General features: G+C 40.0%; 1 protein-coding gene and 1 long non-coding RNA gene across 8 annotated transcripts; one reads left to right on the top strand and one right to left on the bottom strand.

Annotated features, from left to right (window-relative positions):
- Nucleotides 1-22,583: 22,583 nt before the first annotated feature.
- On the top strand, nt 22,584-35,963 carry LOC125881002 (uncharacterized). 6 transcript variants are annotated; one of them, XM_049563907.1, is made up of 12 exons: nt 22,584-22,772; nt 27,470-27,682; nt 28,589-28,824; nt 31,452-31,567; nt 31,768-31,901; nt 32,032-32,253; nt 32,640-32,726; nt 33,146-33,399; nt 33,566-33,694; nt 33,939-34,079; nt 34,349-34,463; nt 34,740-35,963. In XM_049563907.1, exons 4-12 carry the CDS (start codon nt 31,494-31,496, stop codon nt 34,967-34,969), a joined length of 1,386 nt encoding a protein of 461 aa, XP_049419864.1. In that variant the 5' UTR covers nt 22,584-22,772; nt 27,470-27,682; nt 28,589-28,824; nt 31,452-31,493; the 3' UTR covers nt 34,970-35,963. The 6 variants fall into 6 exon arrangements, with proteins under 6 accessions (XP_049419864.1, XP_049419865.1, XP_049419861.1 ...); XM_049563908.1 differs by having other exon boundaries at nt 31,768-31,916; nt 33,566-33,607; XM_049563904.1 differs by having other exon boundaries at nt 31,768-31,916.
- Nucleotides 35,964-36,288: 325 nt separating this feature from the next.
- LOC125881031 (uncharacterized) lies at nt 36,289-41,620 on the bottom strand. Of its 2 annotated transcripts, none has more exons than XR_007448183.1 (4): nt 41,276-41,620; nt 38,917-39,050; nt 37,404-37,665; nt 36,289-37,101 (listed from the first exon to the last, which is right to left on the bottom strand). It is a non-coding gene; the product is annotated as an uncharacterized LOC125881031 (long non-coding RNA). The 2 variants fall into 2 exon arrangements; XR_007448184.1 differs by lacking the exon at nt 41,276-41,620 and adding an exon at nt 40,424-40,669.
- Between the last annotated feature and the right edge of the window lie 30,469 nt (nt 41,621-72,089).

Here is a 72,089-nt window from a genome sequence, read left to right as displayed (position 1 = left end):
CAGTCTCTGCAGCAGAATTTGATGGTCAATTGTGTCAAACGCCGCACTAAGATCTAATAAAACAAGTACAGAGACGCAGTCCTTTGTCTGAAGCAATCAGAAGGTCATTTGTAATTTTAACTAGAGCTGTCTCAGTGCTATGATGCACTCTAAATCCTGACTGAAATTCCTCAAATAAATTATTATCCTGGAGAAAATCACACAGCTGGTCTGCGACTACTTTCTCAAGGATCTTTGACATAAAGGGAAGATTAGATATTGGTCTATAGTTGGCTAACACCTCTGGATCCAGGGTGGGCTTTTTAGTAGAGGTTTAATTACAGCTACCTTAAAAGACTGTGGTACATAGCCTGTTAATAAGGATATATTGATCATATCTAATATATGAGTGTTAACTATAGGTAAGACCTCCTTAAGTAGCCTAGTTGGGATGGGGTCTAAGAGACATGTTGATGATTTGGATGAAGAAATCACTGCAGTCAATTCTTGAAGAGAAATTGGGGAGAAGCAATCTAAATATATATTAGATTTTACAGCTGTGTTTGAGGTTAGATAGGTACTATCTGAGGGCAGGAGGTCATGAATTTTGCCTCTAATAGTTAGAATTTTGTCATTAAAAAAGCTCATAAAATCATTACTGCTAAGGGCTAAGGGAATACAAGGCTCAATAGAGCTCTGACTCTCAGTCAGCCTGGCTACAGTGCTGAAAAGAAACCTGGGGTTGTTCTTATTGTCTTCTATTAGAGCTGAGTAATAGTTTGCTCTGGCATTGCGGAGGCCCCTCTTATAAGTTTTGAGACTGTCTGTCCAGATTAAACGAGATTCTTCCAGTTTGGTTAATCGCCAATTCCTTTCAAATTTTCGCGATATTTGTTTTAACTTACGGGTTTGAGAGTTATACCAAGGAGCGAACTTTCTTTGCTTTTTTAACTTCTTTTTAAGAGGAGCTACAGAGTCGAGCGTTGTTCGTAGCGAGCCTACGGTGCTATCAACAAAATGATCAATTCGGGAGAGGTTAAAGTCGGCACGGGAAACCTCTGTTACTGAAGGGTGTTATCTTTGTAATGTGATTATCTTATATAATGTTATTACTATCCTAAAACATTCTCCAGGTCCTCTGAAACTCTGCAGGACTTATTTCCACCCTGCCCAGCAGCGGTACCATGGCAAACAGTCCCTAACTGCTGAGAGAACGGAGCAGGCTCCCTGCTTTTCCCGGTCCCTCTTCTCTGCCACACTTTGACTTATTCCCACCCAGCCGACAGCCTGGCCGTGGAGAAAGGTCTCTAACTGCATCAATAAGTGATTAACATAGGGGGGATCAAAATAAAATAAATAAATAAAATAAAAATCAACCAGCCACCCTCCTCCCCTGACAGTCTCTTAATAAGTAAAGAACAGTCCCTAAAGTGCGGTGAGGTTTGTGGACCATTACCTGCCACAAGAGAGAAATGTGAACGGCTCGTTTCTCCTCTGACACGTCACATACCTGTGTGCCGCCACGGCTCGGTTGTCCAGGTACTACTGGGCAGTCATGACACCAACGAAAGAGGAAATTACTGGACCTGGAGTCGGACTTCTCTGTCACCGGTAAGTCGTTATCTTGCGCACTATGATCCTCCGCCGTATTCCTGTCTGTGACCCCCGTTCAACCCACAACCACCGTGATAATAGGGGCGCCCCAGCGCCCATTCCACTAACTTGACGTGGAAATGAGCGGTAGTCTAGAAAACTGGTGAGTTTTTTTTTTGTTTGTATGTTTGTTCGTTTTTTTTTTTGGAGGGCGCTCGTGGGAGGTCGCTCACGTTGCCCATAGCAAAAACCGTCCCTGCCTCCGCCACACTTTGACTTATTTCCACGCTGCCGACAGTGGGCGACAGTGGCTTGGAAAACCGCCCATAACCATGTCACACGGGGAAGAGGGAAGGCAGCTCGAGTTCCTTTGCGGTTAGATTATCATATTTTTCATTGACAAAAATATAGGCTGCTTTGGCTGATTTTTTATGCGCACATGTGCACCTAAATATTTTTTACAGTTCGCACACACCTATTTTTAGTCGCAAATGCAAGTGAAACGCTCGCACTGTCGAGCCCTGTCTATATAGAACCCAAAGCACCTCAGTTCATGCCTAAAATTAATGGAAATTGGCACCAGCCAAATGCTGGTGGAAAATGGAAGAGACCGGTTGCTTTCAGACACAAACTATCAAACATTTACTATTGTTGAAGGTGAAACATTTATCTGTCAGTGACTTGTGATATATCCTCTTTTTTTAACAATACCCTACCCAACATTTAGCTTCAAACAATGTTTAAAAAAGTGTTGTGAATTTTTTAACGTCACCTTTTACCACATTTACAGCAATATTTGTTAACTTAGAAATATATTAAATAGTCAGATCTAAATATTGAATGTGGCACCTAAATGTTAAATGTTAAATCTAAATATTAAATGGATGGTCAGTTACACTAACAACTCAAAGTACACGTCAAATAAAATTTCTCCAAACATGTTTCTTGTTATTTTAGGTACGCTAATGTATGTTCAAGTGTTCATTTCCCCTGATAAGTTGGTTTTAATTCGTTATTTGATTCTATAAACACAGTCTGACCATCTCGAGCTTTTATTTTGGTACTTCCGGTGAGCGGCAGTGTGAATTTGCATATTAGCTAAATATTTAGTTTCACCCAGAACATTTAGATTTAACATTTAACATTTAGATTTATATTTAGCATTTAGATTTAACATTTAGATTTAAATTTAATATTTAGATTTAACATTTATATTTAGATTTAGCATTTAGATTTAACATTTAGATTTAGATTTGGATTTAACATTTAGATTTAGATTTAGATTTAATATTTAGATTTAGATTTAACATTTAGGTGCCACATTTAATATTTAGATTTAACTATTTAATATATTTCTAAGTTAACAAATATTGCTGTAAATGTGGTAAAAGGTGACGTTAAAAAATTCACAATACTTTTTTAAACATTGTTTGAAGCTAACTGTGGCAAAATGTTGATGTTATTTTCAGCGTGAGACACTTTACAAACGGCACCCCATAAGTCAATGTGATGTACATGACATTCTCTTGAATTAGGTAAATCACAGACCCTCTCCACATTAGTGTTGAGACATAATGAAGGCTGATTTCTTAACATTCTCTTACTTTGTGCAAGCCTCTGTGCCAAAGGAGATGCCCTGGACCCAGTATTTCAAAACTTGTAATCTGGATCAGAATAATCCGGTTAATGAAATCCTCCTTTTCTCAGTCAGGGATCAAGGTGATCCTGCTGACTTTATCTGAGTATTTCAAAACATTGGCAGGGTGGATCACTTTGATCCCAATCTGACTAGATACGGATCTTCAAATCTCACGACTCCGACCCCAGATCTGAAACGTTTCCCCTTTGGGGGCGTGGCTTGCAGATCATGACGCGTTGCGCTCTGTCTCTATGGCGGACTACTTCACGAAAGGAGCAGTTGGTAGCTCAGCTTTCACATCAAAATGTAAATTTAACGTTACCTAATGTGTAGCGTTTTTAAGACCATACGAAGGCCACCCACCATCTGATGTGAGCCAGCTATTTGAATTGTCACCTACTTAAAACGTGGGCGTACCGATCTCTAATTGAGCTAATTAACGGTAGCTAACACGGCTCCATTGACTTGCATGTTAAGTGGCTAGCAGGCTAGCGAGGTAGCTGGCTTTGTTGGTGTATTTTGCGGTCTATGGCTTAATTTAAAAGGGAATTAATCTGAAGTATGTCATGAACTCTTTAAACACCAATCTGTTTAACGTTTAACGTTATGTTATTGCCAACACAACGGACTTAAAAAAAAAAAAAATTACATGTGTGCAGAGCAGACTGCTGCAGTATTAGAAAAATATACAGTAACTAGTATGAATTATGAAGTTCATTCAGAAGTGTCAGAGGACTGAGTTGTTTTCCATGTGCTTATTATGTTAATCCCTGTGATGTTCCTTGCACTCTATGTAAAGAAAATAATGTGTTATACAAATAAATTTGCTTTGCATTGCATTTCCTTGCCTTTGTCTGACCACAAACATATGTTGGATGTTTTGGTACAAACAAGTTACAATGTTAGGCGAAACTAGATGTTGAGAAATAGGTCTGTATTTGTTACTCTTATTTACTGCAGTTTCAGGAAGTGCAGCCTTTATCTGGATTAAAGGGAGGATTGGATTACCAGATCTGAATCCTGATCCTCAGGATCAGGATCCTCTTGATCTGTGTTGAAATACCCAGTTCTCAGATCAGATCAGGATTTAATCCAATCCGGCCAGGATAATCCTATCAGATCACTTTGAAATACTGGGCCCCGAAGATTCTGGCATCATGGGCACCTCCAGGCCATTTTGCTTCAATGCTGGTGATGAGGTACTTTGCATCACAGGTCATCTGTCAGCATGTGGGGTGACAATCAGTGACACTTGACACTACCTGTGTTGGGACATCTGGCTCCACTAGTAGGCTACATACCTGCACATTCAGGCTGTGGAGATTCCTCTGGTCCACATAGTCCCTCTCCACAGGTCCGGGTGGGGCCTGGATGCGGACATGGGTGCAATCAATGCACCCAAGGACATTGGGGAAGCCTATGTGAGAGGATGAAGGTATGACATGCTGTATCAACCTGTGGGCCACTTTCTATTTTCCATCACATGCATTTGAATGTCACATACCTGCAATTGCACAGAATGCTTCCTTGATCCTCCGGGTATCATGATGTCCAGGGAAGGTGACAAAGATGTTGAGAAACTGTTTCAAGACGAGATAGACTGCTCTTACCTGTAATGTGTTTGCTTTGTGTCATGGTTAATTCATAAATATAAAAGATAACCGTAATGTCATCATCTGAAGCCCTATGCATGCCGTATGGTGATGCTAGAAATAATCAAAATGAATAGAAAATACACCTTTTTTACCTCTCTGCAAACAGTTGCCTTACTTAGCCTCTCAGCATCACCAACACTATACAGGAATGTACCGCTAGCAAAGAACCTCAGTGCAATACACACTGACTGCACAGTGGTCAGAGACTGGCTGCGGCGTGTGACCTTTATAATGTGTGGTTCCAGCAAACTGCATAGATACACTATGCTTTGCCTGCTGAACCAGTAGATCTCCCACAGATAGGAGTCTGTCTGTATCAGTGGGTTGGTCCTGTCCTGGAAGGTCAGGAAGGTGGTGGTTGGAAGGCCCTCTGAACAATCCCTCTGAACCTCCTCATCAACAGGATCCTTGATGAAGGGGCATGCCATTATTTCCTAATTTACTCTCTTTTGCTCTGTCTCTGTGTCTCTCTGGGTGTGTCCATCTCCTTCTCTGGCCGTTGTTAGTTGACCTTAATTGGCTGTGAATTTGCTAGCCAATTGGAAACAGTGGGGTGGGGATGGGAGGGTAATCACATATTCATGTACAATCTTTTTTTTTTTTTTTTTAATGCCTCAGTTTCATTTTATTACAGTTTTGTTTTTATTAAATTGATTTTGGCTTTACTGTTGTAAGTGGGATTTTTTTAATTATCTTATTTTTTATTACATTTTAATTTGTTTTTTAATAGTTTTTTTTTATTAATTATGTTATATATTTTATGATCTACATATTATTTTATCATTACATGACAGTTGTGAGTGTGTAAAAGCACTGGCAGAACTGTCTTTTAGGTGTCTGTTCTTGTCTATTGAACATTTTTTGATCATAGATGGAGCTAATCCTCACCTTAATCCTGCTGCAGACCAGGGCCCGTATTCACAAATATTCTCAGAGTCCTCTCAGAGAGCTCCTAACTTAGCCTAAAAATTCCTAGCAAGGAATCTTAGCTTAAGAGTGATTCGGGAAGTTTCTGAGAGCAACTCTGAGCAAGGAGGGGACAGAAACTTTTATCTTAGTGAGGAGGTGTGGTTGACCCCGTTGCTAGGTGTGATGGAGTCTTCTAAAAGCTGTGATTGGTTGTTACAAAAAAAAATAAAAATGCGTTCCTAGTAATGAATGGACAGTGAAATCAATGGATCATAGAACTTAGACTGTATTAAGAAATGTGTAATTGTGAAAATAATTTTATGTCATGATGATTGAACTCAGCAAAATTAAATTAATTGTTACACAGCTTCAAAATGTTTGAATGTACCTCATTCACATGCCGATTATTATATTGATTTTCTTATTGTTATGTTTACTCGTCATGCTGGTAATTTTACTAAATCTATTTGATATTAATGGTGGACGCAGACTCAGCTGTCAGCAATTACTGTGATTGCTGGCCTCCTTGTAAAAAGCGGTTTGATTTGGCAGAATGACCAAAACAACGAACGAAATGGAGAAAAAAAGAACGAGAAAACCAAACTGGACAGAAGAGCAGTGCCTGCTGTTGGCGCAGCTCGTGGAGGAGAACAAAGGAGTTTTAAGAGGTCCCGGGATCACAGCACAAGGGAAGAGGCAGACTTGGGAGCGCATTGCCCGACAAATTAATGTGTCGTTCCCTCTCTTTTACGCACAAGCGATGAGTGTGAGAAGCGCTGGTACGTGCTGCAGTCCAAAGCAGGCGTTATTGCGTTACTACGCTGGGTGGGAAAAGTAAGCTCATCCCTGATGAGGTCAACCACAAACATTATCCCTGCACGATCAAGCTGGTAGAGTCTTATTAAATCACTGTCGTTCAATATACGGAGAATATCTCTCCTTCCTCTCTGTCTTTCCACCATCTTCTCTGTTTAAGACACTCTTAGGCTTCTTAAAAGTCCTCCTCCCTCCTCTTAACAGTTTTTCACCTTCGGCGCTCTCTTAAGGCCTAAGATGCTTTGCGAATAATAAATTTGAGGAATTCTAAGATTTTTCTGAGAATGACGTCACTGAGAGCTACTTTTAGTCTTAGGATTCTTTGTGAATACGGGCCCAGGATTGCCCCGCCGCATAAGTTACCATGGTTACTGGGTTGGGATTCAGGTTAACCACCTTGATGGAACGGAGTTGTGGCTCAGTTTGATGGAACGGAAACCGGAGTTTAGCTCGATGTATCAGGCTTAGCCAGAACCATGGTTTCCATGGTTACCGATTTGAGGCTAATATTAGCCACTTTGATGGAACAGAACTCTGGCTCACATTAGCCAGACTTCGCCATTTAAGCCTGGATTGGCCTTTAGCCTGCTTGATGGAATACCCCCATGGTGGCTACAGGTTATAGCGCAGTTTTGAAACCCCTGTTTTTCCGAGATTAAGGACTAATTGTTGAGCCGCTGTTAAAGGGATAGTTCAACATTTTGGCAAATTTGCCTATTGCCATAATCCCTATAGTCATATGAGTAGGTACATTACCTTTAATTGTCAGTGCGTGCTGTTCTGAGATTGGTGGGGCAGAGCTACCCGCTGAAATAGAGGTGAACGGTACAGGTCCCTCTCTCCCTCAAAACTAATCAAATACACCATCAAATGACTCCAAAACGCTCTAGTGGAAAACACATGGCTTGCGCATTCCCCAGGCTATGAAATAATAATGTATAATTAATTAAGTAACATTACGACACATGAAACAAATACTCTATTTCTTGAGTAAACCACTGGGCGGAGTGACACAGTGCGCAGCTGAGACAGTGCTGTAGTTATTGCTTGTAGCCATTTGCGGTATCATCAGCTGTACACACCAGAAGGTTTGAGGAAAGTTTACAAGTGTTGTATTGTAAAAGGTTGCGGTAAAAAGCCGAAGACATGGAGCAAAGTGAAGTTTCACGTAGTTCCAACCAGTAATACGGAGAGGATGAATCAATGGCTATTTGTACTGGATATCGACCCCAACACGCCTGTGCAAATGGTCCGGAAAATGTTTGTGTGCTCCTGCCATTTTTTACCAGAGGACTACACTGAAAAGATGAAGCACAGAAGCTCAGGAATGGTTCAAACTCCTTTCTTGAAAGCTACTGTCATGCCATCTGTCGGCATCACAAAACGAGCAGACGTGGTAAGTGATCGTTGTGTATTTTGCTCAGCAATCTCTCTGCTGTAACGTTACCTCCATGTTGAGTAACATTAGCCTACAACCCAAGCATGGTAAATAAGGCTAAAATGCAGGGCCACCCCTCCCTAAACGCAGAACACGTGCTGTGCGTAGGGCCTTATCTTCCATGGGGGGCCACATTTTGCGCAAGGGGAAGATGTAGAATCAGCTCGAGGAAGGAGAGAAGAGACCTGACCGCCCATGCATCGCTGCAAAGATTGACAGCACTGGACATCTGAACAATAAGAGGGGTGTGCTGGCAGGCACTTGCAGAGCTGCAGCAGGTGAAGAGTTGTCGACATGTCGTCCAAAAGAGCCTCAGGAGTATGTGCGGGGACGGGAGGGTGGGCGGGCGCCACGGAGGGGGAGATCCGAGCCTCGGGGGTATGTGCGGGGCCGGGAGGTTGGATGCTCCCAGAGAGGGGAGAGGGAGAAATATAGCCAAATAAGATGAAAATAGAAAAGAATGTCTCTGTATTTTATTTCTGTTTTCAGTGTTTAATTAAGGTGGGAGAGGCGGAGGGCTGAGGGAGATCGGATGCCTCCAGAGAGGGGAGAGGGAGAAATATAACAAAATAAGATTAAATAGGAAAAACCTGTCTCCCTCTTTTATTTTATTTTCAGTGTTTAATCAAGGGTGGGGGATTGAGGTGGTGGAAGTTACTTTCTTTTGATGAGTAATTGATGGCTATTTGTGACTCAGATTTGTTTATTTATTTATTTCAGTTTGAAGTTATTTTTATTTAATATTTATTTATTTATTTCAGGTTGAATTTTTTATTTATTTGACTCATACAGCCAAACTACTGTATCTACAGTACATTTGTTATTGCCAGTAAAGGTTGTCAAGTTAAATGGCAAGTTGTTGTATGGTCATTTTGTACCTATGATACATTTGGGATAGGGGGCTCCAAATAAAATTTCGCCTAGGGCCCTAATTTGGTCAGGGGCAGCCCTGCTAAAATGCAAATGTTGTTGTGGTTATGTTATGGATAAGCGCTTGACCAGGGCATATAGTGAAGTGACTGGCATTACTTCACATTGTTGGGAATAAACAGACTGCTAGGGAACATTTTATGTTGTTGTTCCCTCAGGAGTTGTGGTGATTTATGAGTGTGGAGTTAGCATGTTCTCCCCGTGTTCCGGTGATTATTTTGAGACGTACTCTATATTTATATTGCACAGGTGTACCTAATAAAGTGGCCAGTAAGCCCCACATTTACACCACCGGCTCTGGGTCTCCCCTCAGCCCCTGGTTGCTCAGCAGCCTCAGCCTCTCTTGTTGCTCTCTCGTCTTCCAAAAGCTGTAACTCTTCGTCTGTATATTCTGGCTTCTTCTCAACAAACTTGTTGTTTTGATGACGGGAGTAACTGCACTAAACATAAGATGTTTGAAATCACTCCGCCCAGCAAGTACTGTATGTCTGGAATGTAGTTCCGGCTCTGTTTGGCTTCAAAACAACTCTGTCTCGTAATATTACATTATTATTTCATAGCGTGGTGAATGTGTAAGCTACAAGTTGTCCACAAGAGCGGTGTGGAGTCATTTGATGGTGTATTTAATTAGTTTTGAGGGAGAGAGGGACCTGTACCTTTCACCTCCATTTCAGCAGGCAGCTCTGCCCCACCGATCTCAGAACAGCACGCACTGACAATTAAAGATAATGCATAGGGATTACGGCAATAGGCGAATTTGCCAAAATGTCGAACTATCCCTTTAACAGTTAACGGATCCCGTTATTTAACCGTTTCAACACTAAAGGAAGGTTTGTTTCTTTAAACACACTGATTCAGTCAGCAGGATTGTGTGACGCTAACACACAAGGGTGAAGAGATAAAGAAGCATTTCCAAAAAGACAACATTGTTTAAGAAATGATTTAATTAATACAATTTATTTTGTACCCTACTTGATGCAGTTTTTAGAGACAACATGCTCATATGCAGAATGTCATCAATATTATTGAATGTAAGATATGTATACAGTGTGGGATTGTGTAGACACATTATACTTCCTGTATACACCACAAGATGGAGACAAAGTCTATGTTTTGTTCAGGGCCCGCTTATATTGAACATTTAACATTTGATTTGTGTCACTTCTTTACATGCATATTAATGTTTGCTGCACAGGTTGATTAGTAGTAGAACATCTTAGCAATTTCTGATAGATTTTTCTTTTGATACCTAAAAACCCTGTTCTGTTTGTCTAACATACTGTATGTCCAGAGAGTCTAAGAAATTCATCACTGCTGTGGCTCCTGATGTTGTTGCTTCATCAGGCACCAATTTAGTAAAATAATCTCAAAGACAATATTCAGATTGAATCTCAGACAGGATATAAAATATCTAACAGAAGTGGCAGCTGTGGCTCAGGAGGTAGAGCAGGTTGATCCCAGACTCCTCCAGTCTGCATGTGGAAGTATCCTTGAGCAAGATACTGAACCTGAAATTACTCCTGATGTCATCAGTGTGTTAAAAAAAAAGAAAAAAAACTGAGTAGGAGCTGGCACCTTGTATGGTAGCCTCGTCCACCAGTGAATAAATGTGTGTGTGAATGGGTGAATGCGACTCGTAGTGTAAAAAGTGCTTTCAGTGGTCAGATGACTAGAAAGGCGCTATACAAGTGCAAGTCCATTTACCAAGTACATGCAGTATCTGTATTAGTCCATTTTTGTCTTTGTTCTCACCAAACACTTTACACACAAACATTTCACTGTTAGAATACAAATAGGGATGTCACGATTACTTTATTTCACTATTAACCGCGATTTTAAACGCCATGGTTAATTATTCGTAAAGATTCCTCAACACCATCACTCTCCAAAGATTATGCCGCGACACGGAACCATATAGGCCTACAGTAGGTCAGCGCAACTCGCACGGAACGAAAACAAAGTTACACAAGCGGCGTCTCCGAGTGATGAAGTATGGATGAAGAAGAGTTATCCCCCCCCCCCCCAAAAAAAGGATAAAGTCAGCCGTGTGGGATCATTTTGGCTATCGCAAATGACCAAGGGGTCATTGTTTGTAAAACATGCCGCAAAAAAGTCGCAGCCAAAGGATCAAACAAGAACAACATAATACAACACCTGCGGGACAACCACCCGGGGCCTGTATCACGAAGCAGGATTAATGTCTTAGCGAGGTAACTTCAGGGTTAACCCTGGGTTTTCGGTCTCACGAAGCCGGTTCGGTTCTTATCGGGGTAGATCACCATGGTAACTTACTCTGAACGGCTATCCTGCTCCGGAGAAGGGTAAGTTCAGAGTTGAATCTGATCCTATAAAAAGCACCACCCACTGGCCAATCAGCTGTTCGGAAAAAAATGACTCCGCTGACAGAAATGCAGCCCAGTCATGACGGGAAGTTTAATTCATTTGATTGATTTTGATTTGAAAGTTTATTTTGAACATTTAAAAAGAAAAGAAAGCAACAACAACAGACAATGAAAAGATTGTTCACAAAGGAGTGGAAAGAAGTCGAAATTTCATCCCACCCCTTCATAAGAAAGAAACTGATCATTTGCGGACACTTAATAGCACCATTAATTAGTGCCAACATTTTGTTTTGTTGAAGGAAATGATCCCTGTTAAAGATAATTGACAGCTTTGCTGCTGGAAATGTGGAAAGAAGCCTATCATGTCTACACTTCATGGTGTTTGAGGGATTTTCCTTGTTTTTTTTTAAAGAGGGACACTAGGTATATTTTTGTGCAGCTGTTAATTTCTAACACAGCTCAATATCAGGATGATTGTATTCAGACTATCAGTTTGGTGTTGATATGATTTAATTGTGGCGTCAGCTTTAAGCTTTATTGTAGCATATATAACGTTATGACAAAGAAGACCAATTTATCAGACACAATGATGTTAGACGATAATTGTAATACACGCAATTCATCTGCGCAGCATTGATTTCATGGGATTCAAGGGTGTGATCAGTGTCAGATGTACAGGTACAGGTACTGTAGCTACTTGAACCAGTGATGAGTAATTTAACCTACACATCATTTTATTTTTTACCTTGTTTTGTCTTGATTTTTCCCTCTTTCCTCCTCTCTTTCTTCTTTCCTGACCCGTTTTTTTTTCTTCTCTATTAGGCTATGTGATTTCATTGATGTTTTGACAGGAGAATTTCAGATAAGCTTTTAGTGGCTTCTAACCTCTCCGGCACTTTTCTTTTTTTAATCTTGTAAATGTTATACTGTCTGTTTTTAACATTATGTGCAAATAAACTAAACTAAAACTAAACATTATTCATCCCGTTATGCGTTGCCACGCATGTTTCCTCCTCCTGCAGCTGCCACGGTGTTGGCCTTTTCTCTAATGTTGCTTTTCTCCTCCTCATATTTTAGTAGAATTCATCTCTGATCCTCACGAGAAATACTTTTTTCCCTCACATACGGCGCTCTGTGAGGACGCTCAGTGACGCTCAGTGACGCTGCACTTCTCTCATGATTGTGATTGCTCCGCTGCGTGCGCGTTCACGGCTCTTGATAAAGCAACCCTGGGTTGAGTTACCGAGTTGATACCCAGCGTCGTGATACCGATTATCCTGATTGCCATTGTTAGGGTTAGTCAACCCAGGATAGGTCTGGGTAACCCAGGAAAGGTTGATCTCGCTTCGTGATACAGGCCCCCGGTGTTAATTTAATTTAAATTAACACCAATTAATTTAATTTAAAATAAAGTATTTCCACGTGAGTATATGAATATTGGCTTTATCGACCTGTAGCACAACAATAAACGTTAGGTTTATGAATTAAGTGGATTTAAAACCGCTGGTTTTTGTATTGGAAAGCAGTGAGAATGTAAAATGTTCCTCAGTGCATGGACAGTGTGGTCACAAGTTGATCTAGCTACTTCCTAATGTGAAGACATAGCTGGCTGTATGTTGTCGGATTTTTAATGGATCTGTCAATAAAGTGGTGTTGTCATAGTGGCGTACCCCGTTAATGGTGTGCTCTTATTTTCCCATGACGAAGCGGGTTCGAATCCCGTGAAAATATTCTTTTTTTACGTTTCACAGGGCTGAACGGTTCTTTAATATGGCACATGTTTATTTAGGCAGGCACCAGAGACGAAACTGTGTAGGCCTATTTAGAAAATTTATTCGAGATAGGAGTTAGATTTACAGGAAAAGCAACTTGGCCTCTTCCTGTTTTCAACATTCCGTCATAACAAGTGTGATTCAAACCGCAACTGAGTGTCGGTCCGTGACTGGGTTCCTCCAACAAGAGTCCAAAGACGGATCAGGTCGGCTATGTTTTGATATTCTTCTGAAAAACTGAATAAAGAGGCCTTCGCGAGGACAGCTACGTGTTCTCTTCCTGGTTGAAAACAGCTGTTGTCACTACGACAACCACAGAGGCATTCGGCTGAAGGTCGCCAGTTAACAGGGTCGCGAGTAAATCCGAAACACCGGCTTTACATGCACAAGTAAAGGTAAATGCACAATGACTGGGTTAATATACGTCAATCTCAATTTATCAAATGTAACACGTACTTAAAACCATCACTGCTGTGTTGAGAGATAAAAGAAAAAGCAGGAGCACATGGAAATAAATGAAACTTAAAGATCTATAAGGAGTGTTCATGTGATTTTACACATTTATAGTGTGAAATTAATTAATGCATAATAATCGTGATAATCGTAAAACCGTGATTATTTCTCTGACAGTAATCGTACCAAGAAAATCTATAATCGTGACATCCCTAAATACAAATAAGTGACATGATGGTGACCGACACTAGCAACAGTGTGGTCACATCAGTGGTGTTGAACTACATTCAAAACATCTTGTAGGAGTCACTCTTTAAGTGAGCAGCTCCCTTGTGTCTCCACACAAACTCAATCCAGAATGTGGCTCGGTCCAGAGGCATCATAGGCTGGTCTCTTTGCAGCCTGGAGAAATGGGGACAGTAAGGAACGGCTCCATTGGTACCATACATAACTTTTCACAGTGGAAGCAGAAAAAATGCGTACTGAACTGAACTATCAGACTGCATGGTGGAAACTGGGCTTTTGAGGTGAAGCTGGAATCATAAAAACAAGGAGGAGATACAATGATAACAGGGTGATTTGAAATTTATTGTCCCAGTAGTTACAGAGGTGCAAACAAAATCACCATGTTGAATCCAAAATAGGTAATTTGTGAGATTTGTATAGATCCAGTGACTTTTTGGGAGGGGAGACTGCTAAGACAAAGGTAAGAATTTCTGACGGAGGCATTATGATAACCTTACTTGGCCAACAGATTGGAGGAGGCTGACGTATTGCGGTAAGCATGTTGTGTCATTTCCAATGTTTTCTGTGACAGCGTCTCTGTGCTGCTCTAGTGAATTCTACTAGCCTGCTTTCTGCTTTTCTCACTTCAGTTGCTTAACATCTAATTCAAGTCTTAACCCACACTAGTTCTGTTTAAGCACTTATAGCTCTCCTCCTTTTTACAACTTTCTTGCTAATCTTAGCTGTTGTTTGCACGTTATTAGCCTTGTTAGCTACATTAGCTTAGCGATGGCTTCTCCTCCTGCTCTTTCTTGCTCGGTGTGCTAAATGTTTAGTTATGCCTCTGCCTCCTTTAGCGACAGTGGTAATTGTCATAAGTGTAGCTTATTTGCTGCATTGGAGGCGAGGCTCCGTGAATTAGAAGCGCGGCTCCGCACTATGGAAAATCACTCGGTAGCTACAGTAGTTAGCCAGTCCCCTGTAGCCAGTGCAGAGCCACATAGCATAGCCTCTGCTAGCGGTCCCCCGGTAACCCCCGTGCAGCCGGGAGGTTGGGTAACTGTCCGTGAGAAGCATAGCACCAGGCCGAAGCCCACGGTTCACCACCAGCCTATTCACGTTTCTAACCGCTTTTCCCCACTCAGCGACACACCCACTGAGGAGAAAACTCTGGTTATTGGCAGCTCTATTTTGGGGAACATGAAGTTAGCAACACCAGCTGCCATAGTCAAATGTATCCCTGGGACCAGAGCGGGCGACATTGAATCAAATTTCAAACTGCTGGCTAAAGCTAAACGTAGATTTAGTAAGATCGTTATTCACATTGGCGGCAATGACACCCGGTTACGCCAATCAGATGTCATTAAAATTAATATTGCCTCGGTGTGTGAATACGCTAAAACTATGTCGGACTCCGTAGTTTTCTCTGGTCCCCTCCCAAATCTGACCACTGATGACATGTTTAGCCGCATGTCATCATTTGATCACTGGCTGTCCAAGTGGAGTCCAGCAAACAATGCGGGTTTCGTTAATCATTGGGAAACTTTCTGGGGAAAACCTGGTCTTATTAGGAGAGATGGCATTCATTCCACTTTGGATGGAGCTGCTCTCATATCTAGAAAACTGGCAAAGTTTATGTGTAATTCAAAACCCTGACAACCCAGAGTTCAGATCAGGACTCAGAGTCACAGTCCTATACGCATCACGTGAGCTGACAGGTGAAGATGGCACGCTAGACGCCAGATTGGCTTCCCTTAATTCATGATTTATCTTGGTTTTACCAAGTGATAACAAATATAACCGCCGGTTCTTGGTAATGTACTGAAAAAACGTTTGGTTATGACTAGAACCAAACGAAATACTAGAAGCAACAAAGAGAAAAAAATTTTCTCAGTTTGACTGGTGCGATGGCAGCTGGCACTCACCAGCTTGCCTCTGAGCAGCAACAGGTGTGCAGCGAAGATGAGCTGACGGATACACCTAAATGGGCCAGAAGTATTGCCTGTCAGCTCAAACAAATCAGAGAGGGTTTCGACACCAAAATGGACAGCATGGCTGAGTCCATTGCCAACCTTAACAAAGACACCAGAGCCATGCTCAACAGATTAAGCAATGCGGAACGCCGTATCGGAGAGCTGGAGGACAAAGTGGAAAGTTCCACCACTGATTTATCCCGAGCCACCGAGGAGATCCAGACTCTACATCGTAAAGTGGATGATATGGAGAATAGAAACCGCCGTAACAACTTGAGGCTGGTGGGGCTCAAAGAAGGGATTGAGGCAGATAACATCTACGCGGTGCTTGACAATATTCTGCGCTACATATTGAACCGACCGAGCGGCCAGCCGGCCCCGGAGATAGACCGTGCGCACCACGCGTTAAGGCCGATGCCAAATCCTGACCAGCCACCGCGTCCCATCATTCTACGCCTGCTGCGCTGGAGAGACAAGCAAGACATCATCAGAGCCGCCACCGGGAAACAGCTTTTCTGGAGCGGTCAGCGTTTCTCAGTCTATCAGGACTTTTCTGCAGAGGAGTCGAGACGACGCGCCCAATATAATGACGTGAAAAAGCGGCTTCACAAGGCTGGGGTGCGCTTTGGCCTCGTCTACCCGGGGTCCCTCATTGTCACCATGAATGGGCAAAAGTTCCCATACAACTCATCCAAGGATGCAGAAAAGGAGCTAAAAAAGCATCTTCCAGAGTTCTTCTGACCCGGGGAGGCTGTGCCTACGACGATGGAGCTTCTAATGTACAGATACAGGTTGGACCTTGAAAATAACTGTTGCTTATGACATACCGGCGGGTTTAATTTCCCCCCTCTCTCCCTGTTCTTTTATGTAATCCCCATGATCACTAAAATAGATTATGCCAGTCACTATGACCCAGTTTAATTCAGGGAGTTAATTATTATTATTTTCATTATTATTTATAGAAATATATACATTTCATAGTCTAGGAGGATTGAATTTGAGTTGTATTGTATGCATATGAAAAGGGGAAGCCGGGTTCTAGTTGTGTTTTTGCCGCATCATCACGGATATGGGAGTTTGTGTCCCACCAGCTGGCTTGATAGCCAGACTTGGCCAATTGGCCGTTTTGTCTTTGTCACTTAATTGTTTTTTTCCCTTTGTTAAATTGTGTTTATATATCCCTTTCCCTCATTGATGCAAGAGTGTCACCTTCATTAAGTCTATGTTCATATGCCATCTCCTGCAGCGGGCTCTGGTTGCACATGAGAAAGTTGTCTCACCTGGTGCGCACTTGTGGTCACTTTAGGTGTGAGCCATCAGTATTTTGATTGATATGATGCATTTGTTATATTATGGATAGTCAATTGAACAAAATTACTTTGGTCAGTTTGAATGTAAATGGAATCAACAACCCAATTAAACGATGCAAAATTCTGATGTATTTTAACTCTATCAACTGTGACATTGCCATGCTGCAGGAGACCCATCTGAATGCTATAGAATCAAAAAAGCTGAGACAGAAATGGATCGGGCAGGTGTTCTCCTCTCCTGGTTTCAAAGGAAGCAGAGGTGTTAGTATTTTAATTTCTAAAAAAGTGCCCTTTAAATTTTCCAGTATGCATCACGATAATGATGGGAGATATGTTATCATCTCAGCCTGTTTACAAAATGAAAAACTGACCCTTGTGAACTTGTATGCTCCAAATACACAACAACCTTTGTTTTTTGCTTCTCTGTGCCCAGTGATATCTCAGTTCATGGAAGGCCCTCTTATTATAGGTTGTGATTTTAACTCTGTCCATGACCCTACATTAGACAGATCTAGTTCCCCCCCTTCCCTCAGATAAAAAGATATCAGCAGCCTTTAAGGAGTTTTCAACTCAGCTTGCTGTAATAGATGTGTGGCGCTTGATTAATCCAACGGCTCGAGGGTATTCCTTCTATTCTGGTGCGCACAATTCCTACTCCAGAATAGATTATATTATGATGTCTTTAAATTTAGTACAAAACGTTCTTGATATTAAGATGGATACTATTGCTGTAAGTGACCATGCCCCAGTCTCTGTCACATTCTTTCCTATGGCCAACCCTTGTAAATCAAGGCACTGGCGACTTAATACATCATTTCTTAAAAATGAAAACTTTACCTCCCTTATAAAAAAACGAATTCCTGAATTTTTTGAAGTAAACCTAAATTCTGTATTATGTGTAGCAACTGTCTGGGAGGCATTTAAGGCGACCTGCAGGGGCAGGCTAATCAGCTTCGCATCCGGGGTGAAAAAGGAACGTGAAGGGGCTAAATCCCAATTAAACAGTAAACTTAAGAGTTTAGAGGAACAGCATATGCTGGACCCATCTAATTTAGATTTGAGAAATACATTACTCGCCACCAGGGCTGACTTGCAAAGGTTAATTCATGAGGAGACAGCATTCGCTCTTTTTCGATTGCGTAGATGTTATTTTGAATCTGGAGACAAAGCAGGGAAAATGTTAGCCCATAGATTAAAGTATATAGAAAATAGACAGACTATCCCAGCAATTAGAGATGAGAATGGAATATTACAATGTCATGCTGCCTCAATCAATGAATCTTTTAAAAATTATTACTCTAAACTCTATAGTGCGGAGAGTTGTGTTAACGAAGCTGAAATGGACAGTTTCTTTAAAGGTCTTAACCTGCCAAGGGTCAGTCCAGCTGATAGCGACGCACTTGACGCCCCTCTCACTCAAATAGAAATTAAGATGGCAATTATGAAAATGGCCTCAGGTAAAGCTCCAGGGAATGACTGCTTGGGAATTGAATTTTATAAATGTTTTAAAGAACATCTTTCTCCATACTTGTTGCTATTATTTAACAAAATACTGGACTCCAAATTTATGCCCCCCACTATGTGTAATGCTATTATTTCTCTGTTACCCAAACCAGGCAAAGACCCAGTTCAGATGAGTAACTATCGTCCCCTAAGTTTGCTTAATTGCGATTATAAGATTCTTGCTAAAATTTTAGCACTCCGTCTGGAGAAGGTAGTTCCGTCCATAATTCACCCAGACCAAGTAGGTTTTATTCCAGGCCGTCTCTCCTCAAACAACATGCGTAGGGTCCTTCAGATTATTTTACATGCTGGTTTTAGTAGCTCTCCAGTCATTGCAGCATCATTAGATGCTGAAAAAGTCTTCGATAAGATACTTTGGCCATATTTATTTTATACATTTAAAAAATTTGGTTTCGGTCTAAAATTTATAAACTGGGTTAAAGTTCTTTATAGCTCTCCACTCTCCTCTGTTAAAATCAATGGTTTAATTTCCGAGCCCTTTGATAAGACAGGGCTGCCCTGTCATTCCCCTGCTCTTCATTATTGCTCTTGAACCATTAGCCTGTGTGATACATTCCAGTGCTGATATATGTGGTGTGGACTTCTCTGGATATAGTTTTAAATTAAATATGTATGCTGATGATATATTACTCACTTTAAGTAAACCAGCATCCTCTATACCAGCAGTTCTTAAATTGGTTAATTTATTTAGCAGTTTTTCTGGTTACAGGATTAATTGGAACAAAAGTCAGGCTATTCCACTTAACTCTTATACATTTAAATCTGATTTACAGGACGCCCCCTTTCTTTGGAAAACAAATGGAATGAAATACTTGGGCATTACCATAATTTCTCCCATCACTAAAATCTTCAGTCTAAATGGTCCTAGCATTTTCCAGTCCATCAAGAATGATATCATCAGATGGACAGCCCTGCCACTGTCTTTGTGGGGCAGAGTGGAAATATTGAAAATGAATGTCTTACCAAGACTTGCACATATCATCACTTCTATCCCTCTTAAATTTCCCAAAAGCTGGTTCAGAGACATTGAATCCCTCTTCATCCGATTCCTTTGGAATAATAAAAAACCCAGAATTTCTTTCAAGAAACTAACTATACCCAGATCCAAGGGAGGGTTGGGAGTTCCAGATATATATCAGTACTATCTTTCATATAATGCACGGTACCCACTAACCTGGGCTTATAAGTCTGATGCCCTGATAGGCAGTTGGCAATGGTTGGAGGAAACTATCCTTTCATGCAATAAGGCCATATCATTGGCATCCCTATGGTACTGTCCCAATCCCCCACCCCAGCTAAACAACGTCATTATCAGGTTCTCTTGTTCTATTGTGAAGCAGCTGCACAGGAGACTTGGTATTGAGGGGCTCTCTCTCCCATCATGTCCTATCTGGTGTAACTCTATTTTATCAACCGGAGGTGGCACCTTAAATAACAAAATCTGGCAGCAACATGGTATACTAACTGTTGGTCAAATCTTTAGTGATACTCTCCTTTCTTTTCAACAAATTAAAAATTTATTTCACATCACAGATTCATCATTTCTAACATATGCACAGATATCATCCGTCATACATAGGAAATGCAAAGAAGGAGCTGCTCCTGCCTCCTGCCCTGATTGGGATGTACTACTGAGGAAGGCAACCCTGTCAAAAGGCACGTTCTCTAACATTTATAGCTCACTGTTTAGACCTGCTCCCAGTGCCTATGCTCCTGTTCAGCTGGCTTGGGAACATGATCTTAATATATAATATATCGTTAACACCTTCCCAGTGGAATGATATCTGGAGATCTGCATTGTATACTTCGAAATGTGTGAGATTTAGAATTATACAGTACAAGATTTTATGCAGAGCTTACATCACCCCAGCTAAATTATTGTTACGACTGCTGTCGTAATTTCTTTTTGTTTGGGTTTTGCTGCATGTGTTCTCTGTGCGTATTCTGTTTTCTGTATGCAAATAGGTGTGTGCCATAGCCCGGCGGTGATTGGTGGATTGGATCTGTCCTCGTTTGTGATTGGCTGCAGCTGAGGGCGTTCGGTTTTTTTAAAGGACCAAGATGGCACCTGCTTCGAGCTAGCAGGCAGACCCCACCTTCCTCCTCTCCCAACCGGCCACAGCAGTTTCTGTAAAATCTTTATTGTGTAAAAGACGTAGGGGTGGACCGCCAGTTTTGTTACCCTTTTTTCTCCTGTTTATTTAGTTAGGGAGGTAAGCTTTTTGTCATTTTTTTTTTTTTTTATTTGTTTGGTTAGATTATTTACTTACTCCCTGGGCAGGATTGTTTTTGTTTGTTATTTTGGCCTTAGTCCACCCTGAAGCTATTATTTCAGTTATTTGTTATTTAAATATTGTAAATAAATTCGTACTATTGATCGTTCCGCACGACTTTTTCATTGTGGCTACTTGGGACTTGGGGAAGATGGGGGCCTTTCGTGTCATGTCCCAGACACCCCTAGACTGGGCATAACAATTATCCAAAATGAATAAGGAATCCCAAGATTCATGCTGGCACAACTGTGGCACTCGAGGGACTCTGCTCCATCTACTGTGGGACTGTCCAGCAGTTAAATCTCTCTGGCTAGACGCTATATCATATATGTCATCACTTTTCAAGATCAAGTTTCCTATCTGTCCAATAACCTGCCTCCTTGGTAAAAGACCAGTCAACACTCTAGGAGCCACTGTGGACCGGCTTTGGTCTCTGGGCTGTCTCACAATTAAAAGACTTATCCTTATGAATTGGAAAGTTCGCAAACCGGGTTGTTTCACCAGAGAGTCATGGCTTGGAGAATTTTTAGATCTCCTGAATATGGAACGGGCAGCGTGCTTGCTAAAAGACTTTGATAAAAGTATGGAAGATCACTGGGACATTGTCTACAACAACCTTATGAATTGATTTATATGTCTTTCTTCTCTTTTATATGAATAGGTATGGAAGCAATTCGTGACCAGTATTTAAATTAAAATGCATTTGCAGAAATGCTTTTTCATTTTAAGAATGTGGCTGCATTATTTAACTCATAAATAAAATTAATCATTAATCATCCTATTTGCATTTTAATTTCCTTCTTCAAGACTGCTCATTCTTTCACTTAATTAAAATGAAAAAGAAAAAGACATTTGAGATTTAATTTTCAAAAGATGCCCCAGCAAATAGATACCAAAATTCAATTTGAAATGTAAAATTTGAAAATTAAAATGCATTTGCAGAAAGGCTTTTTCATTTTAAGAATGTGGCTGCATTATTTGACTCATAAATAAAATTAATAATCAATCAACCTATTTGCATTTGCATTTTCTTCTTCAAGACTGCTCATTCTTTTACTTAATTAAAATGAAAAAGAAAAAGACATTTGAGGTTTAATTTTCAAAAGATGCCACAGCAAATAGATACCAAAATTCAATCTGAAATTTAAAATTTGAAAATTAAAATGCATTTGCAGAAAGGCTTTTTCATTTTAAGAATGTGGCTGCATTATTTGACTCATAAATAAAATTAATAATCAATCAACCTATTTGCATTTGCATTTTCTTCTTCAAGACTGCTCATTCTTTCCACTTAATTAAAATGAAAAAGTCATTTGAGATTTAATTTTCAAAAGATCCCCCAGCAAATAGATACCAAAATTCAATTTGAAATGTAAAATTTGAAAATTAAAATGCATTTACAGAAATGCTTTTTCATTTCAAGAATGTGGCTGCATTATTTGACTCATAAATAAAATTAATAATCAATCAGCCTATTTGCATTTGCATTTTCTTCTTCAAGACTGCACATTTTATGCCATAATCAAAAAGAAAACAAAAAGGACATTGCTATTTCATTTTCGTGGTCTGCCCTGCAAAATAGTGACCATAATTCGAAAACGACTTAGCAATCTGAGCGGTGCAGGAGAGTGACGTCAGGAGCCGCTCTTCTTCAGCTCCGTGCTGACCGTGCTACCCATACCCATCTAATACGGTAGGGGGCAGTGTGCACTTGGACACATCACAGATCAGCAACTTCATCAACTTGAAGAAAGAGAAAGGAAGAATCGTGTGAAAGTGAAAAGCATGGTGCAGCGGAAACCATGGCTAAAACCGTGGCAGAGCTGCTGAGGGAGGCCGCAGCTGCTTTGGAACAGCATCAAGTTCAGCCGCAAACAGCAGTTTCCAACTCAAGTCTTTCTTCAACACCTTCTGCTCCTGAGCGCCGTAACAGTGTTCGAGGTAAGATTTTAACAAGAAAAGCTAGCAAAATAACATGCAGTTGTTGGATCGATTTATTATGATGTCGTTACAGCATGAGATTCACTGTTGTTGAGCGTTAGGGCCCGCCAGGCAAGCATCAGTGATTAGTTTTTTTTACTGACGTTACAGTTACAGTGGGTTAGAAAGTTCAAACTAACTATTTATCTGTTTAAACAACTAACTTAAACGTCAACAACAGCAGGTCTGACATCAGTGTGGCCCGTTTAATTAGGCATTGGCACCAAGTTCCGTTAGCATCACTGAAGTCACAATAACCACAGTAAAGCACACCCTCGAGTGTAATAATGCCATTATACAACAACCACTAATAAAAATCGAATACATAATCAAAACTTATCCATAATGTGGAGCAATACGCTCTCAAAATATAAAATATTTTTGCTAGTGTTCTGTCTGTTTCAATGGAAATACATGAGGTCTGACGTTAACTAGTGCTGGGGGGTATTCCAGAAAGCGGGTTATGTGAAAACTCAGAGTAGTAAAATAATTTTTCATGGACTGTTCATTGAGTTACGGAGTTAATACGTCTGCTGACTTGACAGTCATTTAAGCTAGTAGCAGCAGGTGCCGTGTCTCTCAGTTTGAGCTTATACTTTGTAGACAAAGACTGAATGACTAAATAAATACCACACAGTCCAGCAACTTTTTCGGGGGAAGCCCTGTGACATTGACACGTTAAATAATTACGTACAAAGCTGCCTTGGTTTGATTCTAACCCATAAAATATGGTTGTCAAATATTGAATCTGCTGCATCGTGAAATTAATAAATTATGCACAGCCAAGCCCGTCGACGGGGGGGGGGGGCAACCGGGTATGTTGTCCCGGGCCTCAGGACCATAGGGGCCCCTGAATGACCCTTAATTTATTTTACTTTACATTCACATATTTCTTTTTAATTAAATCATTGCCTGATTAATTAAATATTATTTTCTACTCAACATATACTTAAAAACTTTAACATATTAAATATTTCAAATATATATATTTTCCTTTTTTTGCACCCCCCCCCCCCGATTCGAAGCCCGATTCGAGTCTGTCACCGGCCGCTTGTAGCCTATTGAGCTGCGGTATGACAAGACATGCTGCCCGCGTTGAGCGGAGGAGAGAGAAGGTGATGGGAGATCAGGGAGGTAATGTTAGTCTGTGGGGAGCAGGTGCGCGAGGGTGAACAGACTCGGGTCCGGCGGCGGGATTTATCTTGGGTTTACAACCCACTGTGTATTATAGCAAACGCTAATACGAATCCATCACTGAAACAGCACAAACGAGCAGCAGTGGAACAGCAGAGGAGCCGGTCAGGGAGAGACAGGGAGCTGTCAGGCAGCCCACAGTCAGAGCTGAGGAGGGGCGGTCCTGGTCCCACTCAGCGCAGCAGCCGCAGATCGGTAGGGAGAATGTGTCAGTCAGAGTCTGCATTCATCATGAATGCTGTTGTTGTTGTTGTTGTTGTTGTTGTATTAGTAGTAATGAAGGCCTATCTTTTACAGAGAATGATGAAAATGATGTAAGGCTATGTATGGAGCCAGAGGGAAAGCCGGCTATGGAGAGAGAGGAGTCCAGGGAGAGGAGTGAACCTCAATTTGAGGCAGCAATGACAGAAAATGAAGAAAGGACTGATGAGGGAGCTGGCATGTCTCCAGACTTTAGGGACCCTGGCCTATGGCCTACTGTCATGACCGACTCAGACAGGACAAGTGTAGTACGTGCTTTAGCAGATAGACCACCTTTTCCAAAGGAGGCTATGCCCACAGATGTAGATGGTAAGACTTTCCCAAATTATTTATGTTATGCTTCGTCCCATAATGGCAGAGAGAAAATTGAAAGGGACTGGCTAATATACAGTCACTCCAAACAGGCTCTGTTTTGTCTACCATGCATATTATTTTCATTTGAACAAGATCAGGGCAAACGCTCAACAAGTGCTCTAAATTCTACTGAGGGGATGAAAATATGCAACATAAGATACAAAAAACTTTATGAAAGGTTTCCAGAACACGAGAGGAACAGTGCACACAAATATTGTTACTGGAAATGGAAGAACCTGCAACACAGTGTCTTGAAAGCCTCAGGGATTGACAACAAACAACAGCAAAAAATGGAAGATGAGATACAAAAAAACAAAGCATTACTAAAGAGACTGTTAGATGTAACACTTCATTTGGCTTCCAGAAATCTGCCATTTAGAGGTGAAACAGCAGTATTGGATAAACCAGACAATGGGCATTTTCTTGGACTGATTGAACTGTTGTCAAAATATGACAATATCCTACATGAGCATTTACAAAAGATTAGAGAACAGCGAGAACAGGGAAAACGATTGCAAGCACACTACCTTTCACCCGAAAGTCAAAATGAACTTATTGAGCTCTGCGGTAAACGTGTTCTAAATACCATTTTAAAAGAAAGGCAGGATTCAGCCTATTTCTCTATAATATGTGATGCCACACCAGATGTCTCTAATTTGGAGCAAAATGTGTTGTTACTCAGATATGTACATCAGAGTCCAACTGAGGGGTGGAAAATAAAGGAAAGATTCCTCAAATTTAGAGACTTTAACAACAAGACAGGAGAAGAGATAGCATCAATGATTGAAGAAACACTGCATGAACACAACATAGATCTAGGCGACTGCCGAGGTCAGTGTTATGACAACGGAGCCAATATGGCTGGAAAAGTAAAAGGGGTACAAGCACACATCAAACAAAAGAACCCTACAGCCACATTTTCCCCATGTGCATCACACACATTAAACCTCGTTGGAGTTCATGCAGCCCAGGCCAGTCCAGAAATAAATATATTTTTTGGATATGTTAATGAACTGTATAAACTCTTTAGTGGCAGTCCTCAGCGATGGGAAGTTTTGATGAAAGTTTTACACTGCTCTTTGCACAAGTTGTCAGATACACGCTGGAGTGCACGCATAGAGGCAGTGCGCCCCCTGGCAAAGCATTTGCCAGATGTCCTCAAAGCTTTGGAAATGCTCATTTCACAAGGTAACCTAACAAGTGAAGCAAAAGCTCAGGCCCATGGTTTAAAAACCTACTTTGAGTCTTTTGATGCAGTGGTGCTACTAACATTTTGGGTTAAAGTGTTAGGCTGTATTGAAGACAGGAATCTTGCAAGCCAGTCTTCTTCTTTGTCCCTTGAAGTTCAAGTTGCTAACATAAAAGAACTTGAAAACGAGATGGCATGTATGCGTGCTTCCTGGGACCATTTGCTGACAGAGGCTACTGCTGTTGCTTCTGCTATAGGCATCACACCAACATTTAAAAGGAAACAGAGAAAGAGGAAGCCTTTTTTTGATGAGACTGTAGATGGAGGAATATCTGAGGAGACCCCAGAGACACACTTCAGAGATAAAGTGTTTTATTGTGTATTAGACACTATTGTATCTCAGCTAAGTATGAGATTTACATCAATCAAGATGATTTGTGAGGAATTTTCCGTACTCTGGAGATTCCAGAAAATGACCACTGAAAGCATCAAATCAGCATGCACAAAACTGTCAGAAAAATACAAAAAAGACTTTTCAGAGTCACTTGAAGACCAGGTTTGTCACCTGAAAAAAATATATGCTGCAACATTTGAGGAGGACCTGGGACCACTAGACCTGCTTAATGCCATCTATGGCATGGGTCTACAAAGTATTTATGTTGATCTCTGCACACTGCTACGCATTTTCTTGTCTTTGCCAGTGACTGTAGCTGGAGGAGAGCGAGCCTTCAGCAAAATGAAAATAATAAAAACTACCTACGCTCCACCATGTCACAGGGCAGGCTTAACAACCTAGCCATGCTCTCCATTGAGCGTGAGCTTGCTCAAAAACTGGATTTCACTGATGTTATAAATGACTTTGCTGTCAAAAAATCTAGGCACATCACTGTTTGAGGGCTTGATAACCCCAGGGATGTGGAGGGGGCAAGCATAGGATGTTTAGTTATACTGTTTTGTTGCTTAGCAGGCAGGCATAGCACTCTCAGTTGTATTGTATTGTAGCCTACATGGGACAATAGATGGAAATGGTTTGTTTATATTGTGTCACATCACATTACTGTCTGTTAACTGTCCATCTCAAATTAAATAATTTGAAAATTGACACTGTCATTGCTTGCAAAGCGTTAAAAGTACTGCGTATGTTGTCGTGACAAGCCGGTGGCGAGGGTGGGGTGGGGTGGGGGGCCCTATGATGGTCTCTTGTCCCCGGGCCCCAGCAAGTCTGTTGACAGCCCTGTGCACAGCTAAGATTAACTGATATGATATGGAGTACCTATTGACATCAGTGTGTAATAAGCCTGGCGGCCATAGCTAACAATCTGCAGTCAACAAAGACCCTTGTAAACTTGTATACGTTTCATAGATATATTTACACTACTATTAATTCAGCTTTCAGCATGATCTTGATCATGATAGAAATTAAACTGCATCATGCCATCTTGCTGTTCTGCATTAAATTGTTAAGCAAAAAAATATCCATTGATCAAAGGAATTGTTGGACTGTATGTTTATCTCACCATTTATGTTTGTATGTTTATGTATAACTACACTATATCCTTATTATTTTATTTTTTCATTCTGTTTCTTCTTTTTGAAATATTCAAAATAAAGTTAAATTCAGTTCAATTTATCTTCTGCTTTTTCCCCATATTTCTTCCAGCAGAGGTTTTGAGGCTGTTCAGTCCTTACCCTGCACGAGGTGTACAACGGAAGTCAACCTCACCAGCCATCATGACCAAAAAATTAAAAAAGACCACATACACTCACGTTTTCTTCTGCCTGGCTTAAAGAAAGGACAGTGACGTCCCAACCCCAGCTGAGAAAAGAGTACTTGAAAGGGCAGGTCTAGGGGAAAGGAAAATCACATTCCCAGGTTGGTCTACAAGTATGTATTGCTAAATAAAATGTGTGTATGTTGTATAAAACAAAACCCATGTGTGTTGCCTTCTGTCTGTAATGTGCCATGTGCCTGAAACAAAGTAAACTAAATTAGGACAAAATGAACTAAATGTACACTAGAAAGAAATTAAAGTGTGAATGCCAGAGGGTTACTGACATTTAGACCAGTTGTGAGGCCACAGGTGTGGCCATCTCAGTCAGTAAGACCAATGCCTCAGCTGTGCTACTTAAAATGTCAAAGATTGGTCAGCTAGCTAACTTTAGGGCACCAGAGGAAGTGCGCCAGGCAGCAATGCCATAGCAAGCTAACATCATCCTGTAAAGAGGGTATGTACATGATGTCATAGCATGGAGGAGTCACAGGGTTTACGCCCGCTGAATGGCAGAAAGACAAGAGGCACCATTAGCTTGAATGCCGTGAAAACACAAAAACCACATGTAAAACTGTAAAGAGCTGTTGTGCGATTGACTATACAAATATATTCAACATGAGAGCAGAACTATCTTTTTACAGACTGGTGAAAAATAAAGACAAGCATCACTAAAATTTACAAAAACTGAATGAATAAACATGTACAATGTAAACATTGTACATGCTTACATATTTTAATTTCAAATGTGTTAATAAATGATTGTTCATCTTATTTCTTCTTAAAAAGCGCATCTTATTCACTCAAAGAGAAATGACATCTCAGTCAAACAGGTGCATGTGTAGTAACATGGGTTTTTTTTCTATTAAGCACCTCTGAGAGCAGTACCAGCACTGTGTTATGCTGAGTAGAGCTGTTAGGACTTGTCCATGATGTTGTATTAAAGCACAAATGTTTACATTTTACCTCCAAGCCGGTTATAATACTGTTTTGTTTTGTTTTTTCCTCAGATAAATACTGTGGTGCATCTGACTTTTCCGATCACCTAGAGTTGAACTTTCCACAACTAAAGCACTGTGGTGGGTTTCAACTCCTGCAGAAACGGGGCTCTACAAAGTCCAAGGTCTTGGAAATCATTCCTTGCCCAAAGGATGGGTATACTCCAGAGGGCCTGTGCAACAAAGAACTTGGAGTGGGGGCAGCTGTGATTTACATAAGGCCACTCCAAAAAGATATTGACCTGCAGGTAATAATTTGTTTAGTATTATGTATGTTTAGTAGTATGTACACTCAACAAAAATATAAACGCAACACTTTTGTTTTTGCTCCCATTTTCATGAGCTGAACTCAAAGATCTAAAACATTTTCTATACACACAAAAGACCATTTCTCCTCAAATATTGTTCACAAATCCGTCTAAATCTGTGTTAGTGAGCACTTCTCCTTTGCCGAGATAATCCATCCCACCTCACAGGTGTGGCATATCAAGATGCTGATTAGACAGCATGATTATTGCACAGGTGTGCCTCAGGCTGGCCACAATAAAAGGCCCCTCTGAAATGTGCAGTTTTGCTTTATTGGGGTGGTCTGGGGGGGTCAGAAAACCAGTCAGTATCTGGTGTGACCACCATTTGCCTCACGCAGTGGAACACATCTCCTTCGCATAGAGTTGATGAGGTTGTTGATTGTGGCCTGTGGAATGTTGGTCCACTCCTCTTCAATCAATCAATCAATCAATTTTATTTATAAAGCCCAATATCACAAATCACAATTTGCCTCACAGGGCTTTACAGCATACGACATCCCTCTGTCCTTAAGACCCTCACAGCGGATAAGGAAAAACTCCCCAAAAAAACCCCTTTAACGGGGGAAAAAAAACGGTAGAAACCTCAGGAAGAGCAACTGAGGAGGGATCCCTCTTCCAGGACGGACAGACGTGCAATAGATGTCGTACAGAACAGATCAACATGATAAATTAACAGTAATCCATATGACACAGAGAGAGAGAGAGAGAGAGAGAGAGAGAGAGAGAGAGAGAGAGAGAGAGAGCGAGAGAGAGATATGCAGGTAATGACAGTATCTTACAACAACATTAATGGAAGTAATAATATTATAGTTATAGTTCTGTTACTGCGGTACAATATGTTGAAAGTATGTATTAATACCTGGCAGTATACATGTGTGACAATAATCATATGTGTATAATAACAGAAGAAGTATGACTAATGACTAATGATGGCAGCAGCAGCAGGAGGCATCTGGCGGGACCACGGCAGCAGCACAACCACACACGTCACGCTGTCCAGGCACCGCTGTGATATGAGTTAATCTGAGAGACAGTGGAGCACAAAGGCTCCGGAGAAGAAGCCGAGTTAGTGACATCCAGAATGGCCGGGTTAGCTAGATGCAGTAATAGGATACGAGAGAGAGAGAGAGAGAGAAGGAGAGAAGGGGCCCAGTGTATTATAGAGGGGTCCTCCGGCAGACTAGGCCTAAGTCAGCCTAACTAAGGGCTGGTACAGGACAAGCCTGAGCCAGCCCTAACTATAAGCTTTATCAAAGAGGAAAGTCTTAAGTCTAGTCTTCAATGGCTGTGCGAAGTTGCTGGATATTGGCAGGAACTGGAACACGCTGTCGTATACGCTTATCCAGAGCATCCCAATCATGCTCAATGGGTGACATGTCCGGTGAGTATGCTGGCCATGCAAGAACTGGGACGTTTTCAGCTTCCAGGAATTGTGTACAGATCCTTGCAACATGGGGCCGTGCATTATCATGCTGCAACATGAGGTGATGGTCATGGATGAATGGCACAACAATGGGCCTTAGGATCTCATCACGGTATCTCTGTGCATTCAAAATGCCATCAATAAAATGCACCTATGTTCGTTGTCCATAACATACACCTGCCCATACCATAACCCCACCACCACCATGGGCCACTCGATCCACAACGTTGACATCAGCAAACCGCTCACCCACACGATGCCACACACGCTGTCTGCCATCTGCCCTGAACAGTGAAAACCGGGATTCATCCGTGAAGAGAACACCTCTCCAACATGCCAGACGCCATCGAATGTGAGCATTCGCCCACTCAAGTTGGTTACGACGACGTATTACAGTCAGGTTGAGACCCCGATGAGGACGACAAACATGCAGATTAGCTTCCCTGAGACGGTTTCTGACAGTTTGTGCAGAAATTCTTTGGTTATGTAAACCAATTGTTGCAGCAGCTGTCCGGGTGACTGGTCTCAGACGATCTTGGAGGTGAACATGTTGGACGTGGAGGTCCTGAGCTGGTGTGGTTACACGTGGTCTGCGATTGTGAGGCCGGTTGGATGTACTGCCAAATTGTCTGAAACACCTTTGGAGACGGCTTATGGTAGAGAAATGAACATCTGTGGCATTGTGCTGTGTGATAAAACTGCACATTTCAGAGTGGCCTTTTATTGTGGCCAGCCTAAGGCACACCTGTGCAATAATCATGCTGTCTAATCAGCATCTTGATATGCTACACCTATGAGGTGGGATGGATTATCTCGGCAAAGGAGAAGTGCTCACTAACACAGATTTAGACAGATTTGTGAACAATATTTGAGGGAAATGGTCTTTTGTGTGTATAGAAAATGTTTTAGATCTTTGAGTTCAGCTCATGAAAAATGGGAGCAAAAACAAAAGTGTTGCATTTATATTTTTGTTCAGTGTAGTATTTGATTCTTTAGCGTATGATAGAATATTGGCAAGGAAATCCCCAGCCAGTAACCCTCACAACTGAAATATGTCTGTACAAAATCCACCAAGCTCTAATGTAAAGAAAGATGTTTGATTGCTTGATGCATATTTATGTTACCATTGTCTCATTTATGCTAGGATCCTCCCAGTGTGACACTCACTCCTCAAACATCTGGACCAATGGTGGAATGTGTCTACTGTGCAGAGATATTTAGCTTCTCTGAGATTCAAGGCCACATTGACTGTTGTGAGAAGTGAGACATATTTCTTGTTTATACATGAATTTACATGGTGTAAATCGTGAAGTCCTACATACATTTTATTATCCTAAAACATCAGTTGACACAATTGTTTTTTTATTGTTATTTTATTAGCGTGTCTCACACACTGAACTGTTATGGATTATGTTTTAGATTTCTTCAGTGTATTAACAATTTCCTGCTATCATTCCAAGAAAAAATAATTCAGATTCAACTGCTGAAGAAACCTTTGAGAATCCCCCATCAGGAAGCTCAGAAGAGACCCGGGCAGGAACCTCAGCTGCTGCTAGCTCATCAAGCAACCAACATCCACTTGAAGAAAATCAAAGTAATAGCTCTGAAGGTGCAACTGTCTCATAGTTTATAACCATAAAATAGAAGAAGGAACTTTTAACTGCTGTCATAAAGTCTAAAATGAACTTTTTTTTTTCTTTTTCTTTTTTACCATTTTTGTCCAGTTTTCACTTATAATGACTTTTCAGAGTGGACAACAGAGCCTGATGTTTACAAGGCAGCCAACATGTTTCGACGTCACTTGCTCAACAATGCTGAACTCAAGCCAGAGTTGGTTGCAAGGCTTGATCTCAGATCCACTGAGGAAGATCGTGAAAGGGAGATTCTAACTTTCTACAAAAAACCAGGAATTGACTGGGCAAGCCCATTTTCTGTTATACTGAGTGGTAGGTATCTTTCATTAAATGTGTTTTACTGCAGAATTTGTAACAAGAACAGTGATTGCAACTTAAAACTGAAGTAAATCTTTTAACTAGCTGAATAGGCTTCATGCCCAGCTCCACTACTTCCTTAAATTAAAGCAGCTCCTTTATTTCCTGTCTTACATTACATGTCAAATTGATTAATCCAGATGTGCCTTACTGAAGCAGTCACAACAACCATGATCAGGCACACCTGTATTATCAAATTAAAGTAGCTCCTTTATGAAAAAAAGGAGCTGCTTTAATTTCAGGAAGTAGTTGAGCTGGGAATCAAACCTATTGAAATAGATTTGCCCTTACATTACATACACATTCCTATTAAGTCTACAGAGTAATTCCTTGTATTTCAGGTGATACGGCTGTTGGAGATGGTGTAAAACGGCATTTCCTGTCTATGGTAATGGAAAAAATCCAGTTTGGTTTCGACCTTGACCTCGGTGAGTTTTAACAATTTATTGTATTGTTTTGTTTGTAAAAAAGCATACAATTTTGCCTCAAACAGAAGTAGTGGGGTTAGATTAACTGGCTCTGACTAGTTGTCCCTAAAGCCCTTGTTGGATTTGGAAAGGTTGGTCACCAAAATTGATCTCAAATTGACAACGGAGGGCACACTGTGTCATTGCATAAGCTGTCTTGTACAGATTTTTCACATAATTCTCACAAATAAATATTCTTTAAATGAAAATTGTCTTCTCTCATGTCTATTTTGACTCACCCAAATTCGTTTGTGTGACACTACGTAAAGCATTATCAGAGCTAGATATTTCCTTGAACTGCTATTAAAAAAACTCAGGATAATGCTACTGTCTCACCAGAAATCAGCTTGTATTTGTATCTTTTTTTTTTGGACTCTCAGAGAGCACTGGCAGAACTCTTCTGTTCAATGGGACAGGCGATCACAAGGTCCCATCCACTTCCAGACCCCTGATAGATGGAGACCTTTTCCGAGTAGCTGGACATGCCATAGGACATTCTTTTATTCATGGAGGCCCTCGATTCACTGGACTGAGTCCAGCAATGTTGCAGCAAATTGTTGGAAGTAACGAGGAGTCTGCTGCACTTGAGCTTTCTGACTGCCCTGATACAGATGTTGTTGATGTGGTGTCTATAGTAAGTGTCACTTGAAGTTGTTTTATTTCGTCATGACACTACTTTTTTTAAATTCACTTGAATTGATTATTCCTATGCTATCATGCAAATATGTTTACTTTGTATTTAACATAAAAAACACAGGCCATAAAAGTGATAAACCATTGCCTTACTTTATTAATTGCAGCTTGATAGTCAGAGGGAACTGACCCCACAGGAACGATGCGAGGTGAACAACTTGGCCTTTAGCTGGGATCTTCCTCGCATCAGTAATAACAATAGGAGGTGGTTGGCAGAGAAAATCCTACAGCATGCAGTATGTGAATAATTCTAAATGAAATTAGGTATATGTGAAAAAAGATTTACATGTATTTGCACTTTTTTTTTAATTTCTCCGCCCTTTTATTGGGTAAAAAACATTAAAAGTAGTCCAACCAAAAATAATTATGCTAAGTATATTGTAAAACAAACAGATTCACTAGTGTAATGTTGTCTTATTTTTTTCCACCAACAACTGTATCTAAATTATACTTAAACTCTTTGATAATTTATTTTTGTAGGTCATTGAACGGAGAAGAACACAAATGAAGCAGCTCCGTAGGGGGCTGAAAGACAGCGGTGTTGTCACCATGATTAAAGAGCATCCGGCCCTAGTCGAGGTCCTTTTCCCAAGATCGGCAGAACAAGTGATGGACTCACAGGTAATGAGATTCTCATATGAAACTGCTGACTGTTTACATAAATATCATTATGGTTATTATTGTCATTGTAATTATAAAACTGGAATAAGGCTTTAAGTGTAACATCTTGGAGTTCTATCATTCAGATAACAAGCCTCCATTTTTATATACAATTAAGGTTGCCTTTTCTACCTGTACTTTTCTAAATGTGATAGTTCTTTGCAAAGTAGCTCTACTCTGTTAATATACCCTTTTACTTTATAGTCTTTGAAAATGTTTTTACTTCTTAGACCATCTTGAAAAGGATCATCTGGCCAATGCCAGATAGTGAGGATGAGGATGACCACAGCAACATGGAGGAGACATGCCTGGTCACAGGCTTTTTGAGAGACTACATTGAAAAAGGTCAGATTATAAATGTTATCTCAGAAAAAAATAGATCTGATTTGGAACAATGTACATCTCCTAGAACTGTTGCTAATTATTCACATTGAGTCCATATTTATGGAAACATGTTGGTGAAAAACCACATTTTGTAAACAATGTTTTATTTTACTGTAGAAAGTCCAAGTTTTTAAAATCACTCTACAGTGAAGCAGTGACTAATGATGTTCGGGTAAACTTCAAAAAGGTATAATGTAGCTTGTTCTTGTGTTTTAAAATATTTGACTGTCTTTGTAGGGTCTTCTCAGGAACTACAACTCCTCCTGAAGTTCTGGACAGGTTGGAGTATACCTCCCCAGCACCTTTATGTTGAAGTATCTCCAGAAATTACTCTGCCAGTCACCTCAACCTGCCTCACAACGCTGAAACTCCCACTGCCAAAGTTACCAGGTATTCAAAGAAAACCTGGAAGCATCTGTGAGATCTACAGAGTTTGGGTTTGGGATGATCTGATTAGAGTGATCTGAGAAACTGTGTCTTTAAAGCAGAGGTAGGCAATAAGAGAAACCGCACTCCCACATTTCCACGCCTGGTTTGTAGTTGTGTTTGTAAAATTTTAGTGATGCTTGTCTTTATTTTTCAGCAGTCTGTAAAAAGATAGTTCTGCTCTCATGTTGAATATATTTGTATAGTCAATCACACAACAGCTCTTTACAGTTTTACATGATGGTTTTTGTGTACTGTATGGCACATGCGCCCATGATGGCACACAAGGTCATTAACATGGGCACACAGAGTAATTCAATAAAAAAAATTTAATATACTTTTTGGGATGGCAAAACATTTTTAATAATAAAATATAACCTAATGGTGAATTAAACGAACAATTTAATTCAAAATAATCTGAGATAATTAATTAGGCTCAAAATACACCATTGTTTTTGACAGCAAGAGAAATTTGGGCTTTTTGTGAAATTTTAAAACCTGACACAAGACATCCAAAAGGTTGCTGACCCCTGCTTTAAAGTTTCAATGGTGTTACTTGTTTAAAATTCATTTCAGACCCCCAGTTGTGAAAGTTGGTGTTTATCTCTTTTTCATACTCTTCAAGTAAATTGCTTTCAGTTATGGAGCACTTAGACATGTTAAGGCATCACTTCAAAGGGACATTTCCCTTTTTTTTGAAGTGGGGTTGTATGAGCTGTAGATTGTTTATTGTTTACAAAAAGCATTTTATCCACCAAAAAAAAGCCTAGCAAAAAAACAAACAAAAACATATTGTTTTAAATGTACATTATGTGATATTTCCACTGCTTAACTTTGCCATCAGACAGAGCTGTCTTTTGGCACTATATTTTCTCTACTACTAATAGGGAAGTTAAGCTGTTGAGAATATATTGTGCCAAAAGACAGAGCTTTCAGTTCATGGCCTGCATTACATGCTGGTTCTTGTGGCTGCTTCAGCAAACCTGGAGTGCTCAGAAGTACCTCATGAGGAACTATCCCCTTAAACCAGTTAATAATGTTGACATTATAATATCATACAGTTAAGGAGTGTGATATTTTATTGACAAATGTTTGTTAAGGTTGTGGAATAAAAACTGAAAAAAAAATTGTTGTGCTTCCTGCTTCCAGAATGCACCTAAAAATGCACTATAACCTTTACAGGTGAACTTAATTTGACCTTCTCTAAACTTTTGAATGAACATGTTCAGTGTTTCAGTACTTATTGCATAACATGCTGTTCTATATCAAGGTGATTAAACACAAAAATCACAAGTGTCTGATACATGAATTGACCACTATATGTTTTGGTTCAGTAACAACTTTTATTTAAACAGTCCTTTTTTCCCCAATTACAGTAGTAGGATGTATAATTAAATTTAAGGCAGACTTGTTTAATATTTGACAATATTTAAACTCTATACAATGTCCAAATCCAAAAGTGGAGCACAACAGGAACTTTTATAACACTATAAAAGTAACAACTCATTTTCACTGATAATGACATTCAAACAAGGGACGGACACTTTATCCTAACCCATCTGCCGCTCTTCTATATTTAAACAGTCCTCTTCATCAAGCTGTTCACATTTTGACATGAGACCAAGACAATCGATCACCAATAATAAGTAGTAGTAGTAATAGTAGTAGTAATTACAAGGCTTCAAGTGGGATGTTCTCAGAGGGAAGTTGCCACTGAGCTTAGAGTCTCACAGTGTCATCAGCAGGTTGTAACAGACAGAGATAGACTGGAAGAGTCTCAGAACGGCAGAGAATGCCCTACTTTCATGATATATCATGTAGCATGAACTTTTTACATTTTCCATAAATTTGACCCAAAAGTTGAATATCTCTAACTTTTTTGGAGTAGTGTGTATGAATGCACCTCTTGGTCCTGCAGCCTCACTCCTATTTATCCAGTCCTGGATAGGAGAAGGGGAGGGGGAGACTGTCACTGCATCAACTGCTGTAGTGTGGCTGTGTAGATGTCCAGTGCATCCAAGAAGGGAACATTGGGGTCAGGTAAGCAAGCCATGTCCTCCTCAGTCACGTGTTGCTGCAGCTGCACTTGGGGTACATCAACTTGTTCCCTTTGACCTCCAAGGTCATCAAAGCCATACGGTCCATCCCAATCAATACCATAGTCTGCCTCCACCTCAACACAAATAAGAGACAATTGGAATTTTAAGATTATTAAACATTTCATAAACTTTGTTGTAACTGTTTCAGAAAACTGAGGCTTTATTTAGATTGTTCAATACAATACAAAACCTATGGCATCTTCAAATTTTTCACTTCAAGATTTCCAATTACAGTTTTAAAAATGTTAAGCTATGCAATCAGTTCTCCTAAGCTAAATATTAAATTTGTGTAATCTAGCCATATCATTTTAGGGTTTCTTAATGTATAATTGAAATGATGGCTCCTAATATGATACACTCAATCGTTTTAACAAACCTCATTGGGATCCTCAAGGTTTCTGAATGATGCCCAAAGTTGGTAAGGAGACTGGCTACCTGCTGTTCTCAGGCTATGACTGTTCCAAGCATCCATGAAGAAGGCCAGTTGCCTCTGTAGTTGAGGCAGAAAAGCCCAGTGGAGTGCAAAAAGATGACTCTCATCATCAGGATTCAACATCCCTTCTCTCTCCAGGTTTCGAAAGAGAACATGGAATGGGTCCAGGACTTGGATGTACACATCTCTCCATAGGTGTTCTATCCTGGAAGGGCAAGTGACATGATAAAGAAAAAAATTACAAACAAAATGAAAAAATGTTTTTGCTTTCAATTATAATTGACAAAATTATAATTTAAATAATTTAAAATTAGAATTGAAGACAAAAAACGATGTTCAAAGAAATGATTGATGTGCATAAAAGCAGTAACTTCAGATAGTCCTGAGTAACAAGCTAATATCCAGCCAGGATTTAGATTGTGACAGACAGTAAAGCTCCGCTGATGAATGAGCTATGGACTGAATAAATGAGGAAATTGAACAGCGTGTCTAACCCTACGCTAGGGCTGGACGATTATGGCAAAAATCAAAATCACGATTAATTGAACTTTTAACCTCGATTACAATTAATGAACGATTATCCCCACCCTTGATGAACAATTATGTTTTTTCACAGTTTCTTTTGTTTTGTATTTTATACTGCCCTCACCTGGATATTTTGTGATATCTTCACACATGAGTATCTTTAGGGAGTGAAAATAATGATGTTTTAAGGTGTGATGCTGAGGTTAATGTCTAGTTTAGGCACAAAACCCACTTGATTAGAACTATGAAAAGATCATGGTTTGGGTTAAAATGATCACTGGAGACAAGTTTTCAAATTCCTTAAAGATATGCAAACTTTACTGTCATGGCAACAGTGAACGCCACGATTAACTGACATGAGCAAGATTAAGTCAATTAAAGTTTCTAAATGTCGGTTTCAACTATTTTTCGATTAATTGCCCAGCCCTACCCTGCAGTTTTATATATGAGGCCCTGGTCTTGGTAGAGTACCTGCCTAAAAAACTAAGTATGAAAATGTGTGATGTCAGAGATAAGCAAACTACACACTATAAAGATTGCTGTATTAAGCTTTATGTCGGTGGTCAGAGGAGAGAAGAATGACAAACGTTCAATTTCAAAGACAAATTACATGAAATATTAACAGCACTTCAAAAATCAATGTTAACACAGGTAATGCTAATTAAGGTAAGATTACATTTATGCCCATCTTATTTAAATAATTCTATTTTTATTTTATTTCCTTACTTTAATTATATCATGTCATCATCTTTTAATCATCCTTGTTAAATAAAGCACATTTAACTACATTTTTGTTAGAAAAGTGCTATACAAATAAAGTTTATAATATTATTATTATTATTACTTAGGTCAAACTGAGAGAACGTGCATTGATTGAGCTTACAGAGAACGTAATGCATTCATATGGGGATAAACTTTATATTAAACTTACTTTGCACTAGCAGTCCCCTGGCATGAAGGAATGACTTCATCATCCTGTATCCTGTGTTAGGGTGACTTTGGTGGATTTCTGCAATGATGGCATCCAGCTCTTCGTCACTCAGTGCAGAATACATGTCAGACATTCTAAACAAACAAAAAAAAAAACAATTTCTGAAATTTAGCTTGTCGAGAGCAAGAAAGATGGTTTGTTAATTTTTTTAATTAACCATTTTCACAGCAGTCATTTTGATGTGAATTTTTTTAGCTTATTGTGTGTGCACGGGTGTTTGCCACTATCATCACATTATGCTGCTCCGTTCACATAGTCAAGGATACATAGGGAAAACGAGTTTCCCAGGGGGATAGTGCATGGAGAACTAAATAAATCATGTCCACATTTTGGTAATGGCAAATTAACAATAAATTTGGCTAAAATGTTATGTATTCATTATTCTTAGAACACAGCTCTCTTGAATACTCAATTCAGAGTATTCAAGAATGAAACCATTCCCCTGTCGGGAGTTATTTCAATAATCATGGCTCACTATACAGTATAGTGAGCCATGATTATAGTATAGACACTATAGACAACTCACTGTGATGTCATAAGGCTTATGACATCACAGTGAGTTGTCTATAGTGATCTACGTTAGTTTTTTTATTTTAAGTGGCAGTAATGTGTTTTCTTATGACAAAGGGTAATAACATTTTTGGCGGTTTTGTGTGTGTTTTGGCGGGTTTTGAACACTTTTTGGTCTGGAAATCATCAGCTGTACCCGGTAGTGACATCGAAATGGCTGCTGTGAATATGGATATTGGCCAAACTGATAAATCCAGGTGTGCCTTACACTACAGCAGTCACATCAACAATGATCAGGCTTTAACTCTGGCACAAAGCATCAAATGGCAACAAATATGTTTAGTAGTTAACACGGTCCCTTTACAAATAATCAGTGTTGGATAAGGGTTACTTTAAAAGTAATCAAAGTACGTTACTGTGTTACTTTTTAAAAAAGTAACCAGTTACTTTGCTGCGTTACTCCCTGAGAAAAGTAACTCAATTACTTTAAAAGTACTTCCAACATTACTCCCTCAGAAAAGTAACTCAAGCACTTTTAAAGTACTTTTGAGTATTCTACATTTCCTATTGGGCAATGGACCACAGGGCACTAAGCCTACATTTTTTTGTCTCCAAAATTAAAGTTATGGACCACTTGCCCTTCACTGAGATCCAGTTCTCCCATCACAACCGTCACTTTGACCAGTAGAAACACACAACGATCTGCTGCCGTAGACAACTGTATGACAACACCACCCCAGCATTTTTAATATTTCCTCTAGGGATGTTACCACACAGAGTAAGAGGGGGAAATGATGGTGTGAAACAGCAGAGGCACTTTGTCAACCCGCTGAGTTAACGTTACTGTCATTAGCATCAAGCTAGCAAACAATGGTACATCCTCACGGTCGGACATAAAGTAATAACATTAACAAATAGCGGCGGGGCTTTTACTCACCACAACTGCAGAGGCTCCCAGCTTCATTTGAAACAGATTACATTATAGACGGTCCGTTATTTATTAATCCCTCTGTGTATTTATATATTTACTTTTTATGAGCTCCGTTGTCTTTGTAAATTTAACATATCGCACCGTCATTTCAAACTCAACACTTGTTTCAAATTAAAAGCCCCTTATTACTTGGCTAGAGAATCCCTCCATTTTCTAAATAGGCTTTTATTCTGAAACATTTGTCAAAACTTCCTGTGGAAGATACAGTAGCTTGACAGTTTACATATGGCGCTTCAAATGTAGCTCCTGCCATCTGCTGACGCTTTTAGGTGACTACAACAACATGTCGGCTGGCACATGAACAAACACAAATAATAGTGAAAGTGATAAAAATAGGACAAGAATAACCTGATGAGATCATACACGCCGTGAAAGACGACCGGGGATAATTGGTGAGTACCAGCGTGTAGCGTGTACCAGGCATAATCCAAGTCCTGAGTCTGAAATATGTCTGTTAGCGAGTCCTACTCCACCTATTTAGACAAGGCAGCATTTCTCCGACCACGTAGCGAGCCACAAGCTCCGTGGCTTCTTTCTTTCAGACTGATAGGTTTAACGTTATCTCTGTTATTAGAACCAAACGACAGCCGTTGCTGTTTCGGAGCTGAAGGACCAGCGTTCTAAAAGTAACGGAAGTAACTGATGTCTTGTTTGAAAATGTACTTAAGTATCTGATTACTCAAACAGCAAACTAACGCGTTTGGTTACTCGTTACTGCAAAAACTAATCAAAGTACTCTTTGTAACGCGTTATACCCAACTCTGCAAATAATAGTAATAAGGAGCCTGTTACCGTTACCTCAATCCGTTGCTTTGCATCCTCCGACGGATGGTCTAGTAGCCTACGCCGAACAGCTCCGCTATTTCCTTCACTTTGAACCCATTTAATAAATAGTTCTCTATGGCCTCGAAAGGGATGTCGATGGCTGGTCGTCCTCGTCCCCTTTGAGGCTGGACAGCATCCAGTTGTTCCAGGACTGAAGAGAGGTTAGTGAAGGCAACCTCATTAACTTCTGAATCTGTGACGGCAGAGTATGCAGCCAAGCTCTCTATGACCTGCTCAACTCGGTCACGGGCATCAGACTCAGATATAATATTAGCATCCACCTGGGCAGCTAATTCTACAAGTGCCTGCACAATCTCAGCGAGCGCCATGATCAGCGCAAGGTCAGCAAGGAGCCGAAGAAGAGCGGCTCCTGACGTCACTCTCCTGCGCCGCTCAGATTTTTTTTTTTTTTTTTTTTTTTTTTTGCACCGCTCAGATTGCTAAGTCGTTTTTGAATTATGGTCACTATTTTGCAGGGCAGACCACGAAAATGAAATAGCAATGTCCTCTTTGTTTTCTTTTTGATTATGGCATAAAATGTGCAGTCTTGAAGAAGAAAATGCAAATGCAAATAGGTTGATTGATTATTAATTTTATTTATGAATCAAATAATGCAGCCACATTCTTGAAATGAAAAAGCATTTCTGTAAATGCATTTTAATTTTCAAATTTTACATTTCAAATTGAATTTTGGTATCTATTTGCTGGGGGATCTTTTGAAAATTAAATCTCAAATGACTTTTTCTTTTTCATTTTAATTAAGTGGAAAGAATGAGCAGTCTTGAAGAAGAAAATGCAAATGCAAATAGGTTGATTGATTATTAATTTTATTTATGAGTCAAATAATGCAGCCACATTCTTAAAATGAAAAAGCATTTCTGCAAATGCATTTTAATTTTCAAATTTTACATTTCAAATTGAATTTTGGTATCTATTTGCTGGGGCATCTTTTGAAAATTAAATCTCAAATGTCTTTTTCTTTTTCATTTTAATTAAGTAAAAGAATGAGCAGTCTTGAAGAAGAAAATGCAAATGCAAATAGGTTGATTGATTATTAATTTTATTTATGAGTCAAATAATGCAGCCACATTCTTAAAATGAAAAAGCCTTTCTGCAAATGCATTTTAATTTAAATACTGGTCACGAATCGCTTCCATAGTATACTGCATGACACTCTTGCAACCCCCCCCCCCCCCCCCCCCCCTTTTTTTTCCCTCTTTTTCTCCCTCCTCTCGTTGTATGTTTTGTCCTGTTTGTATGTATGTGTGATTTGTATGTATGTTGTTTTGTTGTAAAATAATAAAAAACTCTTAATAGCAAAAAACAGTCCCATACGCTTCTCTGAGCTTCTAGTGCAGTTACCCACCCATAGTTTTATACAAACGGTGTCTGTCCCCCGACCACCTAAATTATTTAAATCTAAAATTAAACAAAGAGGAGTTGTGCATAACAACCTCATAAAAAATTAAATCCTCTTCTGTGATAGAAAGACAAAACAGGAGAATTAAATGCGGACTGTTAAATATCAGGTCTCTATCATCGAAAGCAGTGTTAATAAACGAATTAATATCAAATAATCATATTGATTTACTCAGTCTTAGTGAAACCTGGCTGTGTCAAGATGAATATGTTAGTCTGAATGAATCCATTCCTCCCAGTCATAACAATACCCATATTCCTCGAGGCAGCGGCTGAGGAGGGGGAGTTGCAGCCATTTTTAACTCTAGTCTGTTAATCAGCCCTAAACCTAAACTAGATTATAATTCATTTGAAAGCCTCATGCTTAGTCTTTTACATGCGACCTGGAAAACCTCGCAGCCACTTTTATTTGTCACAGTGTACCATGCTCCTGGCCCGTATTCTGAATTTGTATCTGAATTCCAGTTTAGTTCTTAAATCAGATAAAGTTATTATTGTAGGCGATTTTAACGTTGACGTTGATGAAGACTACCTGGCTACCGCATTTATCTCATTATTGGACTCCATTGGCTTCAGTCAGGGTTTACATAAACCCACTCACTGTTTTAACCATACCCTCGATCTAGTTCTGACGTATGGAATTGAAATTGATGACCTAACAGTCTTTCCACAGAATCCCTCGCTATCGGATCATTATTTGATTACTTTTGATTTCTTTTTACTCGATTACACGCCACTCAGCAACAATTACTATACTAGATGTTTATCAGATAGTGCTGTCGCAAAATTTAAGGAAATGATTCCTCCGTCGTTAAATTTAATACTATGTCCTTCAGTAACAGAGGTTTCCCATACCGACTTTAACCTCCCTCGAATTGATCATCTTGTCGATAGGGCCGTAGGCTCGCTGCGAACAACACTCGACTCCGTAGCACCTCTTAAAAAGAAGTTAACAAAGCAAAGAAAGTTCGCTTCTTGGTATAACTCTCAAACCCATAAGTTAAAACAAATATCGTGAAAATTTGAACAGAATTGGCGATTAACCAAACTGGAAGAATCTCGTCTAATCTGGACAGACAGTCTCAAAACGTATAAGAGGGGCCTCCGCAATGCCAGAGCAAACTATTACTCATCTTTAATAGAAGAAAATAAGAACGACCCCAGGTTTCTTTTCAGCAATGTAGCCAGGCTGACTGAGAGTCACAGCTCTATTGAGCCCTTAGCAGTAATGATTTTATGAGCTTTTTTAATGACAAAATTCTAACTATTAGAGGCAAAATTCATGACCTCCTGTCCTCAGATAGTACCTATCTGCCCTCAAACACAGCTGTAAGACCTAATATATATTTAGATTACTTCTCCCCAATTTCTCTTCAAGAATTGACTGCAGTGATTTCTTCATCTAAATCATCAACGTGTCTCTTAGACCCCATCCCAACTAGGCTACTTAAGGAAGTCTTACCTTTAGTTAACACTCACATATTAGACATGATCAATATATCTTTATTAACAGGCTATGTACCACAGTCTTTTAAGGTAGCTGTAATTAAACCTCTCCTAAAGAAGCCCACCCTGGATCCAGAGGTGTTAGCCAACTATAGACTGATATCTAATCTTCCCTTTCTTTCAAAGATCCTTGAGAAAGTAGTCGCATACCAGCTGTGTGATTTTCTCCATGATAATAATTTATTTGATGAATTTCAGTCAGGATTTAGAGTGCATAATAGCAATGAGACAGCACTAGTTAAAATTACAAATGATCTTCTGATTGCTTCAGACAAAGGACTTGTCTCTGTATTTGTTTTATTAGATCTTAGTGCGGCGTTTGACACAATTGACCATCAAATTCTGCTACAGAGACTGGAACACTTAATTGGCCTAAAAGGTTGTGCACTAAGCTGGTTTAAATTTATCCAATCAGTTCCGCCAGGTTCTGTGCTCGGACCAATCCTATTTTCTCTCTATATGCTTCCTTTAGGTAACATCATTAGAAATCACTCTGTAAATTTCCATTGTTATGTGGATGATACACAATTGTATTTATCGATAAAGCCAGAAGAAAGTAATCAAGTAACTAAACTTCATAACTGCCTTAAAGACATAAAAACCTGGATGAGCACCAATTTCCTCATGTTAATTCAGACAAAACTGAAGTTATTGTTCTTGGCCCCAAACAACTCAGATACTCTTTATCTGATGACATAGTTTCTCTAGATGGCATTGCTCTGGCCTCTAGCACTACTGTAAGAAACCTCGGAGTAATATTTGATCAAGATTTGTCTTTAAATTCTCATTTAAAACAAACCTCACGAACTGCATTTTTTCATCTGCGTAATATTGCGAAAATTAGGCCTATCCTGACCCGAAAAGATGCAGAAAAATTGGTCCACGCTTTTGTTACCTCTAGGTTGGATTACTGTAACTCCCTATTATCAGGTAGCTCTAGTAAGTCTTTAAAAACTCTCCAGCTAATTCAGAATGCAGCAGCATGTGTACTAACAGGAACTAAGAAATGAGATCATATTTCTCGTATTTTAGCTTCTCTGCACTAGCTCCCTGTAAAATCCAGAATTGAATTTAAAATCCTACTGTTAACTTATAAAGCTCTAAATGGTCAGGCTCCATCATATCTTAGAGAGCTCATAGTGCCATATTATCCCACCAGAACACTGCGCTCTGAGAATGCAGGGTTACTCGTGGTCCCTAAAGTCTCCAAAAGTAGATCAGGAGTCAGAGCCTTCAGCTATCAGGCTCCTCTCCTGTTGCGGTCTGGGAGGCAGACATCGTCTCCACATTTAAGACTAGACTTGAGACTTTCCTCTTTGATAAAGCTTATAGTTAGGGCTGGCTCAGGCTTACCTTGTACCAGCCCCTAGTTAGGCTGACTTAAGCCTGATTTATAGTCCTGTGTTAAATCAACGACGTACCTACGTCGTTGCCGTGACGCCGTCGTGAACCCTTCGAACTTGTCCGTCACTCCATTTTGTCGCGGAGCAATTCACCGCCAGAGAGGTAGGGGGCTGCGTTCCTTTCCTGAATGGTTATCGTCGTCTCTAGTTGATTCTTTGTTTAGCTTCCGGCTTTTCCGGTTACAGTGAACAATGGCGACAGAGAGAGAGAGAATCTTGCTGGAGTTAAAGTTGTTGGATGTCAAAGAAAATTTGTTTATACTGCAACATCTACATCGCAACAGAAGAAGGAGGAGGAGAAGTAGGATGTGCGCCCATTGAACCAATCGAGGCAGTGGAAATGCGTTGCTACCAAGCGAACCAATCACAGCCCTCTCTGTCTGCGCTGGGTCTGCGTCGCCTCGACATGTAGTTACATTTTTTGGGAAGTGCACGTCAGGCTACGCCGGGGGCTACGGCGAGCCTCCTGCATAGCCACGTACCCTACGACGTAGGTACGTCGTTGATTTAAGGCAGGACCATAAATCAGACTTTAAGCCTAGTCTGCCGGGGGACCTCCTATAATACACCGGGGTCCTTCTCTCTTTCTCTTTCTCTCTCTCTCTCTCTCTCTCTCTCTCTCTCTCTCTCTCATATATCCTGTTACTACATCTTGCTAACTCGGCCGTACTGCATGTCACTAACTCAGCTTCTTCTCTGGAGCCTTTGTGCTCCACTGTCTTGCAGGTTAACTTATATCGCAGCGGTGCCTGGATAGTGTGGCGTGTGTGGTTGTGCTGCTGCCGTGGTCCTGCCTGATGCCTCCTGCTGCTGCTGTTATCATTCATCATACTTCTACTGTTATTATACACATATGATTATTGTCACATATGTATACTATCGTCGTGATTCTCTGCATCACTGCCAAATTATTAGCGCCACTGCTATAAGATCTCCCCATATGCAGTTAACTTGCCCACTCTACTTTAAGCAGCAAGAGTCAGGGAATAGCAAGAATTAATTTAGACCCTAAACCTATTTTATAGGCCTCTGCTCGAAAATTGAAATTAATATATCTCTGCAACCACAAGGTCCATTTGAATACTTTTGGTGTCATACACTTGTGAGATTTGTTAAGATGTGTCAATATCAGTATATGTGTTGTGTGTGAAGAGTAAATGAAGATGGCACACAGCACAAATGAAAAATTTTGAGGTTCGCTTAAAAGAAAAAGCATTTTCAGGATAAGTATCCCTTTGGAATGATGCAGCTGCAGCTCTAAGCTCTATCAAATCATAGTACAATATGTGAACATTAACTCTGCAAAGGTTGATTTTGATAAAGTGAAGCAGGAGAATATTAGAGAGGTTTTAGTACAGAAAATTCAGGCGAGCGCTCCAAAATTACACCATGTTTGCATGTGATTTTTGTCATGTACAATCCTATATCTTTCTTTTTTTTTCTGTAAATCCCTAATGATGTTTAGGATATACACATACAACTGTTCGTTTCATTTTTTTCATGTATTTCCCACTCCAAACTGACCAATACACACCTACTACATGTGAAACAGATTTTCTCTTCTGTGATTTGGAGGCTCGTATCTCCACGACAGATTGGTTGATTTGAGTGATTGACACCTCGTTTGATTTGTTAGAGCCCATAGAATTACGCCATACCCACCAAAACGAGATTGACAGCAGTGTAAGCCAATAACAGTCAGAAGAACGCCATCGTGGGGGAGATGTCGGCTGCTGTGAGTGGTCATTGTTGTGCTTATCCCTGGAACCTGAAGGCCATCATGTTCACCTGGATTCATTTGAATGCCAGACAACATGTCAGTCAACCGGAATGTAGCGTGATTTAACAGTAGAATGAGCTTTTTGCTAGTGATGGTGAGATGAAGCCTCATGAAGCACTGAAGCTTTCCAGCAAATTGGTTCAGAAAAGGGTTCATTTCTTGAGGCTTCATGTGCACAGGAAACCACCTGCTGACAATAATAATAAAATATAATAAAAATGTATGACCATATAACATAATATAGTATATTATGACTATACTGTATCAAATACATGTACAATAAACTGTTATTATTTTGTGAATGTATCCTATGTGTATAAACCAGCTTTATTTGCCAAGTACGTGTGTACATACAAGGAATTTGACTTGCTCTCAATGTACCAGAAATGACATAAGTACACAAATTTAGGCAAGAACATACAGAATATACAATATACAAAAAATATACAACTATACATTAAATATAAAAAATTATAAATAAATAAAAATATTTATATACAATATACAAGGATGCAGTGTTGTTTGACCTGCCACTCTGTAACCGTTTAGGAGTTCATCAGAGCGACAGCCTGGGGGAGGAAACTGTCTTTGTGATGGGTGGTTTTGGGGAACAGTGCGCCTATTGGAGGGAAGGAGTTTCAACAGATTGTGTCCGGGGTGTGAGGGGTCTACAGTGATGTTTCCTGCCTGTTTCCTGACCCTTGACCCGTACAGGTCATCGATGTAGGGAAGATCAGTCCCAATAATCCTCTCTGCACACCTTTTCAGTCTGTTCCTGTCCAGTTTGGTGGCAGATCCAAACCAGACGGTGATGGATGTGCAGAGAACAGACTGGATTATGGCTTCAGTGCTAGCTACCAACCTGGCAGGGCATTACTGGCAGAAAAAGCCGTTAAAGGCAGCTTTGGGCAAACAGCAGTGTTTTTTTCACGAGGCCAGTGAAAAAGCAACTGAAGCTTCAATTAGTAGGCTGCATATTTTTTGACAAAGAACAAGAAACCGTTTTTGGATGGAGATGTACTGAAAGTACCAATGATGGAAACTGCAAACACTGTGCTCAAAGACGAGAAGAATGGTCCCGAAACCATCTTCACTCTCTACAACAAAGTACGATCGCCAGAAGAGTGTCAGCTTAGTCTGGGAACTTAGCGGACTGGGACCGAAACTAAGTACGTGCAGGTGGTTTAGCATCCAGTGCGACGAGTCAGTGGACAGCAGCAGTATAGCGCAGCTGATGGTTTTTATCAGAATGGTGTTTCATGATTTCTCAATGAACTCAACTCAACTCAACTTTATTTATAAAGCGCTTTAAAACAACCACAGCTGAAACAAAGTGCTGTACATAGGAGGTCATAAAAACAACCAAGCAGTGAGATAATAAAAAGCAGTTAAAACAAAAAACAATAAAAACAGCAACAAATTAATAAAAACAGAACGAGGTCTCATGCTGGGTTAAAAGTCAGTGAGTAAAAGTGGGTTTTAAGGTTGGTTTTGAAAACAGACAGTGAGGAGGCCTGTCTGATGTGCAGAGGTAGATTGTTCCACATTTTTGGAGCAGCAACGGAGAATGCACGGTCTCCTCTAAGCGTTCACTTGAACCTCGGTACCTCAAGGAGCAGCTGATCAGCTGACCTGAGGCACCGGGCAGGGGCGTAGGGGTGAAGAAGCTCAGAGAGGTAGGGCGGGGCGAAGCCATTTAAAGATTTAAAAACTCCTCACACTACTGCCCCTAAAGACAACAACAAGGGGGGTTGACATCTACAATGCAGTAAAGAACAATTTTGTGGAGATAAAGGTACCATTGGAAAAGCTGGTTTCTGAGATGACAGATGGCACTCCTGCCATGACGGGCTGACATACAGGCTTTATTGTGCACTGCAAAGGTGACCCAGATTTCCCCAAATTTCTGCATTACCACTGCATCATTCACCAGCAGGCAATATGTGCAAAGGTTACCAGCTTTGATCATGATGACTCTAGTCATGAGGATCATAAACAGCATCTGCGCAAAAACCAAACACAGGTCATTCAAGGTGCTGTTGGAGGAGCTGTCAGCTGAATATGGTGACTTGTTACTACACACAAAAATCCAATGGCTCAGCAGGGGATGGGGTTTGCATCGTTTTTTGTCACTTTTGGATGAAATCAAAGAGTTCATGGAATCCAGAGGGGAAGACGCCTTGCTGCTTGAGGACACTGAGTGGATACTTGACCTTGCATTTTAAAGGACATTCAGGGCTGTTTCAAGACACTCTGGGGGCCCCAGGCAAGAGGCACCTCGGTTCTGAGTAATATCACGATACCACAACAAAAATTAGGCAGATGTGCCTTTTGTCATTTATAAAAAGATAAATCACTTTTCTATAGGCCTAATTCATCAATGATATTTCAATGGAATAAATTACTTATTGACTTATTCATGCTTCAAAAACAGCATCAATAAGTGATTAACATGGGGAGGATCAAAATAAAATAAATAAATAAAATAAAAATCAACCAGCCACCCTCCTCCCCTGACAAGTAAAGAACAGTCCCTAAAGTGTGGTGAGGTTTGTGGACTGTTACCTACCACAAAGAGAAAAATGTGAACAGCTTGTTTCTCCTCTGACACATCACATACCTGTGTGCCACCACGGCTTGGCTGTTCAGGTATTTCTGGGCAGTCATGAAATCAACAAAGAGGAAATTATTGAACATGGAGCCGGACTTCTCCGTCGCCGGTAAGCCCTTATCTTGCGCCGTATTTGACAGGAATACGGCGTCTGTGACCCCCGTTCAACCCACAAACGGCAGGATTCGCCTTTAGTTTCTGCTACTGGTTGAAATCTGTACTCGCACAGTGTGCTCCTGAATGATTTGTTTTGCTTGCGCAAAACTATTTTTAGTTGCAAATGCAAGTAAAATGCTCGCACAGTAGAGCTCTGTGGAAAACAAATCACTGTAGCATATAAACAAATCTAACCTACAAGTAAAAAGAAATAAATAGTAACTTTCACTGCTTAAAGATACTCAATAGCTCAGCTAATACCTGAAATGTCACTTGATACAAACCACCCCAGCAGCATATTGAGTGCCAGGTGGCCAGCGTGCACCATTATTGGACGGCACATGGACACTCACCCTCTTGCAATTGGACTTTGAACTTATCCCACAGTAGTAGTACTGTGAGGTACCATAGTACTACGGTACTCCAACAGTGCTAGTGCGGGTGGCAACCAATCATGTGGGACATGGTCTCAATTTGCATGACGCGTGAAAAGACAGAATGACAGAAATGCTGTGCAGTCCCGCACAGTGCGGGACACCTGGTCACCCTACTTCCACTGCCACTGGCAAGCAGCAGCTAGTAGGGGGCCCCATTAGGGGGGATTCCAACGTGTTGTCATTGTTGCAGTGTCTATAGGGGTTCCATCATATTGTCATTGATATGGACCAATGTCAGCCGTCTCTGGGGACCCCCTTCCAGCTCGGGGCCCTAGGCAATTGCCTAGTTTGCCTGTCCGGTTGCAATGGCCCTGAGGACATCCTTAGGGAAACTGAACCATTTGAAATGAGAACTGTAAGGCAAACCCATATGGAAAAGATATAGATAAATCTTATAAAGTTTGTATATCTTTTGTCTGAAACTTGTATGTAATGCATATGACAGTGAAACCAGACATAAGATCCTTATTAAATTTGTACAAAATGAAACTTGTATGATTTGGGTACTTATAAGAACATTATATGACAGTGATTCCACATACAATGTCCTTAGTTGAAAAATGTAATATCAAACTTATATGAGTTGGACAATAATCAGTGAAACTAAACTCTTGTAAGTATTATAGAAAATACTTACAAGATTTACTTGTGGTGCCACAAACAACATCATCTGATAATAAAATTGAAGGGAAAAGCATATGAGTTGACTGAAAGCAGGTTTTCAACATGTAATGACAAAGGACTGTTAAAATGTTGCTAAGTTTAGCATTTTTGCAAAACCAGGCATCATATTCTTCTCTCTAAACTAATTAATTTTCCTAAAATTATTACATGGGTAATATTGTTTAACATTTTAGGAGCAATTATATCCAATAAGTTAGGAAAAATGATTAAATCAACACAGCAAATATTCAAAATGCCTGTCGAATGTATTCAATGTAACGCAGAGATTGAAAAAGACTATCATTCATCCCATTTTTGTAGAAATAGTTTTCATTTTGCACAAGATCAGCAGTTTACATAAGTTGCACATTTACTTAAGAAAGAAAAAATGGCAATACTTGTTCCCTTTTTACATGACCCAAGTTCATTAAGACGGTGCTTTAATAATTGTTGTACCACTTTACCACTATGCTTTTGGATTGTACATCAAAATATATAAATATTGATAACACTGCAATAGAGCTGGCACCATTAGACATTAATATAATGTAATGATCCTTCTTTTATTGGTTTTTATTGGTTTCGTTCAGACTACTAACTGTTAACCCTCTATGGTACGATGTTGCCATTTGGTAACAAACCCACTGAATTCCTTCTACACACACACAGTACCTCCCCTTTTATGATGTAGTGCATTGAAAGAGAGGTGGGGTCCTAAGAGAACCAAAAGCAGTGTTTAAATTTGTCACATGACTTTCTGGAGGGAATTTTGAAGCCCTTTTCTGCAGACCTCTTCACAGGGAGGAGCCTCGCCATTTGACTCCTCAAAAATCATCTAAAAAAGTATTTTTATGACATTTTTCAACGGGGAAAAAATACATACTCAACAGTAAGTGAGGTAAGTTCACTATTCTGTAGTTTATTACACTGTACTTGATCATTTAATAATGTTAAACTGTTAAAATGTGGAAGTTGCCATATGACAACACCGTACCATTATTATTACCATTGAATTGCTAGCTTGGCATGTTGATAGCATTTTGGATTACACATTGTTCAAAAGCATATTGTACCATGTGGACTCATTTAGTTATTTTTTCAGGTCCATCAATTTGACAGACACACATTTGAATGTTAGATGTAGTAAAGTTAAAGTTATTAGCAACATTGGTATACACTGATCTCCTAGAGTCTACTATAATAATGCACTTTGTGAGTCCTTTCCGCATTGCATATGATTATATTTGACACTTTATTCTTCCATTTACAGAATGAACGCAACAGTGTTTTATGGTTCCTCACGGAAGAAAGCCAAAGTAGCCCTCCTTGTAGATGGTAGTGAGGGTGAATTAGGATTTAGTGATGAAGAAAACGAGCAGCTTGCAACCAAGCAAGGGGAGAGTGAGGATGATGGAGACACTGAGAATGATGAAGACTATGAGCCAGAGAATGAGGACAGTGGAGACAGCATGGACAGTGGAGACAGTGAGGACAGTGGAGATAGCGAGGACAGGGAGGACAGTTAGGGTGAAAGTGCAGTGACAGTGCAGTGTGGGTAAAGGGCCCACACAAATACCCCGGTGCAAATACCCAGGCTGTACGGGTATTGTCAGAGTGCAGTGCACAAAGTGTGAGACCTACCTGTGCCTCACAGCTGAGAAGAACTGCTTCAAAAATTTCCACAAGCAGTAAGGCAAAGATGGCAGCATCAAGACACTCAGATCAAATCAAAACAATTATTCAAATGATATAGCAAAAATTTGAATGAAATTATGAAAAATATCTTTTTAAATGGTTTTAACTTTCAAATGAGATGCATTTTTAACTGTTGATGCTACTGGGGACTGTTGAGACTATAACCTGAGTTTTTAAATAAAGGTTTTTACAACTATAAACAAAACTCTCGTTTTCATTCATTTCCACTATTGTACGGTGTTGCCGCATGGCAACATCAACAAAAAATTATTAAAAAAAATAATATTTTTTGAAAATATCTCTTGATTATGTTTACTTGGTCTATTTTATGACAAAAAAACATCCCAAACATTTTTTTTTACCAACTGGCATCATGATACGTACCATAGAGGGTTAAGTTCTACTAAGTTCTTTTATTTTTCCCCCTATTTTTTGTTTATAGTATATACTGTAGATGCAACTCTTGAGAGGTGGCCAGGGACCCTACCCTCCAGCACTGGCTTCACAATCAATGCCAAGATCACAGAGCTCCGTGCCAAAAGTAAAGCATCCCCTTAAATTGAGCTTTGTTGCCGTTTGTTGTTTGTTGTGTAATTTCACTACTCAGATTGTTGAAAACAAACACACTGTTCCATGTGAAATTATTATTGTTCAGCAGTGGTAAATATTAGTCAATATACAGTAAGTGACTATGCCTAATTTGTTTTGCGAATAAAGTTTGTTGAATTAAAAATTTGCCTAACAGCCATTTTTTCAGTATTACAGGTATTAAGACAACATTTATAGACTGCATTTATTAAATGACATATAATGAGCTTGTATAAAGCCAGCTCAGTGGCCTTGTGGTAGAGTGTCCGCCCCGAGACTGAGAGGTCGTGGGTTCGATCCCTGGCTGGGTCATACCAAAGACTACGAAAATGGGACCCATTGCCTCCCTGCTTGGCACTCAGCATCAGGGTTAGGCTTAGATTACCACATAACTCAGGTGTGTGACAATCAGTGGAACTTTAATCTTTAATCTTTATAAATAAAGCATAATTCCCCTGCAAAATATATTGACTTTACATACAGAAAACATATATATAATGGTATTTGTTCATATATGTAAAGCATATGTCTTTAAAACAGACATATAGGAAAAACTGCAAAAAATGATATGTAACATGTATGGAAAACATACTTTGACATGTACTTTCCTTATATACTGCATACATAGATTTCACATGATTCTTATGTAATTCTTTTTATTTTCTTGTATGAAAAAAATGCAAAAGTGGCCACTTTCAAGAGTAAATCATATAAGCCTTATATGATGCACAATACATAAAACATAAACTGAAGGTGATGGAACTTATAAGGTTTTTCTATTTCTTTTCCATATGGGAAGGTAAGACATGATCGGTAATGTAAATGCATTTAAAGCCAAGATGAACATTGTCTCTGTGCATTTACAAAGAAGAAAAATGCTGCACTTTCCTTCTGTTCAGTCAGTGGTGAATGACAATGCTTCTGCATCTGGAGCTTTTAACAGAGCTGCAAAATAGTACTCTCAACTCATAACCCCACTTGGGCAAGAGTTTGAGGACAGGTTTTATGACTTTGATCAGCTGGATCCATGTGTGTCATTTGTTTCAAATCATTTCATGAAAGTTGACATGGCATGCATTGCTGAGCAACTAAGTGCAACATTCAACTTGGATGCTGGAGAGGTAGAGATGGAAACTCTCACATTGCAAAGTAAAATTCACCTCAAAGCCCAACAAGATGCACCAAACTTTTGGTGCCTTGTGGGCCCAGAAAAGTACAAAGGTGTGTGCACAGCAGCTATGAAAGTTGCCTGTCTTTTTGGTTCATCCTATCTGTGTAAATCAGCCTTTTCTTTCATGAACTTCATTAAGAACAAACACAGAACACACCTTACCGACGTACATCTGCAAGACTCAATTAGAGTATCAGTGTCAAGTTACAGTACACTTGTGAACAGCATGCAATGCCAGGCTTCCCACTAAAAGACCTTTACAGAGCAGTGATGGGTTTGCAGATGTGATAGATGATTTGTTCAGAAATGTTACAGATGTAGTGGTTTGTAAAAAAAAATGTGACGGACGTAATGATTTGTTCAAAACTGAACTGAACAGATGTGGTGATTTGTTTATAAATGTGTCAGATTAATTGTTTAAAATTGTGACAGCAGTGATTATTTGTTCAAAAGTGTGAGATAATTTGTCCAAAAATTTGACAATGTGATTACCACAAATGTGACAGATGTGTTAAAAATGTAACATAAGGTGATGGTTTGTTCAAAATTCCAAATGACTTGTAGAAAATCAACACAGCCCCTTTTTTCTCCCTCTCTGCCACACATCCCATAGTCTACACCCTAACCTACAGATACACCTTTCTGCAGTCAATAACAACATATACACACCACTGCCTCACATACAAACATCAAAACATGCAGACATGCACGCGCACGCACGCACACACACACACACACACACACTTCCTACACAAACCCTACCTGAAACAATCTAATCTCTTGTCCTGGACTCTTATCATACCACCATATACATCATCATAACTGCTTTATGTTATTGTCTGTATGTCTGTCAATTGCATTTGTCCTATTTTCTACATACATGTACCACCCTTTTTGACACAATATTTCACCAATAAAATAAATAAAGAAGGAAAGAATGTGCAGCTATAATGTGTGTAATGTGTGTTACTATTTTTGCAGACTGCATGGTGTTCTATAAAATATCAATCAAAGACACATTTAAAAAGTTATTTCAAAATTATTTATGAGTGATAAATTTCTTTTTATTTAGTCACAGTCACCTCTCTGTTATTGATCATTTAATGGTTTCCTATGAAGCACTTTGTAAAGTCTGTTTGAACATGAATGCTATGAATGAATCACTGATCAATCTCCCAACATTTAACAAATATAATGATCGAGATTTTACCACAGTGATGGTTTGCAGAAATGTGATGAATTAGTGGTGCAGACACTATAAATCACTACAACTGTGCATAAAGACAGCTCCTCTGGCACCATCTGACAACCTCACCGATGTGAAACAGTTGGTGAAATTTCTCTTTCTGTACTGTATTTCTCATTTACAGGTCTAATGAGTGGTGGAGGGGAACAAGTATTGATATGCAAACAGATGTTTCAGGGCGTTTCTACATCCATTCATGGCTCACTGTAGGTGTTGAAATGAGGCTCCTCCACTGGCACCCAACGCCACAAGGATTGAGATTTATAAAACAAAATCAGGTGTATGCATGGCTTTATAAATCTGACAAAAAGAATGCTTATACACATTTTTTTGTCATGAATCTACACAGAGTTCTATGCATTAGGCCACAAGAAGAGTTACTGCTACAAGAATACTGAATCAGGGCAAAATAGGGGTGTAAATGGGGCAGCTGTGGCTCAAAGGTAGAGCAGGTCATCCACTAGATTGGCCGTTCAATCCCCAGCTACTCCAGTCCGCAAAGCGAAGTATCCTTGGGTAATATACTGAACCCCAAATTACTCCCGATGGCTGCTCCATCAGTGTGTGAGTGTGTGTGAAAGGTTACTGTGTAGCAGGTGGCACCATGTAAGGTAGCCTTGGCCACCAGTGTGTGTGTGTGTGTGTGTGTGTGTGTGTGTGTGTGTGTTAAAGCGGCTTACAGTAAGTGGTTGGAAGACGAGATAGCCGCTATAGGTGCAGTCCATTCAACATTTAGATAAATCGACATAAAAGTCTGTTCAGGAGAGTTTTATTGTGGCCTTCAGGGTTTTAATTTAGAAGCTGGAAGTCAGTATAGTTTAAAATTTTGAAGGTGAAGATATACTTTCTTAGCTTTATGGCTCGTCATCAATACTGTCTTTGACTGACTGCTTTCACTGTGATATTTATCAGCTCAAAACACATTTAGGAGATTGACAGAAGATTAATGTACTAACTTAAAATCAAAAACATGATTTATTACCTCTGCCAAGGAGGTTATACTTTTAATACTGTTTGTATGTGTGTGTGTGTGTGTGTGTGTGTGTGTGTGTGTGTGTGTCTGTCTGTCTGTCTGTCTGTCTGTCTGTTTGTCAGCAGGATTATGAATAATTATGGGACCAATTTCTATGACACTTAGTGGAAGGGTGCAGCATGAGCCAAGGAAGAACCCAAGAGCGTAACAGAGAGGACAGACACACAAATTGTTTTCACTTTCATAACATCACAAGACATTTGGCCTTGGTGAGATAAATGTCATATGTCTTAAATCCAGTAGAGGGCAGTAAAGTTATGTAGTGACAAAAACAGAAACTTGACTCCACATCACATCACATCACATCACATCACTGCTACAAGTAGCAGTAATCCTTTGGGATAGCCTACACATGTAGCTGCTCAACCTTCATACAGGAAGCATTCATTATGGAGTACCCAGTGGTTTGATGGTAACAAGACTTTTGAGATGTGGCTATGGAAACGTAAATAAACACATTATACATTTGATATCTGGACACACTGTATGTACATGATAATGGTTTTATGGTTTGCACAAAAGTGTTTAGTGTGTGAAATATTTTCTATTTAGAAGTTAATTTAGAAGTCATGTACAGCTGAGATGATGTGGCTTCAGCTGGTCACAACCATATTTATTATTCAAATTATTTTTATTGATTTTCGAGAATCATTTAACAGTCAGTACAGTATGATCTGTGTGAAAGGGAACAAAACATATCCAAGTCTTCATTCCTTCACTCCCTGCCGTCACCCAGCTCAAGTTTGTGAAGCACATAAGGACAAATAAGAAGAAATCATAACAATAATAATAATAATATCTAAAATAATAAATTGATTTATGTATATAATAAGATTTAAAGATATAACAATAAAAAGTCATAATTAATTAATTTTCCATCAGGAGAAAGGTGAGGGTGGATTGTTCAATCCTCATCTTTATCTGGTGCAATGTTTATTTCAACATATTTCAATGGGTTCCAGATTTACTGGAAAGTTTTAATCTGGCCTATGACAGAAGGCACCACCATATATTGACATTCTTTTATGCTTTTTGGGGTCTTCCCTCTTCTTTAGTGTGCTTTATAGCATTTTTCCAAGAGTACTCAGCTGCAAGCAAGATGGCGGAAAAGGGCGCCGCCATATATCCAATTCATACCGGAAGTCCATACTGGAAGTTAATATTCTTCATGTACAGATACCGGAAGTCCATGCCGGAAGTTGTATACATACCGGACGTCTATACCGGAAGTCAGTTGTTGTTTTTTTGTTTCAACATTTTTATTGGTGGTGTTTGTGCAAAAAAAATAAAAAAAAACCAGCAGGCCACTGAAAAAAGGAATATAGGGATATTGTAGAACTGGCTAACCGTCAGAGTTTACACCTACATTCCACATTAGTAGTGCACATAGTAGTTACAGAATTCAGTCTTAACCTATCCTAATCTTGTGGAATTACGGGTAAATTTCTGAAATAAATTAAAAATGGCTGCCACCTTTTATAAAATAGGTCTGTTGACCCTTTGAGAGTGAATTTAATTTTTTCCAACTGGAGAAAAAACATGGTGTCACTAAGCCACACAGTGTCTGGGTGGAGTGGAAGATTTCCATTCTAAAAGTATCCTCCTTCTTGCCAGGAGCAATAGAAAAGCAATCATGTCAGACACATGTGTTACAAGGGAGTGGAACTCTGGGCACACTAAACATGGCGAGCAAAGGGCAACCTTCGATTCGAAAATGTACCCAATCTGAGATAGTATTGAAAATGGCTGACCAGAACCCACTGAGCTTTGGGCAAGACCAGAACATATGAAAAAGGGCTGCAAGACCAGTGAAGCAACGAGGACACACTGGACTCACATTTTGATAGATTTCTGCCAGCCGAGCATTACAAAGGTAAGTTCTATGTACCAGTTTGAGCTGGATCAGACTCAGGCGTGCACAAGAGTTCATTCATTCATCTTCTAACCGCTTCATCCTCTTGAGGGTCGCGGGGGGGCTGGAGCCTATCCCAGCTGACATCGGGCAAGAGGCAGGGTACACCCTGGACAGGTCACCAGACTATCGCAGGGCTGACACACAGAGACAAACAACCATTCACGCTCACATTCACACCTACGGACAATTTAGAGTTACCAATTAACCTAGTCCCCAATCTGCATGTCTTTGGACTGTGGGAGGAAGCCGGAGTGCCCGGAGAGAACCCATGCTGACACAGGGAGAACATGCAAACTCCGCACAGAAGGGCTCCGACGCCCGGGATCGAACCAGCAACCCTTTTGCTGTGAGGTGAGAGTGCTAACCACCACACCACCGTGCTGCCCGTGCACAAGAGTAAGAGTGGTTAATCTGATGTAAAGCATCGGACCACCATTCATCAGTCAGTTCAACTCCCAGTTCTGACTCCCATTTTCTCTTGATCTTGGGAGCAGAGTTGGCAATACAACATTATCATAAATTTTGGAAATTCATTTTTGAGAAGTGTGTGGTAGTTTAAGAGTGTCCTCCCAGACCATATCGGGTGGGCAACGTGGGAAAGAGGTCAGCTGGGACTGTAAAAAATGACGAATCTGGAAATACTGGAAAAGGTCAGAACGAGATAAATCATATTTGAACCTTAGCTGGGAGAAGCTACAGAGCATATCGTCCTCAAATAAATCTGTAAAAGTGTTTATTCCAAGCCTGCCCCAGTTCCTGAAAGTCGAGTCTAATAATGAGGGAGAAAACATATGGTTATCACTTACAGGCCCTAGCATGGATGCTGAACGAAGATTAAAATGCCGCAGAAAGTGGAGCCAGATCTTCAAGGTAGATTGCACAAGGGCATTAGAGGAGTATCTAGAGGGAGATACCAGAAGCGAGGAGTGGACTAAAGCAGAGAGTGAGGAGGAGTGGCAGGAATGGTGTTCCAGAGTACACCAGTACTAGGGGAGTGTAGCCAGTATAGGATTTTTTGAATATTAGAGGACCAGTAGTAGAACATCAGATTGGGCAGGGCTAGGCCTCCAGTAGACCTTGATCTTTGCAAGACGGATCTCCTAATTCTTGTGTTCTTGCCGGCCCAGATGAAAGATGAAATTGCGCTATCTATTAGTCAGTCTAGTCAGTTTTTTGTTTTGTTTTTTTTACCCAGAAGTCTGTTTTTAAGTCTGTCTTTTTTATATTATTTATTTTAGCAATACATTTACAAACTTTGAAGCAGTCAGCAATTATAAATACTGTATATATATATATATATATATATATATATAATAAAATAAATAATAATAACAATAATAATAATGATACAATTAATAAATACAATCATGTTTTGTTTGGAATAACATTGACCCCAACAAGTTAAACCTACAAAAATTGCAGAAAATCAGCAAACACGTGAATTTTAGTTGGTTTAATTTGTAACAAAGATTAAATAAAGTGAGCACTTTCATTTATTGGGCTACAGTTGCAACATGCAGATTACTATCAGGTCATTCAAAACAACTGAAAACCATGGACACAACAAATGTCATACTTACTCTTACATCAGTGTGGTTAATTGTAACTATTTAACTATTAAATGAACAAAATAATTAGATTGTCATATTGTCAGATGTATTCTATTATATTTAAGGAATACAGGTAAACACAATATTACACTATTGTACTGGCAACATAAAGAAGTAGACTTGGAGTTCTCTCTTTGTGAACAAGTTTTTATTCCAGATATCCATATCAATCTCAAAAGTAGAAAAAAAACAAAGGCTTGTCTATAAAATGTAAGAAAATCGTATAAAATGTCAACCACTGTTCCACAAATCACAAGATCCCAAGATGCAGCCTAAAATGTCTTGTTTTGTCCCAAACAAATATCATTAAACATTACTGTTACATGTAGAAGTATATAATCTCAAACAGATACTTCTCATCAACATACCATGGAAATGAACTGCATTTTCCATATGGTTTTTCAGGTGTCTCTGGATCGTGCTCTCATTTTTGGTTTTAAATTTGGGGCAGAGAGGACACCCAAACTTGGATGGTGAAAGGGTTGTGTGCCCCAGACTGGCTTCGTCACTCAAAATAGAGGGGTGCATCTGAAAAAAGGAGAAGTCAATCAACATTGATAGCTGAAAAACATACTGAACATCAACCATATTTTACCAACCTAAAGGACTCATGGTGGAGGAGGCACTACAGCTATTTATGTATACACATGTGTATGGGTATTAAGTGCTCTGATGCATTACTAAAACATAATACAAATGTATTTTTTGCAGACACCCGGGGCTATGTATACGTTATTTATCTGACCCGGTTAACCCTCGGGGGTCGCTCATGTCGTATAACACATGAGACGACTCTTGTTACTGTTTTTAGAATATCTCCGGAAAACAAACTTGATTGAGCAGTACAGGGCTGAGGTTATACAAGCATTAATACACAAGGAGACCAGGCGAACCAAAAATTGGAAAAAATGGCTTGTGTGCAATGAGTGTGTGCACAGATGTTTTACACCACAACACACCAAAAAGCAGAGGAACACATATTAACCCCGCTGCAAACTACACATCTAAATTAACCGACATATCAAGTATGGAGTTAGATTTGTGTCATTATTACTTGTGTGAGGGGATCGACAGTCTGTGTGTAATCTGTTCTTCAAGAGAGTGGTCTATCAGTTTGAGAGCATTATTTATTGATTTCACGTTCAAAAACCCTGCCCTCGCACTCAAATATCCTCTGCTTGCGCTTGGATCTACTTTGCTTCTACTCAAACTGTGTACTCGCACTCAGATACCATGTTGCTCGCACTCAGATACCATGTTGCTTGCACAGATTTCCTGCTCGAGCTTAGGCTTTTCTCCTCGCGCTCAAACTGCTTCTGTGCGCTCGCGGAATTTCTGCTCTCAGATTCCTGCCCTGAGGAGAAAACGACATCATCTTCATCATGACTCAGGAGCGGGAGTGCAGCGGATTGCTGGCCAACATGGACCGTCAAAGTCAAGGACCTCAAGTAAATTTGTTTTTTATGTTAGTGGGGCTGTCATTACTGGAACCAAGTTTTTGTGGGTATTGTTTTATTTTCCGTACTTTGTACACTAGCCAGGGGGTCGTGAATCAACCACTTCAGCTCATGCTCATTGACAGCTGCATACCGAGAGCTAATGTTAGAAGTTTCCTAATGCTAGCTAAATCTGCCCCTTTCTCCTTAATACATCCACGGTCTGCCCACATTTAGCTATCTACCTCGCTGTAGCTATAACGTTAATTTAGTCCTGTAGTTTCCAAGCTTAAACTGAACATACTCATGCTGAAAAGTGCTCTATTTTCAGTCTCAGCTGGCTTGATGCACATTTGCGTTAGCCCTGTAGCGCTCCCCTGTGTTTTTCCAATAGTGAGTGAAGGTCTGTTGATTATTGCATTAGTAGACTGTATATAAATACTGTATACAGTCAAAGGCTGCTGCGGTCATAAACCACCTAAAACAGCATGTAACACTGACATGCGCCAGTGCGCCACTCCCCACCTACATAGACCAGCAGTTTTAGCAACTACTCCTACATCGCTGTCACAGGGTGCAACCTGTGCTTTAAAGTGCAACTTGCAGGTTAAATTTTTTAAAAAATATATACATAACCTTGTGTGAATATTACCATATGAGAAGTTAATTCAGAATTTATTATGGTTTACACGACATGTAAGGGCACAAATTCAGAGGAAAAAGTGGCTCTTTTTAGCTCCTCTTCTAAAAACGCTTTTTTTTCCCAACATGGCCTGATACTACGTCACAAGAGGGACTCTGCATCCTTGACCATGCCTCTGCCCAATGTGCAGTAGTAGGTGGTAGTGAGTCTGAGCGGTAGTAAACTTGTGAGTTAGTATTTTTTCGGTTGTTAACAGTGCATTTCACCATTTGTGATTATGCCGAATTATTGTGTTTGTGCAGGTTGCACAAACTCGAGTCTGTCAGGACATCGAGTCCACCGTTTTCCGGACAGAAAAAGGAGTGGAGTTAGTTTTTGTGCCTGGTTGCGTTTTGTGCAGGTGAAGAAGCGCGATTTCACGGCTTCATCTGTGACCAAAAACGCGGTCGTATGCAGCCCTCATTTTGGACAGGAGGATTATGTTTCTGGCGGATTCTGCCCGCCCTCACACATACCCCCGAGGCGTGGACAGGGAGACCTGAGCCTTGGGGGTATGTGCGAGGGTGGGCAGGCTCTGCGGAGAGGGGGGCCTCCGTGTTTGAGACGGGAGCGGGCGGCGTAAGGGTTGATGGGCACTGTGAGGCATGTTATGTCTGGTCTGGGTGTCAGATTCTCCACCGGAGCCCAGAAGGCATCCACCTCCCTGCAGTACATACGCTCCACAGCTGAGGACATGGGCTGGCAGTTCGCACACAAGCACCTATCATACAAAAAATTATCAGGAAATCTTCGTATCTCTCTCTCTCTCCCTCTCTCCCTCGCGGATGTCAATACCATAATGCGGAGTTATAACATGCATAGCAAGATACGTCTGATACAAGCTGATATTTGCGCATTAGTTTAGGTTCTCCTCACACCACAGCTCTATTTCTCTCCTGTGGCTGTTATTTCTCCTAACCCTGATCTGTTCCTGGTCTCTTGGACGCCTAGCAGGCTCATAATTATAAGCCTGTGGGCCATCATATGCATATGAATGTACATTTTCAACCTCTTCAGTCTCAAAACTAGTACTGGCATCCATGTTTATTAATGTTACACTCAATCGAACTTGGCCGGACTCCCTTAAGGCCCGAACATACTCGGGCATACTATAAGCGGAACGGACTCCGTGAGGAATGTCCGCAGTCATTCGGGCTTCCATAGTCGAGCGCACTTCCGCGTTGTAGTTTCCTGTAAAAATGTCCGTGAAAAATCTGAGCTTTGCGCGCACAGGGCTTGCGGACGTCCGCGGGGTCCGTTCCACGTACGTTCCGCCCGAGTATGTTCGGACCTTTACGCTACGCCACTTCCAGTTAGTGGGTTTTTAGATGCGGAAGCAAAATTCTCTCACAAAAACGACCCCAAAAGTCACTGTAGTGTGTATATGTGTGTTTTTTGTTTTAATCGAGTTTCTACATCATTTTCCTACACATCAATTCACCATGGTCTCCAACCTGCAAGTTGGGCTTTAAGGTAACTAGGTAACCACAGATTATTTTTTGCTGCAGCGTGTCAAAATAATGTATACTTTTGTTCTGTGTAAATGGTTGAGTTTTCCCTACATCCATGGACATGTACTTTTCAGGTTTAATCAGTTTCTGACTCACATAATAAGGCACAATCCTACACCTACACAGAAACTCCATCCAAGAGGTGGCAAGAAGTCTTATATCTTTGCTGGGTGACCACCTACAAGCCGACAGTCAGCAGCAGACAGCAACGGCACCTCAACAACAGACAGTGATGGCACCTGAACACCATAGAGCACCTAAACAGCAGACGGCACCACAGTCCGGAATTCAACAAGAAATGGCCAGGTTCTGTACATGCTCGGTGCATTATAAGGTTGAGACAACTAGTGTAGGGGCCATGTATTTGATTTGTGTTAAATTTAATATTACTCCCAAACACTAGGGAGTGTATGGTAAAGGCTGGGCTGCACACAGGTAATTTAAGTTCACAAAGTAATCACAGGTGTTTCTGATGGAAAGGAGCAAACAGTTTTTGTCTGTGCTCAGATTTATTGTTTGGCTGTATTTTTTTTTAACTTTATGTGGAAAGCTTATTGAAAGTGCCGAACAATACAGAAAATTGACACTGGTAAGAAAATAAACACAGTTTATGTAAAGTATTGGAAAAGACTGGATATCATTTCTGAGTACACGTCTAAGCAATTAGGCCATTAGCAGCCAGTAGCGGCTAAAGTGTAGGACTTAGTCACTACAACTGGTGTAATATGTATCATGGAATTAATTATGTGTTAAAATTAAGATTTGACTGAATGAATATGACTTCATGTGAATCCACAGATTTCCAGGCTTCTTTTCAAGAGCCCCTGCAAGGGGGAGGAAAAGATTCCGGTTTCCCAGTAGGGTGGTCACCAGCAGTGGGAAGTCTGTAACCCTGCAATTCTATATGTTGAGTGAAAACACAGACAGGACACCAACAGCTCGCAGTGAGTTAACACTTCTCCTTGCTGGGATGGGGAGACGCACCATCACACTACCCGAGTCTGCTGACCACTTTGAGGTAAATTAAGGCAATCTGGATTTATTAACTAGTTTGTTTTTATACCAAACCAACTTTGAGAATTGAAAATGTATCTTTAATATTTGAACAGTTCTACCTAAAATTTGGTGTTGTATCTAAATACATTCATGTAAAGCTTACATAGAATAAGATGAAGCTGTACTTTGATACAATGTGGTGTTTTGTGTTTTGTACAGATTTCAAGACTCCTGACAAGTCATTACCCGAAACTTGAAAATATATCAGGAGGCTGGATACTGTATAAAGCCCTCGATATTGTAGACATAAAAAAGCTATGTGTTGCACCCTTAGAATGAACCAGGCTCACAAGTCCATCTTCCTTGATGCAACTTTATTTTTAAGGCTCGGTTCCGTTACAAAGCACGTTGTCACTTCACTTTTCAGTTTCTATTCAAGATGTTCTATGTTCGCTATGACAGCTCACTCAGATATTTTTTCAAAGCTTAACTTAAAGAAACAGTGCTCAAAACAAAAACAACCTCCTCTATTAACAAAATATAACACAATAGGCTACAGTAATGTAATGTCCAGCCTGTAAACAAAAATATTAATAGAATCAAAACAATATGTATATTTTTCTAGGGTGCAATACCCTCCCCCACTATAAAAAGTGGAAGAAAAAAATAAAGAAAATATCAGAATGACTTTTTTTTTCTTTCCTTATTACTACTGCAAACAACTAATGCATGAACTATAAACACAAAACCCATAAACTGGATGGCATACAGTTACAGTTACACTACCGAGTACTTCCCAGACTACAAGGCATGATCACAAGAAAAATAATAAAATATTTTACTCCTGTTTTGATGTATTGACTTACTTATTGGTACATTGGTAGGCCTCCCAAGTCCTCGAAGTCACTTATGGCTACATCTACCATTCCACCTTACTTAATACCTTATTGCATTATACATGCCGTGAGCTGTAGTATTACTTATCACTTGTGTTGAGCTCTAACTTCTGTTACACATTCTCTATGCATCGTACTAATATTCTTCTTTTCTTCTTGTACTCTACTGTGTTTAATTTTTAATAGTCTCAGGTAAATAAACCTGGCAAATGACTATATCATAACTGTATTACACACCAAATGTCCAGTCAACACATTAGGAACTCTACTATAACTAAATATTTTCTTAGGTACTGTCTCTGTTGTTCCTAAATACTGTTTACCTCTTCATTAATATGTATGTAGGTTGTTCTTGGTTGGTGCCCCCTTGTGGATCGTCTTGGTATCTCGACCCCAGGATCTTCCTCTGACACCCCTGATACGTCCTCTTGAATCTCAGAGTCAGAACTTTGCACTTCAAGCTCTAAGTCCTGCTGCATCACTTCCAGCATACTTTCCTCAGCTTGGCTTTCATCCTGAGCAGGTTCCTTTTCCTCCTGAGCCTGACATCTCTTATTCTGTTCAGGTGTCTCAGTCTCAGTTTCCATAGTCTCGCCACCAGACAATCAGAGATCTCCGCCTTCTGATAGTCTGGGGACACTCCTTTCTAAAGTGTGTTTAACACACCGGCGAAAACATCCGGCAACAAAGCAATGCCTCTTGCATTTTTGAAAAGGACACGCCTTCTCGGAAATGTGCGCTCCCCCTTTTCTCGTCCACAAGGAAACAAACATGGATGAAAATGGATGCCGAGAGATTTAACTCCATTTTATTAAATGTGTGCTCATCCGTGAAGAAAATATTTTTTCCAGCAGATGTCTTAGTTATAACATTATTGACCTAACTGGAGTAGTTTCATGTCGTATCCGACAACGGGAGGCTTTTAACAGATGACATCCTGATGTTAGCTTTGCTGCTGCTGTTAGCTGTCCCTGTCAGCTGCAGCCACTGATGCTTTCTAGACTTCGTGATTTCCCAAAACTGAATAAATACCACACATAGCAACACAAAACTGCTTTGCTAGCTCAATCATGTTGTAACTAAGATATCCGCTGGAAAAATATTTTTTTCACGGACCGTTTAATGAGTTATTACCTATTACAGACACCGCTAACAGCTAACAGGGCTAACAGCTAATGGTTAGCCCAGCTAAACGTGCACACAGAAATAGTAATGTTTGTGTTTATATCATTGTGTTTATAGACTTTACAAACATCGGATTAGTCTAAACGGTGATACAGTGATGTGAAAAATGTGATACATAGGCTACATATATAGATTGTGTTTGTTTCTTTTAGTTGGCGAGAATGTGTCGTCGCAAACGCAACAAACATCCACTAACTTTGATGGTGTTTTCTGCGAGCAAGGCTGAGCCATTTTGTACCACTACACGTGTTTCTAGTGAGACTATGTTTACAAGCACAAGAGTTCAGCGAGCCACCGAAGGACCGCCCTGCAGATTTACTATTGGTTCTGCAACGTAGGGAGTTTTTTTAAACTCTGAAATTGTATCCGCCCATCTAAACACAAAATCTGGAAGAAAGTCATCAGTCTTTAGTTAAGCAAAGCATCTAAAGTTTTTGGCACTTCCGCATTGGTCTCACTCGTCTCCCCCGGAGGTTGGGGCTTGAGAAAAGACGAGAGTATCCAGTCGATTTTCAAAATAAAAGACCCATGAAAACTCCGGATCGTATATCACATCACTGCATAAACATGATGTGACAGGCATGAGTCAAATGAAAAGGAAAAAGTTTTCAGAGCTTACCTCAATGGTGCTGTATGTTGCTGTGCAGGCTCAGAGTTGTCTTAAATACAGCCACACAATTCTCTACTGATGTGTTCTGGGTGTTTTCAAGAATGCTCACGAAGTGGATGTCAATATTCCTCAATATTCCGCTTAGAAATGCGGTCTGCTCTATCAACTCAGGCTCACATTAGCGCTAGGAGAGCGACGTCTGTGGTGAGGCCGGGGAGGGTGAGGGGGAGGGAGGGGGGAGCCGAAGAATTCCCAGTAGGAGCTCCAGCCGGTGCGCTACAGAGTGACGTTCATTTACCGGAGGCATTTTATATCTGGCCAGTTTTTGGAGACTGTGGCAGGGCAAATTAGTCAATGTATGGGAAACACTAAACACTAGTGATGTTACAGCTGATACTGCAGCCCCGAGGCCTGTGTCGAGCAAAGGGGGCGTGTCCAAATGAAGCCCGTGTCGAAGCCCGTATTGTTTTTCAAGATATCACGTGACCAAAGACAAACGAGGCCCCGTTTCTCTGGAATCACGTGACTGCCTCGTTGTGTGATTCGAGTCGGGAAATACAGAAAGTGTTTTGCATGATCGGAGGTGATTCTGAAGATCGTTAAGTGCAGAGGATTGAGTGACCCAGTCACACAAGCACTCTAACCTTTTGTGGACACACACACACACACACACACACGCACACATACATATGTATGTGTGTGTGTGTGTGTGTGTGTGTGTATGCACTTTATTGATATACCACGTTCAGGATAGATTCATTTCATCTGGCTTTACAATACCTCATAGGGGGGTTCTGACGTAATCATCATCATTAAGCATCATTATGTGTATGCCAGATCCACTGAGGTAGCCCACATGTAATATCACAGTAGGACTGCTGTACATCAAATGACCAGCAGATGTCAGTACTCCTAAATGAGCTGTTAAACGGGGCTTCGTGTGATCGGCCTTTTGGCGAAGCAATCTGCCTGAAAGATTCGACAAATTCACGGGGCTTCATCACACCATCACTACATTTAGGGAGAGAATATTTTGAACAAAAGGCTGAGGCTGTGTGAGGTTTGAAAATGAAGGTCCACCACGTTAGTTAGCTAACGTGATGCAATGTTAACGTTGTCATATGAGCAGTGTAACATTAACATAACATTAAGGCTATACTTGTGTATGTGAATTAAAAAGTGGCGAACTGTGTGAAATTACAATAAGGTGTGTAACGTAATTGAAAAAAAACTAATGTGACATTTGACTGTCACATATAAAATATTAAGAAGATTAGTGTATGATATATGCCTGTGTTTACACAACAATAGATAATGCACAGACAGAATATGAGGACAGTGATGGCCGCCACCTTTTTGTTTTGCTAAAATAAATTGATTATGATCTGTTAAACATTGAAGTAAGTTAAGTTGTATTGTTTGCATGTAATGGAGTCTGTTAAGTAGGTAACCTAACACATATATTACTTTTAATATCTATTTGTCTGTGTAAAGTTTTCCTCTAGGTGACCCAGACAGACTGGACCAGTGGACACTCAACACGAGGAGACAGAACTGGACTCCAAACAAGACTTCCCATCTGTGCAGTGAACACTTTGAGAGTCATCACTTCAGCACTGACTCCAGGATAAAGACACCTTTTTTTCCATACAGTACCTCACAAAGAGTCAAGAAACTTATTAGTTTGAAATGATGAATTATTGTCCATAATACATTTAAATGCATTACATAAATTACTAATTGTCATACATTACTAAGTACTCGATTAGGGCACAGCTTGCTCCATACTATTCCTGATAAGGTGAAATTACTGACACACCAGTGTAGTTTAGTGTTCCCCTGATGCAAAAGGCCAAATGAAGATTTTATTAATCAAGGAACATGACATGTATTTACCAACTCTAACATTTTAGTGCCTTTTATGCAAAGACCCTTTATCAAAGTGAGAATTACTACCTTTTTCCCCACACACAGTCTGTGAAGAACCAATGGAAAAAAATATTCTCATAATGAGAAAGCCGAACATAGCATGATTCCACAGTGGCAGTGAGCTTTGAGAACAGTTCAGTTTCCTTTTGATAGCAACAATTATTTTAATGTGGATGAATTGCATACTGTACATTCATACTCCAGTTGTCTTGATAGTACAGTTAAATTTAAAATCACATTCAAATATAAAGTTGAATATCTACAGAACTTAAACACAAAACTATTTTATGAATGACAGCCACTTACTCAGCAATAAGATCATTTTGGTGGTGAGTGGGCTTTTAACCAAGACAGGCTGTAGTCAATGTTTTCTACCCGTGTTTTTAACCTATTATCTTTCTCTCATGTAGGACACTTGTGGAAAGTTACAACGCCTCGACCAATGTGATATTTACTCCACAGTAAAGAGGTTGTTTAACAAGAAATTAAGATTTTGCAAATTATGACACTGGGTCCTAATCCATAGGTTTTATAATTACTGTTATAAATCTTTTTATTTATTTCATGTGTACTTTTTGTAACATTTTACTTACTTAACTTAATTTTGTTAAACTGTTTGTGAAATGGTTCGAATTTTTGTGATATAAAGTGGATCAGACAAAATTTACTTTAGAGTAACAGCAATTTTTTTGAAAGCTGTCTTTCATCAGTTTTCTGTGATGATTGGAAATATAGTGGTGATTTAAACCTTTAACAGAATACAATAGTTATTAATGGCATCTTAATGTTTTAATTTATGTCTTAACATTTTCCCAAGTTTGCATTTATTTTAGCAGAATGTAAAAAAAAAAAAAAAATGAAAAGCTGATGTTATGTGCTGGTTTTGTTTGGACATTTCTTTAAGACAAATGAAGAAAATTCACTGAGAAAGTTTCCTCCTTTTGTGAAAAACAAGGAAATATGTGCACACTGAATAGTTTTAAGTCCCGTAGGAGGTATTATTTATTTGTGACGTTGTGACATATGAGAAGGTTCTGTGGGTATTGCTCGGTATTGAGACTTATATAGTGAGGCTAAAAAAACCAGCAACACATAATTGGCTGATTATCTTTCTGCTTGCCTCACTATAAAAACGTCACAGTACCTTTGCCTGAGGAAGACCCTCTCAGAGTTGGCAACATAGCGAACAAGTGATACCTCCTTGGGGGCTTCACAACTATTGTGTCCAGCTAATTCTTTGCTTTTCACTTTGAGCCCTTTTATCCAGTCACATTCTTCTGTGTTAAAACTAGACTTCTAACAGAGCAGCAAACAAAGGTTACTCTCCAAAATCTTCTCAGGCTCTGCTGCTGGGTGTAAGGTGCTTAGTTATCTTCAAGTACGAAGTTAAAATAATCAGGCCCACACAGAAATGGACAGCTTAATTTTTTGTCAGTGACAATGTTAAACATTAATGCTTAATGTTTTGTCTGTAATATATGATTTGTTTGTCCTTTCAATTGACAGTCAGATTTGATTGTGAAATACAACATTCAGTCAGTAACAAAGACAAAAGGAGTGCAAATGTAAATAGAATTTATTGAAATTTTAAACAAGTTATAGATGAATATCAAAAACTCAACATTAGCCATGACAGCCTGGGCTATGATCAGGCCTAACAAAATGTGTCCTAAAGGCCAAATTCAAAAGCAGTAACACTGCCAACTGTAAGCAGTTCACTGCATTTGGAGGTGGTCTTTAAGACAATTAACTAATTTACTTAAAAACATATAATTTCCCCTAGGCGTGAGATGAATGTGTCTGATGTGAGGGTGCTCAATTATGGCACCATTTAACCTATGAACAAATGTAGCCATAACACACATTTCCTAGCCTTATCAATCTTTGCTGGATTGCCACCAGCCTCCCACCTGCACCTTTGGGCCAATGAAGAAAATATCTTAATGCCAGGATGCTGGAGGTGAAGCTGGTGCAGGTCCTCCTTCATCATGCTGACCAGCTTGACACTGCTGACCTTCACCATGCCATTGCCGCCAGAGTGGATGATGAGGACATCTGGTGCTGCTCTTCCCCGCAGGGAGTGCGAAAAGAAGGAGAGAAGGCCTCCCCACTGCAGTCAGCCAAACCAGCAGACACGGACACCCGGCATGCTGAGGGTGCTTCCCAAGGTCTCTGCAGCTCTCTGGACACCACGCCGGACATAGCTGTCACCAATGATCCACACTGTGTATATGAAAGTAAAATGAGTGGAATAAATTATTAGCGTTATATATTTAAAAAAAGTTGAAGCATTTTTTTAAGATAACAGC

This window comes from Epinephelus fuscoguttatus, linkage group LG20, assembly GCF_011397635.1.
Source record: "Epinephelus fuscoguttatus linkage group LG20, E.fuscoguttatus.final_Chr_v1".
Lineage (NCBI taxonomy): Eukaryota > Metazoa > Chordata > Actinopteri > Perciformes > Serranidae > Epinephelus > Epinephelus fuscoguttatus.
This window is presented reverse-complemented; position numbering and strand designations above follow the sequence as displayed.

Coding starts and splice junctions, on each gene's coding strand:
- LOC125881002 (XM_049563904.1), top strand. CDS start 31,494: ATGGTGGAATGTGTCTACTGTGCAGAGATATTTAGCTTCTCTGAGATT. Junction 32,727..33,145: donor TGGTTTCGACCTTGACCTCG/GTGAGTTTTAAC, acceptor TTGGACTCTCAG/AGAGCACTGGCAGAACTCTT. Junction 34,080..34,348: donor AACAAGTGATGGACTCACAG/GTAATGAGATTC, acceptor TTTACTTCTTAG/ACCATCTTGAAAAGGATCAT.